The 72,089-nt window shown below is 42.2% G+C and overlaps 2 protein-coding genes and 1 pseudogene across 6 annotated transcripts; 1 reads left to right on the top strand and 2 right to left on the bottom strand.

Annotated features, from left to right (window-relative positions):
• Positions 1–12,227: 12,227 nt before the first annotated feature.
• Positions 12,228–39,885, bottom strand: LOC132480789 (zinc finger protein 347-like). 4 transcript variants are annotated; one of them, XM_060085230.1, is made up of 4 exons: positions 39,847–39,885; positions 32,429–32,519; positions 30,605–30,731; positions 12,229–18,501 (listed from the first exon to the last, which is right to left on the bottom strand). In XM_060085230.1, exons 2-4 carry the CDS (start codon positions 32,441–32,443, stop codon positions 16,541–16,543), a joined length of 2,103 nt encoding a protein of 700 aa, XP_059941213.1. In that variant the 5' UTR covers positions 32,444–32,519; positions 39,847–39,885; the 3' UTR covers positions 12,229–16,540. The 4 variants fall into 4 exon arrangements, with proteins under 4 accessions (XP_059941215.1, XP_059941216.1, XP_059941213.1 ...); XM_060085229.1 differs by having other exon boundaries at positions 39,731–39,873; XM_060085232.1 differs by lacking the exons at positions 32,429–32,519; positions 39,847–39,885 and adding an exon at positions 18,785–18,878 and having other exon boundaries at positions 12,228–18,501; positions 30,605–30,686.
• Positions 39,886–49,577: 9,692 nt separating this feature from the next.
• LOC132480795 (zinc finger protein 677-like) lies at positions 49,578–64,732 on the bottom strand. Of its 2 annotated transcripts, XM_060085252.1 has the most exons (5): positions 64,615–64,732; positions 62,044–62,111; positions 54,146–54,299; positions 52,634–52,792; positions 52,409–52,523 (listed from the first exon to the last, which is right to left on the bottom strand). In XM_060085252.1, the coding sequence occupies exons 2-5, from the start codon at positions 62,056–62,058 to the stop codon at positions 52,504–52,506; spliced, it is 348 nt and encodes a 115-aa protein (XP_059941235.1). In that variant the 5' UTR covers positions 62,059–62,111; positions 64,615–64,732; the 3' UTR covers positions 52,409–52,503. The 2 variants fall into 2 exon arrangements, with proteins under 2 accessions (XP_059941234.1, XP_059941235.1); XM_060085251.1 differs by having other exon boundaries at positions 49,578–52,792.
• Positions 59,611–60,232, top strand: LOC132480848 (synaptobrevin homolog YKT6-like; annotated as a pseudogene).
• Positions 64,733–72,089: the final 7,357 nt, after the last annotated feature.

Here is a 72,089-nt window from a genome sequence, read left to right as displayed (position 1 = left end):
AATTACAACTACACACTCTTTCCAAGAACTGCCACACACGGACACACACCCAACTTGGCCAATCCTTTCAGGGGTCAGTATTGCTCAGACTGAGAATTTCTGGTCTAGTCTGTCATCTCATCTCATCTTGAGGCCTAGAGGGGAGACATTTCTGAGAGGGTCTGAATTTACAGAACAGACAAGGTGGAACTGAATTCTGAAAAGGTCACCTGAAGGGCCAGTGGGCACGGTGTGTCCTTATCACCTGTCCCGTTTATTTATTTAATCACAATAATGAAAGGGAACATTTTCTTGAAGAAGTGCAACAATCAGAAAATTCCAGCTTGCTTTTTTTTTTTTTAATGCTTAGACAACAACTTCTTAATTTGCACAAGTCCAGAGACACTCAACCCACAAGAGGGCAGAACCCTTTGAATTCTTCCTAATGAAATGAACGTCTGTTTTCCGAGAGTACTCAAAAATATTTATTTGAATGAAAGAGAAAAGGAATGAGTTACTGTTATACTGAAATAAGCCCTTACAGAATTAAGTAATTTGCTTTATTAAATTTTCATCAGTGTATTTCTTCTCCCTAAAACAGGCAGGAACTGAATAGAAAGAAACAGAAGTGGGTTGTTATATTCTGGGGAATTACATAAACATGCAAAAGCAAGGGAATGATTAATAAATAAATCTCCAGCTCCAACCATTTCCTGATTTTGGATGTTATTATGGGTTGAACTGTTTCTCCTCAGAGAAGATACGTTGGAGTCCAACTCCTAGTTACCTCAGAATGTGACCTTATTGGAGACAGGTCTTCATAGAGATGATCAAGTTTAAATGAGGTCATTAGTGAGTATGTTAATCCAATATGACTGGTGTCCTTATAAGAAAAGGAAATTTGGACACAGAGGCACACACAGGGAAAATGCCATGTGAAGATGAAGATTCTTCTTAGGCAGAAAAATATCTATGCCAAGGAATGACAGCAGTCATCAGGAAACCACCAGAAGCTAGGAGAGAGGCAAGTAACAGAGTGTCCCTCGCAGACCTCAGAAGGGACCAACCAGGCTGACACCCTCATCTCTGATTTCTCGTCTCCTCAACTGTAATGCAATAAATTTCTGTTGTTTAAGAGACTCAGTTTGTGGAACTTTGTTACAGCAGCCCTAGCAACCTCATACAGGAGCCTAGAGACCTAGTTGTTTTTCTACATGAAAATACTTTCCTCTTAATACTATTTATTTTCTTTATGAAATAATCAATGGCGATATTTTTGGAAGAAAAGAATTCGTCAAAAGGTCAAAAGTTAGAAACATCTTACTCTCAATTTGCTTTTATATGTAGCTATTAAATCTATTTTTGAAGTTTCTTTTATGAAAATAGTGTCATTTTCATAGAAAAAACAATTTCTCTCTTTCATCATTGTATTCTAGGTAATAAAATGGCAAATGCCATTTTGATTCTAACAATTATAAAAACTTTTATACACAATGTATCCAATTTCAGACCATGAGCTTCAAGAAACTATAGCAAAAATAAAGTTCTCAGAATGAGAAAAAGAGAGAAGTCAATGTGGTGCTATAACATTAAATTAAAATCAATTACACACCCACTTACCCAACACAGGGGATATAACATACAAATAAAGAGAGAGTTAATAAGAAAATTGTTACAGACTTGCAGGATGATCTTCAGAGGATTACTGAAATAGAATTGTACCCTGTATTTATTGATGCCATGATTTTGTCCCCATCTTCATCTTGGGAATATACATGAATAATTCAATCAATAGTAAGTTCTACTGCTGTGTGTTTTAAAATATTTTCCTGGCTCAAAATGTTTAACAACAGGGTCCATATATAGGATGCCAGACTGACTGCCATCAGCAAGAAAATAAAAACATTTTCTTTGGAAATCTAATCATTAATTTGGATTTGACTGTGGCAGTTACCACATAAGGATTAAGCACTCAACTAATAGATAACTATCATCTTTTGTCCCCTCTTAGCAATAAGCTACTAAAGCATAAAAGTGTGTATAATTTGAGTGAAATTATTTTCCAGTTTAAAAGTGAGTTGCAGGCTTCCCGGGTGGTGGAGTGGTTGGGGGTCCGCCTGCCGATGCAGGGGACGCAGGTTCGTGCCCCGGTCCGGGAAGATCCCACATGCCGTGGAGCGGCTGGGCCCGTGAGCCATGGCCGCTGAGCCTGCGCTCCACAACGGGAGAGGCCACAACAGTGAGAGGGGCGTGTACCGCAAAAAAAAAAAAAAAGTGAGTTGCATGTGAGTACCTCATAGAGCTGTAGCAGCAGTAGGATTTGTTTTTAAATGTTTACTTTATCAGAAACCTTTTTGTTGTTTAAATCTACCAGCTTACTAACACAGATGTGTTTGTTCAATTTTCAGAAGAGATAGCAGATGCTCAAATTCAAAAATAATGGATATGGCTGATTTTAAATAGCAAAGATGAAAGTTGATTTTACAATCTTATTTTCTTGCCGAGCAGCTGGGCAGCCATAAAGCACGCTCACCTAATTGGTGCCAATTAATTACCATGTGGGTTCAGTTTAGTGCTGAATCCAATACTGGTTCAGAAGCCTATACCATTCAGGGACTCATCAGACACACCTTCAGAAACGCTACAAACAAACTACTTTCCAAAATGCGGGTGGCAACTCCTTTAATGTCTCACTGTTGAGGGAAATATGTATTTAATAAAATACTGCCTATGAGATCAAAGCCCCTAGCACCCATCCCTCTCACTAATTACAATAGTAAATTTGGATATATTACAAAAGAAAACAAACACTACTTGAGGACTCTGGAAGGTAAACAAGAGCAGAGAGGTGATGGGAATGAGGCAAAAGTTGGAGAAGCAGCCCAGTCGCATGGTTTCGCACCAAGGGTGGACACCGCTTGCACAGTGGCGCGTAGCGCGTGCAGCTAAAGCTCTGACAGGAAACTTGGATATTTCTGGCCAGGGAACAATGGAACAAAGTCAGTCAGTTAGACCAGAGTACGGGAAGAAAACCCGAGAGGAGAGGAAGCTTGAAAAGAGGCAGCAGCATTTCTGTGCAGAAGCCCTTGAAGCTCCCAGCCTAACATGTGAACCACACGTGCTTTGCACAAACCCAAATCAGCAGAGCAACAAGTTTGAGCACTCAGCTGACATTTGAACCACTTGCAAAATCTCAGCCTAACCTCAGCCTAATCCCTGAACCTAACAGGTTCAAAGGAGACAGGCCAAAATCAGCATGACCAAGGTTTTGAGAAAACAAGTGAGACTCGGGCCACCGCAACAAAAGGTTAAACACAACTGGCAGTCTGAACAAAATAAACTCGATCTCCTACAGAAACAAACCATCAACATTCTTCAGAGGATTATAAAACCCAGAGTCTACACAACTCACAACATCCATGAAATAATAAAACAACACTTCACACACCAAAACTGAGGAAAATAGGAGTCATTCTCAAGGGAAAAGGCAACTGAGAGACATTGATTCTGGGATGATTCAGATGATAAAATTATCAGATAAAGGTTTTAAAAGCAGCTATTATAAAACTATGCTCTATGTGGCAAAGAAACATACTTGAAATAAATCAAAAAGGTAGAAATTTTAAAGAAATACAAAATTTTATAAGAAGGACAAAATGGAAAATTTACAAATAAAAAAATAAATTATTTAAACAAAAAACTCCCTGGAAACTCCATGAAGACATGCCAATTTGTCTTCAAACTGTATTTTAACCAGCACTAGTAACAGTTTCTGCTCAGAATAGGTCCATGAAAATACTTAATGCATAAAATCTTAAGTCTGGTAAAATGAAATATTATTTAAAATATTTTAAACAGAGCATATAATTCACATAGGCTGAAAAATTTATATGAAAGCACATATAAATTTTTAATGGAGAAACCTCAGTCCTTTACAACAAGTATGAACCACATTATCATCTTTACCTTTTGAAATACTAAATATCCCATACTAAAGACAAAATACAAAGTAATCTATTAAACGTCCTAGATATATAAACAAATTAAAATTTTCCCATGTGTCTTGAACCTGCTTGAAAGGACACTGGAAGTTGCAACTCTGTTCTAACCACAAGGCTTAACGAACTAAAAAATCAACAACTTTAAGAAAAGTAAGGTCACAAAGCCAACAACAATTTTCAGTTGAACCGAAAACTGGAGAGACAGAGAGGCAGACAAGAAGAATCACAACATACCTGAGTGGAAACTCATGAGCTGAAACTCCACCAGAACCCGGTCCCAGAGTAAAACAAGAAAAAAAAAAAAAAACCTGAACTGTAATTAACAAATTACTGGAGGCTCAGAGCAGACAAGCTCAAGAAGTAAAAACTCCAAGGGACCCAGTCATAGGTGGGCCCCTCCACGCAACTGTGAGTTTCTCCTGCAGGAGCTCAACCAAGTTCTCATAGTAAACACTGGAGAAAAAGACTCTGGAGCTTCCAGCAGAGACAGAGAAAAAGGAACTATTTTGAAATACACCTGAGCATGCTGTTCTTTTTAAAAAGGCCCGCCCACAGGTAAGACTATTTAACCATAGCCTTACCTGCTGAGGTTTTGAACCTAAATGACTTGCTGGGAGGGAAACATCCAACTGCAGACCATACTAGTCATCCTGTCCCACAAAAGGAAGGAAGAATGAGAATTATACATGCAGTTCACAGTGCAGAGTTACAGGCTCACTAAAAGACTGAGACCCACTCATAGAACTCTGAATGCTTCCCATCCCCCCACACCCCACCATCACATTACTAAAGGCCTATTTACAGCAACTGCTTTTACCCAGGGCATCATGTCTATCACGAGAAAAATTACAAGGCACATCAAAGGCAGCAATTACAGTTGTAAGAGGCAGAGGAAACATCAGAATCAGACACGCCAGGGATTATCAGAGTATTTCTGCTAACGCCCGTCCCATTTAAAACACTGGGACCATCTTTCATGTTCCTGAGCAAAGGAAACTTCTTTCAAGGTCTGATCACACTGATACCAAGCATTTAATTCTTCTTTTCCAGAAAAATCAAAGTAAAATACTTTAAAAATACAGAATTGCAAAAACATAGCTGTGGAAAACATAGCAAGGGGTCAACTTAGAAATAAGCTCTGAGCAAACTTCTTCATCATGAACAGAGGGGCTCTGTTGGAAGATTCCAAGTCAATCCAGCCCATCCTTCATCAACTGCAGTGACAATCAAGAGGGACCTGAGGGAAACATCTTCATGTCACCTCACAGCTCACGATTTTCACAGATCACATAAAAGGGAAGGCAATGTATTATTATTAAGCTAACTGGTTAAACTAAGTTTTAACTGTTAATAGAGAAGATCACTGACCTCTTATCACAAGTCCTTATCAAAAGAGTCATATTATTTACTAGTTACCAAAGAGCATTTCCAATATATAACTTAATGAGGAGAAAGCAGGCAGGCCTCGAATAAACCTGAAACATTTTTAAAAGAAATATTTTGTGAAATTTTTTAAAATTATTTATTTATTTATTTTTGCCTGCGTTGGGTCTTTGTTGCTGCGCGTGGGCTTTCTCTAGTTGCGGCAAGCGGGGGCTTCTCATTGTGGTGGCTTCTCTTGCTGCGGAGCACAGGCTCTAGGCATGCCGGCTTCAGTAGTTGTGGCTCGCGGGCTCTAGAGCGCGGGCTCTAGAGCGCAGGCTCAGTAGTTGTAGCGCACAGGGCTTAGTTGCTCCGCGGCATGTGGGATCTTCCCAGACCGGGGATCGAACCCATGTCCCCTGCATTGGCAGGCGGATTCTTAACAACTGCGACACCAGGGAAGCCAGTGAATTGTTTTTAAATCTAAAAATTCTGGTGTCAAAGTTTAAAAAAATTGAGAATATATCATATTTAGAAAAGTAGTACACGAGTTGATTATAGAAGGCCACCAAAGCTTATTCCAGAAGTTAAGAATTACTTACAGGAAAGTTCAAATTGCACATACTAAAATTTATGCCAAGCTATGTAAAGAAATGATAAAGAAAATGTAAATCCATCACACAAAAACCCAACACTTCCAATTGTTCCTTTACAAAGGTACCATGTAGTGACAGATTCAACCATGTCTTGCCCCACGTGTCCTCTCCCTACTCCACGTCAGGAAAAGGGAAGCGGGTGACTCACAACTGAGTGAATCAAGTCACTGCCCCCTGGCTGAACATGGCGGGCAAATGTTATCTTCGCATACAAGTAACCACAAAACGCACAAGCCTTGCAGACAGCAGCTTTGCAATTCCCATCCTCATCTGCATAATTTAAACCAAAAAAAAAATTTTTTTTTTTGGGCCGCACCGTGCCGCATGCAGGATCTTAGTTCCCCAACCAGAGATCGAACCTGTGCTCCCTGCAGTGGAAGCACGGGAGTCTTAACCACTGGACCACCAGGGAAACCCCAATTTAAACAAATTTTAAATGTATTAGATTCTAAAGACACCAATCAGTATTATCACAACTTATTCATCCATATCCAAACAACTCACCACCCATCCGAATCCAGTTTCCCCTCTCTACCTGCACTGCTAGGTATTTCCATTTCATTCTGTTCCTCTGTCTCCCCGTTTCTTTCTGTCTCTCTTCCTGCTCCCCTCCGCTCTCCTGCTGTTTCCTCCCTCACACCCGGCCTGCCCCACTCCGCAACCGTCTCCCCTCTTGTTGCTCTTTCTGCCCAACCAGACTGCCCTCAATGTCCATTATTTCTGCTTCTTTCTTCCCCCACCCCTCCTCCCTCTCTGCCCTCTCGGTTACACCTTTTCTGAGACACGACGGAAGGGGAGGGGGCGCAACCTTTAGAAGAATGACACAGCTGTTGAGAATACGACAAAAACTGGTTATAACCCATCAGGCCCGACTTCCAGTAGACTCTGAGCCTCGTTATACGCTCACTGTAATACATTAGCTAAATGACACACCCACAGGCGCCATGACAGTTCCGAGGCCAACCATAAAAGGCCAAAAAATGGGCAGTTGCCCAATTCCTGGAAATCTCCGCCTCTCCCCGAAACAGTGGGAATAATCCTCCCACTCATTAGACTATGAAATTTCTCAGCCCCTAAAAACTAACCACGCCATATTTTGGGGCCGCTCTCACCTTCTGAGACGGACTGCATTCGGTCTATGGAATGTGCATATCCCAGGGCCTCTCGCCTTCTGAGGGCCTACATTCTGTCTATGGAGAGTGTATCTCTCTCAATAATCTACTTCTTACCTATCACTTTGCCTCTCGCTGAATTCCTTCTATGCTGAGATGTAAAGAACCTGAGCTTCATTAAGTCCTGAGACCAGGTGTGCGATATTAATTAAAAGACAGTGGGGGGCTTCCCTGGTGGCTCAGTGGTTGAGAGTCCGCCTGCCGATACAGGGGACACGGGTTCGTGCCCCGGTCCGGGAAGATCCCACATGCCGCGGAGCGGGTGGGCCCGTGAGCCATGGCCGCTGAGCCTGCGGGTCCGGAGCCTGTGCTCCGCAACGGGAGAGGCCGCAACAGTGAGAGGCCCGCGTACCGCAAAAAAAAAAAAAAAAAAAAAAAAGTGGGTTCAACTCCCAATCTGAGGTGTGTGGTTTCACTTCTCTCCCTGTTACACTCCCTTCCTCCCAACTCTCTAGCACCTCGTGGGGATGCTTCTTCCCTGCTCTCTCTCTCTCTCTCTCTTCCTCTTCTCTTCTAGTCACTAGTCCTCTTTCTCTCCCAGCACCAAGCTGCTCTGAAGGCCAAGGTTCCAACTCTTTTATTCTCTCCCCCAATTCCGTGTGTGAAGGGCCTCATCACTGTTGCTCCCCCACTACCGCTAATCCAGAGCCCCTCTCTCTATGTTGCTCTCCAATCCCTGGAGATCCGGCTTTTTAATTGACTTCTCTATTTTATTCACCTGCTACAATCACGGCTTAACCACTTTCATTTTCCGTCTCTTTACAAGTCCTCGGCCACCCTCTATGTTCCCATCGGTTCTCCCCCATTCTTTTCTCCTCAGTTTTTCTATTTCTCTCAGTCGCTCTGTCTCAGCTTCTCCTGATTCCCCTCGCCCCCATATTTACGGTGATGGCGACTGAAAAAGATGCCCGCGGACAGGAAGGGACCATTTTCCAATGGAAGTGGTGTCACACGGCTGGCCCAGGTCACCTCCGGGGTGACTAGAAAGGGGAGGTCTGGGGAGCAGAAGGACCGGCCTGAGGAGACACGAGGACAGAGGGGCGGGGAGGGAGGGAGGGGGTCTCCGGAGAGGGGCGGGCTCTGCAAAACCCCAGGACCGGGGAGAGGACGCGGCCTGTCCGGCAGCGGGGCGGCCGGCGCTGCCCTCCAAGGGCCGAGAGGGCGAGGCTGCGGGGCGCGAATCCACCTCGCGGAAGAGGACTTTATAGGGGAAGGCGGAGGTAGTAAAGGGTTTAAAGCAGGAAAATGTCACGAACAGAGATGTCTACCTGGACCGAAGGTAGAAAAGCCAAGGGCACCGGGACCCGCCTCAGAACGATTTCAAACCCAAAGGAAAACATACCCGACCTGTAACAGCGACGTCTGGATTTACTGGGTCGGAGGGCCGGCTGCTGGGAGTTAAGGTCCGTAGTGACTCCCAAGACCCTGAGGGTGGAGTCAGCGGGACCGCGCAGCACAGATTTACACCACAAACGAGAAACACGCTGGGCAGTGCAACCTCCAGTCCGCACTGTCCGCTTCCCGGTCCATAAAAAGCTGCGCGCGCAGAGTCTCCGGCGGGGCTTCCGGGGGCGGGGCCTGGGCGCCATCGGCGAAGGGCGGGGCGAGGAGGGAGCCGAGTCCAGTGCAGGCAACGCCGGGCTGCGGGGGCGGTGATGGGGAGGGAGGGGTAGTTCCCCCTGCCTCGAAACTGCTCATTTTAAGTGTCTGTCTGGAGAAGGGACTGCGAGGCGCAGGTTTAAGCTAGAAAAACAATGTTAACTCACGGCTCCCAGTGTGACCTTCGCTCCGCACTATTTGCTCCCCGGTCTGAAAGAAACTGCGCGTGCACATACGGGCTACGGGCGGGACCTGAGCGGAGCACCACCACCAAGGGGCGGGGCGTGAGGGGCCCAGGCCTGCGCAGCGACTGCGAGAGGGAGGGGCGCGTGCCGGCTAGAAGCGTGGTCTGCGCGTCTCTTTCCCAGCCAAGCGCTTTTCGAAGTTTAGACATGCTTGAGGGTCTTTGTGTCGTGTGAGGTAGCATTGCTTCCAGCTTAGTTTAAGTTATTGTCTTTAATAGTTTTACAGTAAAAGCTTACAGTTTGGTGGGCCACTTGGTTTGGAAAGTAAGGTATTTTCTTTTTAACAAGCTGAAAACGGTTTTAAGTCAGAACCTATTTCTGCCAGAGGGTTGAACGACCGTCCTGAACTGAGAGAACTGGGATCTCAGTGAGGGATTGATGTGGGGTGGTGTTTGGAGCCAGGAACATTTCCTGCAGTTAGAATTAATTTAAGCAGTTTAAATAAACAGCAACTGGAGTTATCTCTGTAGGGATTACAAGCTAGAGTATGAAATACAAAACTCTCCCTGGGTAGAATGGGCTCTTTAATACTAAAACGCTGTGAACAGCATTTTGTTTCTAGTCTCCATTCACCCAGGAGGCCAAATTCAACTGTGTTCAGTTCCAGAGACTCTGATGGGGACAAGACCTGGATGTGAGGAGTGGAGGGCTAAGCAGTGACAATTTAGGTCCCTAATCTTTGCTTTAAAAAAGAGCAAAAGTTTTTTATGAACTGTATAAATTTGTCGACAAAAAAAAAGTCAATAGTCAATCTAAGGAAGAAATGGAATATTTTATTTAAGCCAATCTGAGGATCATAACCCGGGAGACAGTCTCTCAGAGAGCTCTGAGGACTGTTCGGAAGAGGTAAGGGTGAAAGCCAGTATGTATATATGTGATTTTGGGGAAGAGATACAGTGCAATACAAGCACGCGTATTGGAAGGTTACTGCTGTTGGTGAAGAACAGCTGTCTTAGTTAATGGTTTTAGTGCTTTTTTAACTATGGAAAGATGCAAGAAACTGGGTTCATAAAATTGTCTCCTAAAAAGATCTAGCTGTGGGCCAGTTCTGCCAGTTTTCCCAGAGCAGAGAGTGCCTCATCCTGATCTTCGCCCTGAATTCCTGTCAGGGTGGCTGTAGTTCAGTGACTGCGGTGGCTAACGTCTTGTTTCTTGTAGAACTGGATGGTGAGCAACATTCTCTATTTTAAAACCCCTTCCCTTTCGGTCTTAAGTTCAACCAAGTTTTGGGAGGCATTTCGTGACCAATTTGTCCCACAGTGCTAAGAATGCTCACTCCCAGGTCAGGTCAGATTTTGTGGATGGGCTACTCGATGTGCTGTAACTGGACTAAGCCCTGTTAACAGTAGACAAAAGCCTCTGGACCGCCTATCTTACTAGTCTGTTATGGCCCAGGTTCCCTCTTGTTGCTTCTTCCCATATCTAGAGTTACACTATTACAATCATTGATCTTATAGGACTATATTTGGTCAACTGTTTCAAGTCACATAGTCACTATTATTTTTATTGGAGGCTCGGTCACACATTTGGTAATGCAAGAAACAATAATCTTGTAAAATAGGCAGAATACAAGTAGTATAGTTATTATCATTAATAAGGTCCTAAGTTAAGTATTTAAGTTACGAACTTCCACTAGGTGCGACCCATTATCTCCCAAGGTTGTCAGACCCAGTCTGTTCTGCACCAATTGTTATCTTTTTTAAAACATTTTAAAAAATTGAAGTATAGTTAATTTACAATGTTGTTAGTTTCAGGTGTACAGCAAAGTGATTCAGTTATACACACACATATAACATATTATAATATTTATATATTATATATATCCTAAAGTATATATATATAATATATACTTTTTCAGATTCTTTTTCATTATAGGTTATTACAAGATACTGAATATACTTCCCTGTGCTATGCAGTAGGTCCTTGTTGTTTATCTATATTACATATAGTAGTGTGTATATATTAATCCCACACTTCTAATTTATTCCCCCCACCCCCCCTTTCCCCTGTGGTAACCATAAGTTTTTCTATGTCTGTGAGTTTGTTTTGTAAATAAGTTCATTTATATCAACTTTTTTAGATTCCACATGTAAGTGATAGCATATGATATTTGTCTTTCTTACTTCACTTAACATGATAATCTCTAGGTCTATCCATGTTGCTGCAAATGGCACTATTTCATTCTTTTTTATGGCCGAGTAATATACCATTGTGTATACATACCACAGTTTCTTAATCTATTCATCTGTCGATGGACAGTCAGGTTGCTTCCATGTCTTGGCTATTGTAAATAGTGCTGCTATGAACATTAGGGTGCATGTATCTTTTTGAATTAGAGTTTTCTTCAGCTACGTGCCCAGGAGCAGAATTGCAGGATCATATGGTAACTCTATTTTGAGTTTTTTAAGTAACTTCCATACTGTTCTCTCCATAGTGGCTGCTGCAACTTATATTCCCACTAACACTGTAGGAGGGTTCCATTTTCTCCACACCCTCTCCCTCATTTATTATATGTAGACTTTTTGATGATGGCCATTCTGACAAGTGTGAGGTGATACCTCTTTGTAGTTTTTTTTTTTTTTTTTTTTTGCCGTACGCGGGCCTCTCACTGTTGTGGCCTCTCCCGTTGCGGAGCACAGGCTCCGGATGCGCAGGCTCAGCGGCCATGGCTCACGGGCCCAGCCGCTCCGCGGCATATGGGATCCTCCCAGACCGGGGCACGAACCCGTATCCCCTGCATCGGCAGGCGGACTCTCAACCACTGCGCCACCAGGGAGGCCCTCTTTGTAGTTTTGATTTGCATTTCTCTAATGATTAGCGATATTGAGCATCTTTTCCTGTGCTGATTGGACATTTGTATGTCTTCTTTGAAGAAATGTCTCTTTTGATCTTCTGCCTATTTTTTGAACCAGTTGTTATCTTTAAGGGAAATAGTAGATTGACATTGTACATAAAGTTCACTAAAGATGTCTGCATGTGTAACACAGGTGGTGAGTCACCATGACCCCTTACAGGATTGAGAAAGGAATGTTATCTTTTAAGGAGTTACGTAGCTAGCACCAGAAGAATAAAAGTTGATCTTTAATGTTGAGCAGGTGTTTTTCTTGTCTTGCCTTTAAAATATGATTTAATTCATCAAATTGCATTTTTAATATAATTTTTATTCTATTCCACACTTGAGATAAACTTGTTCACTTCATCATATACATATCAATAATATGTAAATATAATGTAATTTCAAATTTATTATACATTCATTCTGAAAGTACCTGGAAAGTTTATTTTTTATTTTAAAATTGGAAGATTTATTTCCTTTCAGCTTCATCTCAACCTAAACAAACTAAAATAATTCTTCAGGGACTTCCCTGGTGGCGCAGTGGTTAAGAACCTGCTTGCCAATGCAGGGGACACAGGTTTGAGCCCTGGTCCGGGAAGATCCCACATGCCACGAAGCAACTAAGCCCGTGCACCACAACTACTGAGTCTGCGCTCTAGAGCCTGTGAACCACAACTAGTGAGCCCGTGTGCCACAACTACTGAAGCCCGAGCGCCTAGAGCCTGTGCTCCGCAACGAGAAGCCACTGCAATGAGAAGCCCGCGAACCGCAACAAAGAGTAGACCCCGCTCTGCACTAGAGAAAGCCCACGCGCAACAACGAAGACCCAACGCAGCCCACAATGAATTAAAAAATAAAATAAATTAAAAAAATAATAATTCTTCAAGTTTTAATACAGATATTCTGATTCTAGTATCAGGGTAAGAAATTAAAAAATCCATTTTGAGATGTTATTCATTCATGCCATCCTCCCTGACAGTGAGAGACATACGAAAGGCTTGTACTTGGGAAGTAGTTTAATGTCATCTCTAAATGTATTTTCATATTGGACTATAACTTAATGGAAATATAACTGTTATATCGTAACTCAGTGATGTTCAGAATTGGGAAATCTACAATAAATATTTCCCATGAAGCAGCAGAGATGTCAACAGGATTTCCCTGGAAATGGCAAACATACTCAATTGAGGATGAACTTAAAATGTTATTTTAAAGTTATGTTTGTTCTGAAAGACATGAAATAATTCTTACCTTATACTTCTCAATTATATTTTTAACTTTTATTCATTTTAATTTCCACATATAGTTGCATGGTAATTACACCAACATAATGACTTTCTTCACTCTTAACTGCTCCACATCAAGAGCTATGCGTTCCCCTAATTTCTCAGCCACTGTGCAACTAGGCAAGACCTTGAGAACAGTTTCGCCAAATAGAGTGTGAGTGGAAGTAATGCATTACTCATCTGAATGACCAAATCTATATGTCATAAATCACAATATCACAATCAGAACTTCCTCTTATACAAATATACCTGAGAGAAGGGAAAACACATACCCACAAAGACTCCTTGTAAAGATGTCCATAGAAGCATTTTTCTTAACAGCCAAAATGTGTAAAGAACCCCTCCAATGAGTGACAACTGGATAATCAAACTGTGGATATTACTTACTCAGCAATAAAAAGTTATGAGGCACTAATAAATGTTACAATATGGATGACCCTTGTAGACAGTAAACTAACTGAAAGAAGAGAGAAATAAGGCCACGTTATATGACTTAATTTATATGATATGCCCCAAAGAGCCACATTCATGCAGACAGAAGGTAACTTAATGTTTCCTTGTGGCTGGAGATGGAATATGGAATAACTGCTAAAGTGTGCAGGTTTTTGTTTTTTACAGGGGAGTGATGAATGATGAAAATACTGTGGTTGGACATTGTAAACATACGAGTCCTACCATACCGTGCACTTAAAAAGTGTGAATTTTATCATACGCAAATTATACCTCAACAAAACAAAATCTAGTATCTCCATATCAAGCTCAGGAAAGAGATCTGCTCTATTATACTAACCATGGCCTACAAGGTGTTGGGGATATGAGTTCCAGTTTCCATTGTACTAATGGAAGGAAAAGACGATGACAGGAATAAGGGCAAGATGGGGAGGAACTGAAGAGATACACTGTAAGATAAAATTAACATATCGAGTTTCCAGAAATTCCAGTGACGCACCTGCACATTAGCGACAAGCCTCCTGCTTCCACATTCTGAGACTTTAGTTCATTATCTCGCATCATTTCAATTCTCTCAACCTAAATTAAAAAAACGTGAGAGGCCTCTTTGTGTTTATATAACACATGCTTTGTACCTGTCATTGCTCCATGTACATTTTCATACCACACAAAACTGAAAATAACTTGATTTATGCATCCTCCAGATTTTTCACTGAATCCATAAAAAAGGAAATACAAATTAAGTACACAAATTGGGCTAAACAGTATTTTAAAAAGACGATAAATGTGACTAACAAAATGGAATGTTTCTACAGTTTAGAAACTATGCAACATATTGCTTATTACTGTAACTTCAAATAGATTTTTATAGCCTTTCAAAAATGGCTATTATGAAAAATTATTGAATCATTATGTACTGTCTCATACACACTTCCACATATTTTCATGAAACAAGTATGAAAATATCTTAGGCAATTTATGTAAATAGGATTTCACAACCATTTTCAATCATCATATTGTGCAATGGGACCTCCGTGTGCATCAGGAGAAGGAATGGAGCAAGTATGTTATCACAGGATGAAAACTGTGGTCTCTTCCCAACCAAGAATTCAGGAGTTTCAAGTGTAAACATTCAGTTTTATACGAAAGAGTCTGTTTCCGTTGTCGATGTCTGACTACCACCACCTTTAAGCCTCACTAAAACCTCTTCTGATTCTGCCCAACTGGGCAGGGCAGGCTGATGATAAAGCCTGAATGCTCCCTCCCTTGGCAGCAGTTGTAGGTTCACACCACAAGAAAGCACCAGCACTCCAGCCTGGTCCTGTATCCACCCTAACACAAGCCAGTCACCATTCTCTGCTCTCTGTAGCCATTTTTGGAACAACTTGAGAAGTCTACCCTGCTCTCCCCAGAAAGGCTCGTTAAGTAACAAACATTCACATGCAAACACTCTGTGTATGGAACCATTAGTCCGGACATCCAAAACCTGAGTGGGGCTGTCCTCTTCCAGCAGAGTCAGCACAAGTTCAAGCTAACAAAACATGTGTTACAGGGTGAATATATGAGCTATCCAAAAAATTCGCATTGTGTATGTTCATTCTTAAAAGGAAACTCATGAACACCGATCCTTTCAAATTATTTCCCTGAGTGCTCCAATTACAAAAAATAGGCTGTTATATTTGTCTTTACTTCTGAAATTTCTTCTATTTTCTTATATTTTTCGTATCCTTACTATATTTCTATTTTCACTTCATGTAAAGGTGCAATCCACGGGTCTAATTTTGGCCTCCACACACAAAAAGGCAGGCAAAACTATAATCATATCGTGTATATCCATGAATGGGGAGGCAGGTATTAGGGTGTGAGAATCTGAAATTTCACTGTATTTTTATTATAGCCACAGAAATAATCTAGGATACACCATGGAGTGAATAGCTAAATGCAAATTATGAATATACATTTTCAAAACTGTAAGTTGTTTGAGTCTAACATGGAAAGAGACTGTTATAGATGCCATTCAACCCAGCCAGCCAAATAATGTATTATTAGTGTTCACCTGTTCTGTCACTCCCCAGGCTCTCAAATTTATATCATATTGTATCTTAAAATTGTGTCCTAGTTTTTCTAGGTTACACGGATATGAATAAACCCCACCTAAAGAAGTAGGTCCTTTTTAATTTTTTTGGCCATGCAGCGCAGCTGGTGGGATCTTAGTTCCCTGACCAGGGACTGAACCTGGGTCCTTGGCAGTGAGAGTGCGGAGTCCTAACCACTGGACCGCCAGGGAATTCCCAAGAAGTAGGTCCTTTCATCTTACTGATCCCTTCCCTGAAACCATCATGGTGACAAATGAAAAGCATGTAATGAAACTATGACATCAACAGGTTTCTAACTTCAGGTTGCAGATCATCAACAATAATGTAGCTTTTTCAAGAAACCTCAAATAACTGAATTAAAAAATTTCACAAACTGAAGATAATTAAACTTTCCCACAGACGTCCTTTCTCCACTGGCAGATTTAGTTCCCCGAGTATAAATTTTCTTATGTGTAAGTCGATTGACAGCATTGGTTGAACACTTTATCACCTTTGTTACATTTGTAATGTTTCTTTCCGGTATGAATTCTTTGTGGTGTATCCTGAGGTCACTGCTTAAAGGTCTTGACACACTTGTACAGTTTCTATCTTATGTGAGTTCATTCATGACCACAAAGGTACACATTTCTGACAAAGCTGATCACTGTCATTACATTTGGAAGGTTTCTCTCTAGTAAGAATTCTGTTATGCTCCACAAGCCTCGTTGCAAGCTTTGCCACATACTTAAGTTTTATATGATTTCTCTCCTTGATGGAGTCTCTGATCTTAAGGCTTGACCACCTGCATAAGTTTTATCTCAATCCTTATATTTGTATTATATTCTTTCTACTATGAATTCTCCAATGATCCCCAAAGCTTCAGCTTTTAATAAAAGCACCGCCACATGTATCAGCTTTATAATGTTTCTTTTCCGTATGTATTTTCTGATGCCTAGCAAGGTTTGTAAATTGGGTAAAAGCTCTGCCACACTCCTGACATTTGTAAGGTTTCTCACCAGTATGAATTATCTTATGTCGATTAAGATGTGAACTATCTGTAAAGGCTTTGCCACACTCATTACATTTATGAGATTTCTCTCCAATATGAGTTTTCTTGTGACGCCAAAGTTGTGAATTCTGGATAAAAGCCTTATCGCATTTATTACATTTATAAGGTCTTTCTCCTCTATGAATCCTCTGATGTGCCGCAAGGCTTGAGTGATGGATAAAAGCCTTGCCACATAAATTGCATTTGAGTTCTCCAGTGTGAGTTCTCTCATGACCCCAAAGCTGTGAATGCTGCATCAAAGCCTTGACACACACACTACATTTATTTGGTTTCTTTCCAGTATGCCTTCTCTGATGCCTACTAAGACTTGAAATTTGGGTAAAAGCTCTGCCACACTCATCACATTTGTACGGTTTCTCTCCAGTATGGATTGTCTTATGTTGAGTAAGATTTGAATGTTTTGTAAAGGCTTTGCCACATTCAACACATATATAAGGTTTCTCTCCAGTATGGACTCTCATGTGTTGGGTAAGGATTGACCGCACGGGAAAGGCTTTGCCGCACTCATCACATTTGTAAGGTTTCTCACCAGTATGAATTTTCTCATGAATCCAAAGGAGTGAACGTTGAATAAATGACTTCCCACACTCATTACACTTGTAAGGTTTCTCCCCAGTGTGCAGCCTCTGATGACTTGCAAGGACTGAATTTCGACTAAAGACCTTGCCACACACATCACATTTGTATGGTTTCTCTCCTGTGTGGATTATCCGATGGTTCCTTAGGGCTGAGTGCACACTGAAGGCTTTGCCACACTCATTACATCTGTAAGGTTTCTCTCCAGTATGGATTATCTTATGTTGTGTAAGATTTGAATGCTTCCTAAAGGCCTTTCCACACTCAACACACAGGTAAGGCTTCTCTCCAGTATGGATCCTCTTATGCTGAGTAAGGCTTGAATGCTTCCTGAAGGCTTTGCCACACTCATTACATGTGTAAGATTTCTCTCCAAAATGCACCGTCTGATGACTTCCAAGGATTGATTTTCGACTGAAGACCTTGCCACACACATCACATTCATATGCCTTCTCTCTTGTATGGATGACCTGATGTCGACTGAGGTTTGAGCGCTGATTAAAGGCTTTGCCACACTCTTTACATTTGTAAGGTTTCTCTCCAGTATGAATTCTCTGATGACACGCAAGGTATGAATTTCGACTAAACACCTTACCACATACATCACAATTATATGGTTTCTCTCCTGTATGGATTAACTGATGTCTACTGAGGTTTGAGCCATAAGGAAAGGTTTTGCCACACTCATTACATTTGTAAGGTTTTTCCTTGTATGCTTTCTGGTCTTGTGTCAGTACTGAAGGATGCATAAAGTCATTCTTATATGTATTAGAAATGTTGGTTTGGACAATAGGAGAAATTGATTGACGTGGTAAAAATGAGGCACTACTGTTGATACTCTTGTCAGCCTGATTAAATTCATCAAATTTCTCTTCACTTTTAAATATATGCGGTTCATCCCGAAAGCTTAACGGAAGCTTATTTTCAATAAGTTTGTTCCCAGTATCCCTTCCACCATGTTGATTTTTTCTGTCAGTGAGATCTGCACTATGGGTTATAGGCATTCCTTCGTAATTTCTTTCATCATCTCTCCACTGACACTCAAACACATGCATGTTTTCCTGGATCTTCCTGAAGTAAAAATCTCTGATTTCATGGCTTTCGTGTCTTCCCAACATCACTGTTCGGAATACTTCTCCTGTGTCACTGTTCGCTTTTGGTTTTAATTTCTTGATCATATGTATATGAGAGACAGCTACAAGATATAAAGAAACATAGGTATCCTATTAATTACAGATCGTAAATAAATGTTTCATGTTGAAAACGTGATATGACGCCAAAGGTAATACTTATCCTGAACAGAGTTCTAAAACTTCCCAACCATGATCTTCAAATTTTTTGACACACTAAAGAAACAGGATCCTTTACTAATGAAAGAATAATCACATGTAATTCAAATTAATTTCAGGGTAGCCTAGTCAAACACCCTACGACAAAAACACTCACATTGTGCAACACCCTATGACAAAAACACTCACATTGTGCAAACTTAGCTCTCAAAGAAAGGGTATTTTCCACCATGACCACGAAGATCCCATACTTGTTGGGAGTAAACATACTGCTGTCTCATAACTGAGGAGAAAAAACCGTAATATATATTTTATGCATAATTATTGTACATAAATAAGTACTAAAGGACAATGCGCTGTAATGGTAAATAATCCAAAACAAGCTTATCTAATGAATAATCTAAATAACTCGCAGTTTAGAATCACAACCATTGTAGCATTGAGAAAATAAATCAGTAAAACAATTTATAAGAAAACAAAATATTTATCTTAGTACACATTATAAATCCACATGTACCCATTGAGAATAGGCATTTTACAGCATTAATAAGTGGTGCGTGGGCCTCCCTGGTGGCGCAGTGGTTGAGAGTCCGCCTGCCGATGCAGGGGACACGGGTTCGTGCCCCGATCTGGGAGGATCCCATATGCCGCGGAGCGGCTGGGCCCGTGAGCCATGGCCGCTGAGCCTGCGCGTCCGGAGCCTGTGCTCCACAACGGGAGAGGCCACAACAGTGAGAGGCCCGCATACCGCAAAAAGAAAAAAAATATATATAAGAAATCTATGGGACTTCCCTGGTGGTCCAGTGGTTAAGACTCCACACTTTCAATGCAGGGGGAGTGCATTCGATCCCTGGCCAGGGAACTAAGATCCCACATGCTGTGTGGCATGGCCAAAAAAAAAAAAAATTAAAAAAAAAAAAAAAAAAAAAAAAATAAGTGGTGCGTGTCAGATATATTGCATAATACATGCTGAAAAAACATCATCTATAAATCACAATATAAATTGATAAATATTCTAGTAAATCATGATAAAGCCAGCATAAATAATAAGTCACCATATTATAGAAAATTTTACTCTGTGGAACTCTTAACATTCCCCCTTTAGAATAAAGAAAGGACTTATATTCTAGAAGGAGCACACAATATGAGAACTGGGAGTTACGTTGAAATCACCGACTCATGCAATATCATGTCAGGAAAATACATAACATTATAAAGAAGAGCTGGAGGAAGAAGTCAGAAGTCACAGTTATGATTTCATGGCTGCAGTTATATCAGTCAATTAATGGAGGAATTCCCTCTCTATGCAGTGCGCTTCAATTATCCTGTTCACTGGCACCAAATTATATGTGATACAGAGTAATGTGCTTTGAAAATTTACTAATTAAGGTCAGAGGCAACACTGTTGAGAATATACTGCAAAATAAAAACATACAAGGGGGCTTCCCTGGTGGCGCAGTGGTTGAGAGTCCGCCTGCTGATGCAGGGGACACAGGTTCGTGCCCCAGTCTGGGAAGATCCCACATGCCGCGGAGCGGCTGGGCCCGTGAGCCATGGCCGCTGAGCCTGCGCGTCCGGAGCCTGTGCTCTGAAACGGGAGAGGCCACAACAGTGAGAGGCCCGCATATCACACACACACGAAAATAAAATAAAAAAATAAAAAAGAAATCTAAGACTCTTTGTTTGATATTAAAAATAATAGTCTCCCTTTTCCTGGAGTCTCTAATTACTTGAACTCATATCCTGGATCTCTTAACACAATCTCCACCATATAAAAGGCATGAGGAGTGATGTCAGCAAGACGGTAAGACCAATAAACTCAAGGCAATGATTACCCCATGGAGACACCCAGTTAATGACAAAATACAGCCAAAGGGGGAAAAAAATCTTTTGGGAAAACTCTGGAAACCAGTAATAAAGCTGCAGCACTCAAACAAACGACTACCCCCAAAACGTGTTAGAAAGATCATGATGATTTGCTTGCCTTTGACTCACTCACTCCCCAGCACATTGCTGTGAGAATGAATAGGAGAAAGCCTCCCAATACCCAGATCTGCCCTCAGGAGGAAATGCAAATCAAAACCACAGTGAGGGGCCTCCCTGGTGGCGCAGTGGTTGGGGGTCCGCCTGCTGATGCAGGGGATACGGGTTCGTGCCCCGGTCTGGGAGGATCCCATATGCCGCGGAGCGGCTGGGCCCGTGAGCCATGGCCGCTGGGCCTGCGCATCCGGAGCCTGTGCTCCGCAACGGGAGAGGCCACAACAGTGAGAGGCCCACATACCGCAAAAAGAAAAAAAAAAAAAAAAAAAAAAAAAAACCACAGTGAGATATCACCTCACACCCCTTAGATGGGTTACCATCAAAAAAGACAAGAGAGGGACTTCCCTGGTAGTGCAGTGGATGGGACTCCATGCTCCCAATGCAGGGGGGCCCGGGTTCGATCCCTGGTCAGGGAACTAGATCCCACGTGCATGCCGCAAATAAGAGTTTGCATGCCACAACTAAGGAGCCCGCCGGCTGCAACTAAGACCCAGCACAACCAAATAAATAAATAAATATTTTTTTTAAAAAAAACAAGAGATAACAAGTGTTGAGCAGAATGTGGAAAAAAGGGATCACTGCTGGGAAGAATGTAAACTGTTGCAGCCACTATGGAAAACAGTATATAATTTCCTCAAAATATTAAAAAAAAAACACCCCGCTATCATATAATGCAGCAATTCCACTGCTGGGTATATATCGAACAAAATAAGATCACTGTGTTAAAAAGATACCTGCATTCCCATATTCATTACAGCAGTATTCACTATAGCCAACACATAGAAACAACCTAAGTGCCCAAGAGATGAATGGATTAAAAAAATCTAGTAGACATACACAATGCAATATTATTTAGCCACAGAAAAGAAGGAAATTCTGCTATTTGTACCAACATGGATGGACGTTGACAGTATTGCTCAGTAAAATAAGTCACACGTAAAAACTAATACTGAATGATCTCACTTATAGGTGGAATACATATATATATATATATAGAAGAACAAAAAAGACCAAAGCTAGCAGAAGTAGAAAAAAGTAGATCAGAGATAAATGAAATAGAGAATAAAAACTACAGAAAACCACAACCACAACTGGGAGGAAGCTTCCCAAATTCCAGCTCCTTCCTTAGGAGGAAATGCAAACCAAAACCACAGTGAGCTATCACCTCACACCTGGTAGAATGGCTATCATCAAAAGATCAAGAGATAATAAGGGGAGGTGAGGATGTGGAGCAAAGGGAACCCAGTGCAATGCTGGTGGGAATGTAAATTGGTGCAGCCACCATGGAAAAGAGTATGGAGGGTTCCTCAAAATATTAAAAAAAAGAACGACTGAAACAGGAGGGAAGGGGGCAGGGCACAATCTTTGAAAGAATGACACAGCCCGAGGACATGACATAAACTGATTAGAACCAAATGGATCCAAGATGACGGACAAGTCAACTTGTTCCACTAGACCTTGAGCCTCAGTATACACTCACATCAGCAAGCTAAATGACATACCTACAGGCGCCATGACAGTTCCAACACCGACCATAAGGATCAAAAAGTGGGTGGTGGCCCAATTCCTGGAAATCCCCACCTCTTCCTAAAATAGCTGGAATACTCCTCCCACTCATTAGCCTATGAAATTACCTGCTCTTATAAAAACTGACAACCCCATACCCTGGCGCTTTTCTCATCTTCTGAGACGGCCCACACTCTGTCTGTGGAGTGTATTTCTCTCTAAATAAATCCACTTCTTACCAATCACTTTGTCTCTTACTGAATTCTTTCTGCGATGAGACGTGAAAAACCTGAGCTTCATCAAGTCCTGAAACCAGGTGTGTGATCTCAGTTGGAAGACTCTGGGTTTTGGCTGGGTTGAAGTCCCAGCTGTGTGGGTTCAAGTCCCAATCTGGGTTTTGGCCGAGTTCAAGTCCCGGCACATGGGTTCAAGTCCCAATCTGAGGTGCGTGGTTTCACTCCCATAGGATATAGCAATCCCACTTCTGGATACATACTGAAAGGAAATGAAATCACTACTTCAGATATCTGCCTCCCATGCTGTTGCAGCATGATTTACAACAGCCAAGACATGGAAATAACCTAAGTGTCCAACAGTATGTAAATACATTTTAAAATGTTACACACAGAATGGAATATTATTCAGCAATAAAAAAATTAAGTAGTAAATCCTGCTACCTGTACCAGCATGGACAGACCTTCAGGGCATTATTCCACGTGAAGTGAGTCAGGAGAGAAACACAAATACAGTATGACCTCAATTATATCACACATAGTGGAATTTTAAAACAAAACCAAAAGCCAAATGATTAGAAAAAGAGTAGAATAGTGGTTGCAGGAGCTGGGGATTGGCAGTTTCAGTTATAAGGTGAATAAGTTCAGGGGATCTAATACACAGCATGGTGACTGTTGTTAACAATACTGTAATTATATACTTGAATTTGATAAGACAGTAGATGTTAAATGTTCTCACCGCACACACACACAAAATTGTAATTATGTGAATTGATGTATGTGTTAACTAAGCTGTGGTCATTATTTAGCAATATATTATACGTATATCAAATCATCACTCTGTACACTTTAAATTTACACCATGTTATGTTTGATTATATGTCAACAGACCTGGGGAAAAAGAAAATACAAAGCAGTACACAAAAGAGATCCTGGTTTATCATGTGAATAAGAATTTCAAAAAAAAATAAAGCAGAGAGAGAGCAAGGAATAAAACATGGGGGAAAAAAAGATCTCAAAAGACCAAAACAGAGCCAAAGCTCCAGAAGGAAAGAAATAAGAGTAAGATTAGAGATAAAGGAACTAGAAAATAAAAAAACTACAATCACAAAACTAAAGGTTGGTTCCTTGAGAGACAAAATTTACACTCAACAAGATTAAGAAAAAATCAGAATACTCATAGCTAAAATCAGAAATGAAAGAGGGAACATTACAACTGATTACAACTGATGCTACAGAAATCAAAAGGATTATAGAGAATAGTATAAGCAATTCTATGTGTAAATACAAGGAGAAATGGCTAAATTTTTAGCAACACAACCTCTGAAGACTGAACAATTCAGAAATACAAAAACTGAACAGACCTATACCTAGTAAGGAGATTAAATCACTAATCAAAAAGCATTCAACAAAGGAAAGCCAGATAGCTTCACTGCAGAATTCTACCCAACATTTAAAAACAATGAATGCCAATCTTCCTCAAACACTTGCAAAAAAACATGAAGTGGAGGAAATACTTCCAAACTCATTCTATGAGGCCAGAATTACTCTAATACTAAAACAGACAAAGACACTGCTAGAAAATCACAAACCAATATCTCTGACGAATACTGATGCAAAAATCACAAATAAAACGATAGTAAACCAAATGCAACACCACATTAAAAGAATTATACACCACGACCAAGGGGGATATATTTTTGGAATGCAAGGGTGGTTCAACATATAAAAACTTTTCCATGTAAACCTGCACATTAAAAGAGTAAAAGGAAAAAAAAAAGCTACACAATCATCTTAATTGATGCAGGAAAACTATTTGAAAAAAGTTAACATGATAAAAAACACTCAATAAAGTGAAATACAAAACAGCTACCTCAACACAGGAAAGGGCATGTATTAAATGGCCAAAACATCATACTCCATGTTGAAAGACTGAAAGCTTTTCCTTGAAGATCAGGAACAAGACAACGACACATGCTCTCACTATCTGTATAAAACATATTACTGAAAAAAAATTACTAGAAGTCCTAGCCAGAATAGGAAGAAAAAGAAATAAAAGGTTCCAGATAGAAAAAGGAAAGAGAATTATCTGTTTCCAGCCGATATGATCAAATGTGGAGAAAGACGTCAACATTCTGCAAAAATCCTGCTAGAACTAATGAATGAATTCAGAAAAGTTGCAAGATATATTACCAACATGTAAAAATCAAGTGTGTTTTTATACATTAACGATGAACAATCTGAAAGAAAATTGAGAAAACAATTCCACTGACAATAACATCAAAGAATAAAACACGCATAACCTTAGCAAAGAAGAAGATTTGTACACTGTAAACTAAAAACATTGCTGAAAAATATTAGGAAAGATACAAATAAATGCAAAAATATTCCAAGTTCATGGACTGGAATACAATATTGTCAAGATGTCAATATTACCCAAAACAATCAACATCTTCAATGCAAATACTAGCAAAATCCCAAGTGTTTCTTGTAGAAATAGATAATTTCATCCTAAGATGCATATAAAATCTCAAGAGACAAAGAACAGCAAAAACAAGCTTGAAGAGAATAAAGTTGGAGGTCTCCCACTTCCTTATTTCAATACTTAACACAGGGCTTCCCTGGTGGCTCAGTGGTTAAGAATCTGCCTGCCAATGCAGGGGACACGGGTTCAAGCCCTGGTCCGAGAAGATCCCACGTGCCGCAAAGCAACTAAGCCCGTGTGCCACAACTACTGAAGCCCACGCGCCCTAGAGCCCGTGCTCTGCAACCGGAGAAGCCACCGCAATGAGAAGCCCGCACACTGCAACGAAGAGTAGCCCTTGCTCACTGCAACTAGAGAAAGCCCGCACACAGCAACAAAGACCCAACACAACCAAAAATAGATAAAAATAAAATAAATAAATTTATTAAAAAAATACTTAACACAAAGGTACACTCATCAAAATAGTGTGGTACTGGCATAAGGACAGAGAGACCAGTGGAACAGAATAGAGAAATAAATGTCAGAAAGAAACAATGTGTATACGGTCAAGTGATGCTCCACAAGGGTGTCAAGATCAGTCAGTGGGGGAATGACAGTGTATTCCACAAGATGTTGAGAAAACTGAATATCCACATGCAGAAGAATGTAGCTGGACCACTGCCTTACACCACATACGTCTAAACATGAGCTCCAAAAGTGTAAGACTCCTAGCAGAAAACAGGAGGAAACCTTCATGACATTGAATTCAGCAATGATCTATCAGATATGACATCAAAAGCACAGGCAACAGAAGTAAAAACAGATAAACTGGACTGCATCAAAATTTACAAGGTATTGTGAATTAAAGCACACTCAGTAGAATGAAAAGACAATCTACGGTGTGGGAAGAATATTTGCAAATCATGTATCTGATAATAGGTTAATATTGGGAATACAGAAGGAATTCTAAAAGGGTCTGATCAGCAATTCCATCATGGGGGTAGGGGTGGATCCCCACGCCAACAAGCAATGTTCAGGCATCAGCTGGGTGTCCTACAATTGAACTCAGTTGTGACACTATCTACCTGGAGATAGTCATATCCGACAGGTGAAGGACTTGGTGTTATAACACTGCCCCCTCCACCTCACACTTTAGATGCCAATCTCAAGTCCAGGATGTCACCAGGGCTTCTGACCAGCAGCCTACAGATCAGAGCTTCCAACGATTTATTTGTTAAGAATGTTTCATAGAACTCAGAGAAACATGTTACTTATTAGATCATCAGTTTATTATAAAGGATATAACTCAAGAACAGCCAGCTGGAAGAGATGCATAGGGCAAGGTACGGGGAAGGGGTTCGGGGTTTCCACGCCTTCCCCCAAACCACCATTCTCCCCAAATCTCCACGTGTTCACCAACCTGAAAGCTCTCAGAACCCTCTCCTTCTGGGTTTTCATGGAGGCTTCATTACGCAGGCATGATGGATTAAATCAGTGGCTATTGGCAGGCAAACTCAGTTTCTAGCTCCTCTCTCCAACCCCTCCAATCAGGGGTGAGACTGAAAGTTCCACCCTTCTAATCACATGGCTGGTTCCCCTGGTGACAGCCCCCCATCTTGAGGGAATTTCCAAAAGTCACCTTATTACCATAAACTCAGCTGTGACTTAAGGGGGTTTGTTATGAATAACAAGACACCCATTCTACCTTCATGGCTCTGAAGTAATTTCAGAAACTGAGGACAAGACACCTAATATTATACCAAAAGATGCTCCCATTGCTGTTCTCACTCAGGAAATTCCAAGAGTTGGGGGAGCTCTGTGCCAGACATGGGGAAGAGGGTCCTCCTCAGAACCGAACCATGGTGGCACCCAAATCTCAGCCTTCCAGCCTCCAAAACAGTGAGAAATAAATTTCTGTTGTTAACAAGCCACCCAGTCTATGGAACTTTGTTAGAGGAGCCAAAACCGACTAAGAGACCTATGATCTAGCAATTTCATTTCCCTGTATATGTAACAAAGAAATGGAAAGCAGGATCTGGAAGAGATATTTGCATACCCGTGTTCACAGAGGCATTATTCACAATAGCCAAGAGGTGGAAGCAACCCAAGTGTCCACTGACAGATGAATGCACCAAAAGGTGATTATTCAGGCAAAACAACAAAAGACTCAGATCCCGTCATGTGCTACAACATGGATGAACCCTGAGGATGTTATGAAATAAGCCGGTCACAGAAAATACGATACGAGTCCACTTATGTGAGGTTATCAAACACAGTCAACTTCATGGAAACAGAATGGTATTTGCTAGGGGCTGCTGAGGGGGGATAATGGGGAGAAATCAAGTGAGTTTAAATACTCATGGTCATCAACTGAATCTATAGTCAAACAACAAGAAAAACGTGGTATATGTTAACTCTTCTAAGCTCAAATGATGTAAAACATTAAGAAAGTTATTTGACACAATAAAAAAAAGAACATGAGGTCGGGGGTGCTTCTACTCTTAATACTATGTATTAGTAGATACATAATTATTTGGAATCAATCAATAATATGCAATGTGTCTAAAATTAATCAATTAGACTTCGTAAGTATCATCAGGAGAACAGAAGTAACCTTATGGAGAAAACAGGTGAATGGCCCTCACGGGGAAGGACTTGCAGTAATGGGCGCTGTAGTAACAGCAGTTCCGTGCAGAAACATTTTCTGGCTGTAGCGTGGAGACTGATGGAGGAGACCTATGTGCACAGAGGTGGTGACCAGCACACACAGCAGATAAGCCAGAGGACAACAGCACAGCACCAGTAGGAGGGACAACGGGGACCAGGTGCACTTTATATGAAGCTAATGGAAAGGAAGATGGGGAACAAGACGGTCTTCTTGTGTTCACTCAAGAATGCAATTTCCGGAAGAGGGACTTGGAGTTTGGGATTAGCAGATGCAAACTATTACATATTTGTATGAATGAATCACTTTGCTGTACACCAGAGACTAACCCAACATTGTAAATCAACTATACTCCAATATAAACTAAACTAAAAAAAAAAAAGGAATGGAGTTTCCAGAACGTTAGAAGTTTTGCAGGAAATACAGGTGTCAGAAACAACAGTGGAGAAGAAGTTCATAAAGTGCAAGAAATGAGCTAAATTTTCTATAAAACACAATGGCATATATAAGTATTAACTCACTATATCAACATGGACATTATGAACCTAGACAGGGAGCATGATTATTAGAATATCACAGTCATGCCCCAAAATAAAAACTCAGTGAAATTTATACAAAATCCAACAAATTATGCACAGAAAATTGAAAACATACAATAGAAAAAGCAATGAATTTTATATAACAAATTATGGCAAGGCGATCAAATGGTATTCCTGGGATTAAGAGAGTGACAATAAAAAATACATATATTCTCAAGACATTAAAAATCTCAACTTAAAAACTGTAATAAATTTAATTTAATATTGGTACTCTGGTGAAAAGAAGTAGAAGGAATTAATATGTTTTCAAAATATTCTGGACTAAGTGTAGGGTTTAGGGAAACAGCTGCTGAGCCATACCCCCAACTCTAAAGGAGGAAATACTGTAGTATATAGAAAACAATATCCACTCCCTAATCCCCCCCTCCCACACACTGCAAATAGGAAACAAAGAACACAAAGAGTAGTAGCGGCTTAAACACAACGAATTACGGTACTTCACTGACGGTCTCATTCAGCTTCCTAAGTTCCCTACTAAGCTGCTTCACAATAACGTGTTGAGGTGGAATGAAAAACAGCACACACAGAGGATAAACAGCGTGGTCTGGACAACAGTGTAGTCAGCAGCCTCAGAGATGTGAGGATATGATCTTCATAACAAATGTTCCCAGCAGAAATTCGTGTGTTATTTATTGTGGCACAAAGGGGATGTGCATATGTGAACACCACCGTCATGGTGTCCTTGAGAGGTGCTTTCATGACACTCCTCCAAACTGGAAAGATTATGGAAAACACTCATCAGTCAGGCTCTCCTGATACTTCCCACCTCAGTATCCTGGGACATGCTGACCACTCTACTGAGTAGCTTCAAGTGGTGCTTCTTATGTAGCAGGATAATGTCGCCAAGATATGAGTGACAGTATTCTCCATCAAGAATTCTGTTACCAAGGAAACCCACCCCATAGGAGAGTCCACCAAAAATCGTCTGTTACTTAAAGGTGGATGATCACGGCAAAAAAAACAAGATAAAATTTCAGACCCTAGGACTGTGTATTTCAGAAGCAAGTTTCAGGGGCAAATTCATGCAAACTTAAGAGAATATGAAATCTGGAAGAGTCTACATTACCCAACTAGATAGAGTAGTGCAAGAGGCAGGAAAATGCAAGATGTGGGGTCAGATATTGTAGGATCTTGAGATGGGACCATGTGCTCTATCCACAGATGCCAAGCTAAGAGCCTGAAAGACTGGCATAGGCTTCTCATGTAGGACTGGGGATTAAGAAGAAGATCTCTCTGTCCACCGTCTTTACCGTTTTCCTAAGTAACAAACACAGATGATCCAACCCACCTCCCGTTACACACCCCCAAGTTGTGTGACAAAAACAGAACAGGAGGAAGGGTGCAGGGATTTGAGCAGGCAGGCAGGGCTTGAGACAGCCCCATGCAGGTTCTGGGGTGACAGACGGAATCAAAGAGCAGCCAGTGTTTTCTCACCTCCTGACTAGGTCTCCCAAGTACAGCAGATGGAGATGGAACTGGGAAAGGTCCAGGGGTTAGGACTGTGGAGGTGTCAGCTCTGTCAATACGGACTAAGAACTAAGCATCTGATGGAATCAAGAACAGAATGAGAGACCAAGGGGAAAAGAGACCCCTTTCAAACATCCCGTCCCACGCTCCTCAAGGAACCAAAGAGTTCAGAGGAGCCGGATGATGGGGTGTAGATCATGATAAAAACTCTGCCTTTGTCTGTTTTGGAGCTGCAGCACCCCTGAAGGATGAAAAGACACATTTTACATGTTGAAGGACAGAGTGCTAAGTTAGGGAGGAGAAAAATGCCCTCTGAGAGTTCACAAGAAATAAACTTCTGTTTTCCCACAGAACTCTCCCACTTAAGGAAAGTTCCCCAAACACTATTAATGGTGAGGTTTCCACTCTGCTCTTCTGAGCTCCGACCTGTGTTGGCACCTTTGATACGTTCCCATTCATTTGATTTTTTGCTATTTTCCACTTCACTCTCCAGAGCCCAGAGCTCTTTCCCTTGCTCCAAAATGGAGATAATATTCACAACAGAAACAGAAATTCGTACTCATAAAAAGAAAGGAACATGGTGTCCTGTGGCGTTTCCAGAATCCCAGTTCCTTGTTCAGCTGAGGAGTGAGGACATTACACATGGGTCTGGAGAAATATTTCACAAATTCATCCACCGCCTCCTTCTGAATACACAGGGAACAGTATAATATGCAGACATCTAGCTCTCTTCCTAGAACTACTGAATCAAAAAGCAAAGGGTTAGAAAACAAGAAATTTGATACATTAAGAGTTTGCCATTGGGCTTTGTAAATACTGAAGCTCTGGAACAACTCCTAGTATATCATGAAATGGGCAAATTCCTGAAGAAAAGCAATTTTAAACTCCTGATGTCGAATCATAAAGCTGTTCGTGTCTGAGTCAACAGGGCTTTCAGGTCAGTCAAGCACAACAGGGCCTCCCAAGAGGCACACAAGGGAAAATGCAAATATACGCAAGGGCAGATCCCAACTTCTGGAGGGAAGTTATCCTCACCCAGGGAGATCAGGTTCCTGCAGGTCTCCACCATCACGTCCCTGTACAAGGCCCTCTGAGCAGGGTCCAGGCATTCCCACTCCTCCTGAGAGAACGTGATGGCCACATCCTCAAAGGTCAACTGTCCCTGAAACAAAAGATACATCTCACCAAGGGGCCATGAGGAGAGTTCTTACCGTCACATAAAAGGAGAAGAGAGAGGATCAACCGGGTTGAAGCATGCGTTCTGACAGATTTGAGTAAAGGCATTTTGAGCAAGTTATATGCCTGAAATTTTAGTTTCTTTGCTTCCACAAAAGATTACGATATCCTCCGAGTCAGTGTGGATTACTGGTTTTTGTGGATGATACATGAAATATACAAGTAAAAATGCAACACGGGCTGTCTGCACAGGAGTGTCAGATATTACGTTCTACACCTTGAGGGTATTCAGTAGGCAGATGAGCTAGGACACGAGTGGTGTCTTCAGAGGCGACTCCACAGTGGCTTTACCGAGACATCAGGATCTTAAAATTGTGATGAGGATAACAGAGAACAATGATGAAACGCGTGTGAACGCTTCCTATGTGCTAAGCATTACACTTGAGACTTTACGTATATTAACTTGTTATCAACATAATAGCTCATTAGAGAAAGACCTGTTCCCACTTTACAGAGGAGAAAACTGTGTCACAGACACTCTAAGAAACTCGCCTCAGATCGAACAGCTAAGAAATGACACAGCGAGCACCTGAACTCAGGTGGTCGGCCCCTAATCAAACCTAAACAATCAAACAGTTAAGTACAGCATGAAAAGTACCCTGACAGAGGGTTCCCTGAAAAACCCTGAAACGAGTACAAGGTGAACAACGTGCAAATGCATAAAAAGTCATATATAAATACATACGTGTCTACACATAATGTTACCATTTTTGCTACTATTTAAATTATTAATGGGATAGTGTAAAAGAGAATTAACATGTAATTTCAACTGCTAAAAAAATATAAACCTTATTTATAAAATGATATTTTATAAAAGCCATGGACTTGCACATCCATGCCCTAATGCACACACATGTAGACACACCATTCACTAAAATGAGAGCAGCTGTCTCAACATATTTTGGATTTTTTAAATTATCATTTTGATCAATATATTTCAACATCTCTGGGACAATGAAAATGTACTAAGTGTACTTAATTTAGTTTGTCAACATTATTCTATAGTAGGTTAGTAAAAAACAGGTACAAACATGAAGAAATATATAATGCTTTAATGTCTATAAAATACATATACTCAAATATACAAATATAATTTTATCCATTTAAATTTAAATATGTAGCTATTAAAAAAGCCAAACCAGGCTTTCCTGGTGGCGCAGTGGTTGAGAGTCCGCCTGCAGATGCAGGGGACACGGGTTCGTGCCCTGGTCCGGGAAGATCCCACATGCCACGGAGCGGCTGGGCCCGTGAGCCGTGGCCGCTGAGCCTGCGCGTCCGGAGCCTGTGCTCCGCAACGGGAGAGGCCGCAACAGTGAGAGGCCCGCGTACTGCGAAAAAAAAAAAAAAGCCAAACCGAGTTTGTTTATTCCAGTAATAAATATTGATTCAAAATTGGAAGGGTTATTAGTGGTGTACATTAATTTAACAGATTAAGGAAAGAAATTATTAAAATAGTAGAGCTGAAAAATTCTTGGATAATTAAAAATCATGACAAAGAGAATACAAAAAAAAAAAATTTTTGTGGAGCAAGAACATACTGAAGCATCAGAGAAGATCGGCAAGTCCGAAGAAGGGCATGTCGGGAAGGACAGACAGAATAATCGATTGACGATACGACTGTACCTGACTCACGGCCATTTCTGACTCCTCCTTCTTTCCTCTCCCTCCTCTTCTGAGTTTCTTCCTCAGACAACGTGAGTCTTTAGAGGTTGACCTTGAAAGTTGAAAACAGGCTGTTTAATGCTCACAATCAGCACACCCCCTTCCTGAGTCACCACCACACACACAGGGAAGCCCTCAGCATGTGGAACAGACAGTCCTCTGCTGCTCACTGTCCCAGGAGGGGCTCAGGACAGTAACTCCCACACAGAGACCAACAGGTGAGTTTCCCACCCTTTCCTTCAGATCTCGCTCCCCTCCTGGTGAGGCCCTCACGTACCCAGCAGCAGCGGGCACCTCAGCTGGACCCGACGATCCCCTGCAGGTCACAGACCAGCCCTGAGCCATCCCCACGCAGAGCAGAGCCCTCAGCCTCAGCCCAGATCTCAGCCCTCGGGAATGGGGGGACCCAGAGTCCTGATGCTCAGTGACGGATCCAGATTGGACTCACCTGGGGCAACATAAATATTACCGAGCTTTGGTCCCACACTGACTACATGAAGAGGAATCCCTGGTCAGAGGGTACAAGACATGTGTATGCATAAAGCCTCGTCGATCTAATGGGAAGCCTGGGTGGAGCACCACGCACAGGAGGCAAGCCCAGCACGGCCCCCACTTGCTTATTCTTTCCCAGCTTTACTGAGGTGTAACTGACGAATGAAAATGGTGTAAATGTAAGAGGTACGATGGGATTACTTGACAGATGTAGACACTGTGAAATAATTATCACTATCAAGTAATTACACTTCCATCAACCCACCATTACCACTTTGTGTCTGCGTGGTGAGAACACTTAACATTTATTCTCTCTGCAAACTTCAAGCATATAGAAATACACTACGATTAACTGGTCAGCCTGCTGCAAACAGCTCCCCAGAACTTACTCATTTTACAACTGAAAGTTTCCCCCTTTGACCAAAATCCCCCCATTTTCACCAACTCCCAGACCTCGGTAACCACCATTCTACTCTCTGGTTCTCTGAGTTTAACTTTTTCAGTTTCCACACATAAGCGAGATCAGACAGTACGTCTTTCTAGGTCTGGCTTAGTTTACTTAGCAGAATGTTCTCCAGGTTCCTCCACCGCGTCGTAAACGGCAGGATCCTTCCTTTTTACGGCTGAATAACAATAGTTCGTGGTACGTATATAACACGTTTTTGTTATGCGTTTCTCTGTCACCAGACCTTCGTGCTGTTTCTACATGTTGGCTGCTACGACTAATGCAGGGATGCTCACAGGAGTGCAGGTATCTCCTTCCAAATACTGACTTTGTCTCCTTTGCATCAACAGCCAGAATGGGCTTGCTAGGCGGTCTGCCTGACCTCTTTTCAAGTTTTGAAGAAACCTCCACACTGAGTTCCACAACTGCTGTACCATTTACATTCCCACCAACAGGGGAGGAGGGTTCCCTTTTATCCCCACCCTTGCCAATACTTGTTATCTCTTATCTATTGGCTAATAGCCATTCTGAAAGGTGGGACACCTCCTTGTGGGTCTGCTCTCCCCTGAGGCCTGGTTCTCACCAGGACTCAGCCAGTGGAAGGAGCAGCAGCAGAAGGAAACGTGCAGAGCGGGCGTCATGGACCAGAGGTGGGGGTGAGGGTGTGGCTGGCATGTTAAATGGGAGGGGGGTGGTCAGAGAAGGCTCCACTCAGACGCTGACATCAGACCACAGACCTGGGGGAGGAAGCGTGTTTGCCACCTGGATCTGAGGGACAGCCCCTGTGAGGGCCCTGGGACAGTAGGAACCTTGACCCCAGGAAAAGGAAGGAGCCTTGGGTGGCTGCAGCAGGGTGAGGAGGAGGAGGCGGGCGGGAGGGGAGGTCAGAGAGGCACCGGGGGAAGCTGAGGAGGAAGGGCCTTGGTCTCCAAGCATTTTTCTTCCATAAGAAAAAAAGAAGTTTAGCAACGACGTATTCCATCACTCATTTTAAGTAAAGATCTAATATTTTTGTATCTTACATTTTAGAACAATTACACATAAGGTAGTGTTTTATATATTTTATATACATACCAAAATGTTCATCAGAGCCCCGGGAAGGATGGTGTCGCCCTTAAGCAAGATGTGTTAGACGGCAGGGGGAACACGGCCAGGGATCTCAAGGAGTCCGTTTCGGACAAATTAAGGCGGAGATGCCTGTTAGATGTCCCAGCAGAGACGTCGAGGACACAGCTGGACACAGGATTCCAGACTTTAAGGGAGAGATGTGGGCTTGAGAGGGCAAACTGGGAGACGGGCAGGTGGTGTTGAAAACTCATGAGAAGAAATGATGAGGAAAGGCAGAGAATGTAGACAAGGGAAGAGGTTCAACGACTCAAACGTTTGGATGCTGCCACGGTCAGAAACCAGGGTGCTCAGAAACATTCATCAGAGGACGGCGAGAGGGGAACAGGGAAGTGAGGAGAAAATTGAAGCAAACAGACTTTTCAAAGTTAAATCAGTCTTTCAAGAAAATCAGTCTTTCAAGGAAGAAGGAGTGATCCAGTGCGCAACATGCTGCCCATACGACAAGCAAGATGAGAAGAGGAAATAAATTATTCGATTGAGAGATGAGGAGGTCATTGGTGACTCTGGAAAAGAAAGTATCAGTGGATGGTGGATGTGAAAGCTTGATTGGGTGGGGTTCACAGGGGAACTAGAGGCAAGAACTGAAGACAAAAACAAGTTTGTAGTATACTGTGATCTGAAATGGAGCATAGAAAAAAGGTACTTAGTACTGGGGAAATTGTAGTTAATTAAGAATGCTTTGTTTTAAAGATGGTAGAGTGAGCTTCCCTGTTGGCACAGTGGTTGAGAATCCACCTGCCAGTGCAGGGGACACGGGTTCCAGCCCTGGTCCAGGAGGATCCCACATGCCGCCGAGCAACTAAGCCTGTGCGCCACAACTACTGAGCCTGTGCTCTAGAGCCCTCGAGCCACAACTACTGAGCCCGCATGCCACAACTACTGAAACCCACATGTCTAGAGCCCGTGCTCTGCAACAAGAGAAGCCACTGCAATGAGAAGCCCGAGCACCGCAATGAAGAGTAGCCCCCGCTTGCTGCAACTAGAGAAAGCCTGCGTGCAGCAGCAAAGACCCAACGCAGCCAAAATAAATTAATTAATTTTAAAAAAATAAGAAAGAGTGCTACTTCCAATAAAACATCTTTTAAAAATTTTTAAAAAAAGATGGTAGAGTGCATAAAAAGGTTTTGGGGTGTGTGTGTTGGTCCTTGTGTGTAAGACAGGCAACACCACCATTTGTGAATGCTGATGAAAATAAACCCCTAAAAGCCAAATACATGATGCAGCGGAGGAAGGATGCCATGCCGTCCTGACACAAACTGAAGTTGGCAACAAGGGCACGATCGCAGGGTCAGCCGCAGCCAGGAGCAGGGACAGACCCTTCACAGTGGATACTGGGGAGAGAACACGGGCCCCGAGGCAGACAGGTGAGCCGGTTAGAGGAGATCTCTTCCCTTTGCTCCGGGGGCTCAATGAAGAAGAAACAGGGTCTCTGAGAGAAAAGATGGGAGAGGATGACTTGACTTAGGAGGGCCTGTAAAGGAAAGGCATGGAGCAGACACATAGGGAACGTGAGGAATCTGAAGGGAGACCAGTCAGTCTGGGGTGTGCTTTTCTCCAGCTGTGATGAGCCACACGGGGACAGCACAGAGGAGGCACAGCTGGATGTGATGGGGATGCCAGGGAGGGCAAGGAAGTAGAGGGTCACAGGAGAATGAGTGCACACACGTCCTTTGCTTTGGGGCATCTGACTTGCACAGCTGTAGGTAAGTGACAGGGTGTACTTGTCTCCATTATGGACAAGCAACCTGGATAAGGTAGGGGAGTGTATTCCACTGGCTTATCATTTTACCCCTGATGCAGACAAAACAAGCCCGGACTATAGGACATACTCCATATGTAGTCAGCAAATTAATGAGGAGAACACAGAGTGAAACTCGTACACCCTCCAGCATGGTCTTCACTTCGGGGGACAGATGTGTGCAGGGGTCCTTTGCCCTGGAAAGAGTGAGGAAGGAGCTGACCAGGAAAAGCAGACGCGGGTCTAGCCAAGGGTCCTCCATCCAGACAAAGCCCCTTACCCTCAACAAGTGCAAAGGGCGAGTGTAAGTTCAACCGGGACTGCAGTGACCTCAACCAAGGGGCAGCTGCCTCAGGCTGAGCAAGACCCATTTCGGAAATAAAAGAGCCTAAAATCAGCAGAAAAAGGAGAGGCCTCCCGGCTGCCTAGACCCCTCAATGGAGAAAAGGTCTCGGTGTCTAGGATTTCTCACTCTGCAATGACATTGGCTTAAAAAAAATTCACAACCTGGGACTTCCCTGGCAGCCCAGTGGTTAAGACTCTGCGCTTCCAACGCAGGGGGCGCAGGTTCGATCCCTGGTCAGGGAAGTAAGATCCCATAGGCTGCGGTGGTGCCGGGGGGTGGGAGGGTCACAGCCTGAAATCCTGACTTGATTGGGTTGGTTGGGATTGTGCAAAGCAACAGCAGAAGCACAGCAGGAAGTGGGTGTCTGACACAACAGTAGAGGGGAAGCTGGAAGACGTGAGGGAGGCAAGGCACAAAGAGAGAAAACACTTTTCTTCCTCAAGTCACCCACCTGGGAAACCCCCATCACTGCCATTCCAGCGAACACAACAGAGAGACGTGTAGGAAGGGTGAGTGTGTGTTGGGTAGGAACACAAGTTCCTTCCTGTCATCGGACCTCATCAGCTCACCCCAGTCTACACTCTACTAACTGCTGAGCCCCAGATCCACTGGTGAGTGTGAACAGGGCTTTTCCTTCATCCCGCTCCTGAGTCTTCCCGCAAACACCAGGGCTGTAACTCCCCAAAGGAGGCTCCCCTTCCCGTCTCCAGATACCCTTCTCAGACCATAGCAGCCCTTCTCATTGGTTCCGCGTTTAGTTTAAGACACCTTGCTCATCTGCCCCCCAGCTGCCTTGTGACTGGTGTGTGTGTGTGTCTGTGTGTGTGTGTGTGTGTGTGTGTGTTGTTTTGGGACAGATGTGCAGAGGACAGTAGAGAACCCACCACTGACCTGGCAGGAAGAAAGTAGAAGCTGCATGTTCCCAACAATGAGCCCTTGTACGTCAATTCACCTTGGTGGTGACCGCCCCTGATTCCTGGAACAATCCTTCCCCGAGTCACAGGGCGTTATGGCCCCTCTCAAGTTGTGCCCATAGACACAGCCCCCACAGGTTCTCCCTATGAAACCTTTCTGCCATCTGCAGCTTAAGACCCAATGTTTCCCTTCTGGAGTCATACAGACTTACAAAGTCTCATGCGGCCCAAGGCACTCCCAAGACACCCCTTAAGGATCCCTTATCCTACTATGAAACCCCACAAAACATTCCAAACCCTAATAACTCATGCGTTTAGACGGAACAGTACACATGAAGACCCTCGAGGACCCACTAGACTGAAGACACTATATTTTCATTCAGTGACCTCAGCACAAACACTGTCATCTCCCAAAACTACTACTAACAGAGGTGTCTCCAGTGATGCACATGTCCCAACAAGACCCCAACATCTTTGAAGAAAACACTCCAAATTCTTTTTCATATCTTCCAAAATGCTACTGGAACTTTCTTCACCTGCGACTCAAAATATCTCAAAACACACAAAAGGTAACCCACAAAATGATCTCTGAAGGTTTTCCCTGTAATTACTATATGGGAGGCATGATGATTCTTGCCTTCCCAAAAGATCCCACAGACGTCACTGAGTGGCGTGGATTCTGTGGGGCAGCCTCTAGGCACCCGTTAGGACCAACACACCATCCTCCTGCTCTCCCTGTGGGCTCAGCTCAGGCCTTGATTCCAACAACATCGCAGCAATACGTTTCTCTCTGCCAAATCCACTGCCTTCATTCCTCCACAGGTGTGATCACGAGTTACTCGATTAAACCCATGCGTGCAAATCTCAGTCTCTGCATCTGTGTCCCAGGAAACGCGAGCTAAGACACTAGGGCACCCCAAACCGTTCCATGCAGCCCACAACCACCCATAAACCCACGTGCAGATGCTCCAGCCAGGACTGCAGCATCCCTTGCCAACAGCTCCACACACCCCATGATCCCACAGCTCTGCTTGGGACAGGTGCACACACCATTCACTGGGCTCCTCTAGAGGCCCACACTTACTTCCGTATCCCTCCGGCAGACACCTACAGGCTCCGCCCCACTTTCTCCATTTTTCCTCCTCTCCTCCATGCATGCATGAGCCAACAGGGCTGAAAGGCACAGAGACCTATGGGCACAGGATCGCGAGAGGAACACACACAAGCTGCAAACTGAAGGACACTGGGCATTCAGTATGGATATCAAGAAGCTGGTCCTCCTGGGAAAACGGTGAAAGGGGTCAGCTTAGAAATAAGCTCTGGGCAAACGTCTTCATCATGAATAGAGGGGCTCTGTTGGAAGAAGGCTCCAGGTCAATCCAGCCCATCCTTCATCACTTGCAGAGAACCGACAAGAGGTACTTGAGAGGAACACCTACTTAGTAGCTCACAGATCACATAAAAGGGAAGAAAACGCAATACTAGATTGACTGACGGAACTCACTTTCAACTGTTAAAAGATCGCTGACATCCTTACCAAGTACTCACTGAAACAGGCCCTCAGCCATCCTCCACGTTGCCATCTGTTCTCACTCATTCTTATTTTCTCCTCAGTTTTCCTATTTCTCTGTCAACCGCTCTGCCTCTGCTTCTCCTGATCCCCCTCGCCCACATATTTACCGTGATGTCGACTGAATTAAGAGGCCCGCCCAGCGGAAGTGCACATTTTCCAGCGGGGTGGAATTTGAGACCGAAGAACACTGAGCGTCACACTGCTGGCCCAGGTCACCTCCCCCTATGCGGGGTGAGGGGAAGGGCTGACTAAGCGGAGGCCGGGGGAGCAGAAGGACCGGCCTGAGGAAGACATGAAAAAAGACGGGCGTGGAGGGAGGGGGGGGGGGTCTCAGGAGAGGGGCGGGCTCTCCAGAATCCCGGGACCGGGGACAGGACGCGGGCTCTCCGGGAGCGGGGCGGCCAGGGCTGCCCTCCAGGGGCCGAGAGGGCGAGGCTGGGGTGGAGCGAATCCACCTCGCAGAAGACGACTTCACAGGGCGGGGCGGAGTTCAGTAAAGGATTTTAACCAGGAAAATGCAGCGAAAAAGAAGCGAAAAGAAAAGCCAAAGGAACGAACTAGCCTCAGAGCGATTTCAAACCCAGAGGGAAACGACCCCTGCCCTTTGACGGCGACGTCTGGACTTACTTGGGGCCGAGGGGCAGGTGCGGTGATTTTAAGGTCCGTAGTGACTCCCACACGCAGAGGATAGGTTGGGGTGGGGGTTGTGAAGCGCAAATTTACACTAGAAAGAACGAACTTACGCTCCGCCTGTGACCTTCGCTCCGCGTTCTCCGGTTCCGGGTCCGTTGGCAACTGCGCACGAGCGCAGTTGAGCGGCAGGGGCGGGGCCTGGGCGGAGCGCTACCGCGAGGGGCGGGACGTGGGAGCCCAGGTCTGCGCGGCCCCAGGAGAAGGCGGGGGAGGGTGCGTCCCTCCGCCTCGCTGCGAAGGCGTAGCTTTCGGCTTTAGGAATACTTGAGTGTCTTTTGCGTTTTATGACGCAGCGTTGTTCTCTGCCTGGATTAAGTTACTGTCTCTAACCGTAAAGCTTAACTGTTGTGTGAAACACTTATCATGTTAATAAGATGTTTTCCTCTTAACAAGTTGAAAACGGTTTAAGTCAAAAGCTATTTGTGCCAGTGAGTTGCGCCCCAGTCCTGCTACTGAGGCTGAAGCAATTCAGTGGTGAGGGATCGCTGGTTGGATCCAGGAACATTTCCTGCAATTGGATTTAACTTAAGCAGTTTAAGTAAACCAGAGCTGGAGTTGTCTGTGTAGCAAAGCTGACTAGAATGTGACATACAAAACTCTGCCTCTGAATAATGCCATTTGCAGTAACATGGATGGACCTAAAGATTATCATACTAAGTGAAGTAAGTCAGAAACAGAAAGACAAATTTCATATGATATCGCTTATATGTGGAATCTTAAAAAATGATACAAATGAACTTATTTACAAAACAGAAACAGACTCACAGACTTAGAGAAGGAACTTATGGTACCTGGGAGAAAGGGTAGGGGGAGTTTGGGGTTGACATGTACACACTGCTATATATAAAATAGATAACCAACAAGGACCTACTGTATAGCACAGGAAACTCTGCTCAATATTCTGTATTAACTTAATGGGAAAATAATTTTAAAAAGAATAGATACATGTATATGTATAACTGAATCACTTTGCTCTACACCTGAAACTAACACAACATTGTTAATCAACTATACTCCAATATAAAATAAAAATTTAAAAAATATATAAAAATACTTTTTTCAGAAAAAAAATCCAACCAAAAGCAAAACCAAAACTCTGCCTCTATAGATTCAGCCACTTCATACTGACACCCTGCTTAACAGCATTTCCATTTCTATTCCCTGTTCTCGCAGGAGGCCAACTGAACACTGCTCAGTTCCAGAGATTCATAGGGACAAGACTGATAAAAGCAGTTTTCACATATTCAGATATAGGGAAGTCATTCTGGCTTATACCTGAGTTAACTTGAATTTGATGTTAACTAAAATAGCCTGTTTGTGGCCCAGCAAACATACATTGTACATCTGCTTTAATTATTAAAGAAAAGGGCACATTGACCGAACTAAAGAGTGTTCATCCTAAAAATAAAGATTAAATGCCTCTCTTCTTGGGATGCAGATGCTGGTTCTCCTTTGATGATAAGACTCCTTTCCCAGGTGCCAAGGCTACGCTTGCTGACTTGCTGGAGTACGTGTTGATCTGTTCTTTTTTTTTTTTTTTTTTTGAAACCTGTAGAAATGTAACCCTGACTTGTTTAATGTTCTTTGTCCTGACAAGATATAAAAGTGTGGCAGAAAACCCTGCTTCTCTGAAGCAGTTTCTCAGAGTAATCTGGGAAGCAGGCTCTGGGCTAGTCCTCAGTTTGGCTCAAATAAACGTCATTTCTTTTCTTATTATTGATTGTTTACTGATTATTTTTGTCGACAAGACGGGGTCTGAGACTGGAGGCCTGAGGCATGTGATAATTTAGGTCGGTAACCATTGCTTTTAAAATAAGGATATTTTGTTACAATTAAATTATAAATTGCATTGTTTTCTTTTTGCTAAAATGTTTTTAATTATTTGCCTTCTTAAAACCAACTCTTGATCCCGGGGGAAGATGGCTGAAGAGTAAGACGCGGAGATCACCTTCCTCCCCACAGATACATCAGAAATTCATCTACCCGTGGAACAACTCCTACAGAACACCTACTGAACACTGACAGAAGACCTCAGACCCCCCCGCAAAAGGCAAGAAACTCCCCACATACCTGGGTAGGGCAAAAGAAAAAAGAATAAACAGAGACAAAAGGATAGGGACGGGACCTGCACCAGTGGGAGGGAGCCGTGAAGGAGGAAAGGTTTCCACACACTAGGAAGCCCCTTCTCGGGCGGAGACTGCGGGTGGCGGAGGGGGAAAGCTTCGGAGTAGCGAGGAGAGCACAGCCACAGGGGTGCGGAGGGCAAAGCGGAGAGATTCCCCGCACAGAGGATCGGTGCCCTCAGGCACAAATTTTTAGAAAGGTGTAACCTGCCAAGACTGACTCAGGAAGAAATAGAAAATATGAATAGACCAATCACAAGCACTGAAATTGAAACTGTGATTAAAAATCTTCCAACAAACAAAAGCCCAGGACCAGATGGCTTCACAGGCGAATTCTATCAAACATTTAGAGAAGAGCTAACACCTATCCTTCTCAAAGTCTTCCAAAATATAGCAGAGGGAGGAACACTCCCAAACTCATTCTACGAGGCCACCATCACCTTGATATCAAAACCAGGCAAGGATGTCACAAAGAAAGAAAACTACAGGCCAATATCACTGATGAATATAGATGCAAAAATCCTCAACAAAATACTAGCAAACAGAATCCAACAGCACATTAAAAGGATCATACACCATGATCAAGTGGGGTTTATTCCAGGAATGCAAGGATTCTTCAATATATGCAAATCAATCGATGTGATACACCATATTAACAAATTGAAGGAGAAAAACCATATGATCATCTCAATAGATGCAGAGAAAGCTTTTGACAAAATTCAACACCCATTTATGATAAAAACCCTGCAGAAAGTAGGCATAGAGGGAACTTTCCTCAACATAATAAAGGCCATATATGACAAACCCACAGCCAACATCGTCCTCAATGGTGAAAAACTGAAACCATTTCCACTAAGATCAGGAACAAGACAAGGCTGCCCACTCTCACCACTCTTATTCAACATAGTTTTGGAAGTTTTAGCCACAGCAATCAGAGAAGAAAAGGAAATAAAAGGAATCCAAATTGGAAAAGAAGAAGTAAAGCTGTCACTGTTTGCAGATGACATGATACTATACATAGAGAATCCTAAAGATGCTACCAGAAAACTACTAGAGCTAATCAATGAATTTGGTAAAGTAGCAGGATACAAAATTAATGCACAGAAATCTCTGGCATTCCTGTACACTAATGATGAAAAATCTGAAAGTGAAATCAAGAAAACACTCCCATTTACCATTGCAACAAAAACAATAAAATATCTAGGAAAAAACCTACCTAAGGAGACAAAAGACCTGTATGCAGAAAATTATAAGACACTGATGAAAGAAATTAAAGATGATACAAATAGATGGAGAGATATACCATGCTCCTGGATTGGAAGAATCAATATTGTGAAAATGACTCTACTACCCAAAGCAATCTACAGTTTCAATGCAATCCCTATCAAACTACCACTGGCATTTTACACAGAACTAGAACAAAAAATTTCAAAATTTGTTTGGAAAAACAAAAGACCCCGAATAGCCAAAGCAATCTTGAGAACGAAAAACTGAGCCGGAGGAACCAGGCTCCCTGACTTCAGACTATACTACAAAGCTACAGTAATCAAGACAGTGTGGTACTGGCACAAAAACAGAAAGATAGGTCAATGGAACAGGATAGAAAGCCCAGAGATAAACCCACGCACATATGGTCAACTTATCTTTGATAAAGGAGGCAGGAATGTACAGTGGAGAAAGAACAGCCTCTTCAATAAGTGGTGCTGGGAAAACTGGACAGGGACATGTAAAAGTATGAGATTAGATCATTCCCTAACACCATACACAAAAATAAGCTCAAAATGGAGTAAAGACCTAAATGTAAGGCCAGAAACTATCAAACTCTTAGAGGAAAACATAGGCAGAACACTCTATGACATAAATCACAGCAAGATCCTTTTGGACCCACCTCCTAGAGAAATGGAAATAAAAACAAAGATAAACAAATGGGACCTAATGAAACTTCAAAGCTTTTGCACAGCAAAGGAAACCATAAACAAGACCAAAAGACAACCCTCAGAATGGGAGAAAATATTTGCAAATGAAGCAACTGACAAAGGATTAATCTCCAAAATTTATAAGCAGCTCATGCAGCTCAATAGTAAAAAAAAATAAACAACCCAATCCAAAAATGGGCAGAAGACTTAAATAGGCATTTCTCCAAAGAAGATATACAGACTGCCAACAAACACATGAAAGAATGCTCAACATCATTAATCATCAGAGAAACACAAATCAAAACTACAATGAGATATCATCTCACACCAGTCAGAATGGCCATCATCAAGAAATCTAGAAACAATAAATGCTGGAGAGGGTGTGGAGAAAAGGGAACACTCTTGCACTGCTGGTGGGAATGTGAATTGGTACAGCCACTATGGAGAACAGTATGGATGTTCCTTAAAAAACTACAAATAGAACTACCATATGACCCAGCAATCCCACTACTAGGCATATACCCTGAGAAAACCATAATTCAAAAAGAGACATGTACCAAAATGTTCATTGCAGCTCTATTCACAATAGCCCAGAGCTGGAAACAACCTAAGTGTCCATCATCGGATGAATGGATAAAGAAGATGTGGCACATATATACAGTGGAATATTACTCAGCCATAAAAAGAAACGAAACTGAGCTATTTGTAATGAGGTGGATAGACCTAGAGTCTGTCATACAGAGTGAAGTAAGTCAGAAAGAGAAAGACAAATACCATATGCTAACACATATATATGGAATTTAAGAAAAAAGCAAATGTCATGAAGAACCTAGGGGTAAAATGGGAATAAAGACACAGACCTACTTGAGAATGGACTTGAGGATATGGGGAGGGGGAAGGGTAAGCTGTGACAAAGCGAAAGAGAGGCATGGACATATATACACTACCAAACGTAAGGTAGATAGATAGTGGGAAGCAGCCGCAGAGCACAGGGAGATCAGCTCGGTGCTTTGTGACTGCCTGGAGGGGTGGGATGGGGAGGGTGGGAGGGAGGGAGATGCATGAGGGAAGGGATGTGGGAACAGATATATATGTATGACTGATTCACTTTGTTATAAAGCAGAAACTAATAAAAATATATATATATAAAAAAATAAAATAAAATAAAGCAGGGTATTAAACTTCACAGTAAAAGTGATTCCATTGTTGTTGAAGCCCAGAGAGAGGTTAATAAAGCCAGCAGACAGAGAAACTGAAACTGACTTGGAGAAGTGAATGATGCAGGAATGGAAATATTGAATAAATAATTTTAAAACCAAAAAAAAAAAAAAAAGAATGCTCAACATCATTAATCATTAGAGAAATGCAAATCAAAACTACAATGAGATATCATCTCACACCAGTCAGAATGGCCATCATCAAGAAATCTAGAAACAATAAATGCTGGAGAGGGTGTGGAGAAAAGGGAACACTCTTGCACTGCTGGTGGGAATGTGAATTGGTACAGCCACTATGGAGAACAGTATGGAGGTTCCTTAAAAAACTACAAATAGAACTACCATATGACCCAGCAATCCCACTACTAGGCATATACCCTGAGAAAACCATAATTCAAAAAGAGACATGTACCAAAATGTTCATTGCAGCTCTATTCACAATAGCCCGGAGCTGGAAACAACCTAAGTGTCCATCATCGGATGAATGGATAAAGAAGATGTGGCACATATATACAATGGAATATTACTCAGCCATAAAAAGAAACGAAACTGAGCTATTTGTAATGAGGTGGATAGACCTAGAGTCTGTCATACAGAGTGAAGTAAGTCAGAAAGAGAAAGACAAATACCATATGCTAACACATATATATGGAATTTAAGAAAAAAGCAAATGTCATGAAGAACCTAGGGGTAAAACAGGAATAAAGACACAGACCTACTTGAGAATGGACTTGAGGATATGGGGAGGGGGAAGGGTAAGCTGTGACAAAGCGAGAGAGAGGCATGGACATATATACAGTACCAAACGTAAGGTAATAGTGGGAAGCAGCTGCATAGCACAGGGAGATCAGCTTGGTGCTTTGTGACCACCTGGAGGGGTGGGATAGGGAGGGTGGGAGGGAGGGAGACGCAAGAGGGAAGGGATGTGGGAACAGATGTATATGTATGACTGATTCACTTTGTTATAAAGCAGAAACTAATACTAAAAAAATTAATTAAAAAAAAAACCCAACTCTTGGGGACTCTCCTGAAGTTCCAGTGGTTAAGACTCTGCGGCTCCACTGCAGGGGCGTGGTTTTGATCCCTGGTCGGGGAACTGAGATCCTGCATGCCGTGTGGCGCAGCCAAAACAAACAAACAAACAAATAAAACCAACTCTTTCCCCGAGTTTTATTGAGATATAATTGATATACTTCACTGTATAAGTTTAAGGTGTATAGCATAACGGTTTGACTTACATATATTGTGACATAATTATTGCAATAAGTTTAATCAGTATCCATCATCTCATATAGATACAATAAAAAGGGAAGGCACAGGGCTTCCCTGGTGGCGCAGTGGTTGAGAGTCCGCCTGCCGATGCAGGGGACACGGGTTCGTGCCCCGATCCCGGAAGATCCCACATGCCGCGGAGCGGCTGGGCCCGCGAGCCATGGCCGCGGAGCCTGTGTGTCCGGAGCCTGTGCTCCGCAACGGGAGAGGCCACAGCAGTGAGAGGCCCGCGTACAGCAAAAAAAAAAAAAAAAAAAAAAAAAAAGGGAAGGCACAAAAGAAATTTTTCATTTTTGATGGAAACTGCATTTGTCTTTATAAGTTATAAATGTTGTGATCGATTACCTTCAAATATCTTTCAGAAAAACTTGTTTACATCCTAATATGCTTAAGTCAATAATATCTAAATATAATTTCATAGTATCTGTACGTTCATTTTGAGAATATTAGAAAGTTTACTTTTAATTTAAAAATGGTGACATATGTTAGCTCTTTTCTGTGTTTTCCATTTCTGCACGTTCTGTCAGGTGTGGATGACAAACCCTGTAAATATATAGTCTTGAGAAGACTTTGGGATTTATTTTCACCTCAAGAATAATCAATTTTGCAATATATGTAAGGCATTTAGTAGGGAGGTATAGTCTTTTTAATATGAACCCTAAAGAAAGTAAGCATGCAATAATTCATTTCTATTATGGTTTATCACAGGGTACTGAATATATTTCCCTCAGTTATACAGTAGGACCTTGTTGTTTATCCATTCTATATACAATAGTTCGCATCTGCTAATCCCAAACTCCCAATCCATCCCTCCCCTAATCCCCTCCCCCTTGACAACCACAAGTCTGTCCTCTATGTCTGTGAGTCTGTTAGAAATACTCTATGTGAGTAAAACTATAAAACATTCCTGAAATATATGAAAGTAGGTATAAACAAATGAAAATTGGCATCTTGCTCTTGGTTGGAAAAACTCAACATTACAAAAAGATCAATTCTCCTTAAGCTAATTAATAAAATTACTGTCTCCCTGTATAGACAACTTCAGTTAGTTTTGGAGCTAGCAACGTCATTGCAAAACTCTTGCAGAATGAAGAGCAAATAAGAAGAGCCACAAAAACTCTAGAAATGAATCAAAATGAGAGAGGCTATCTCTAGGGGATATGATTATTCATGAGCAGACTGACAGATCAGTGCAGCTAAAATTTATGCCAAAATGCATAAGAAAAGTTAATAAGCAGCAAAACTACAGCGGAGCTATCATTAATACTTTATATTTGGGAAATGGAGATTCCTACCAAAATGACAACAGGTTGGGACTTCCCTGGTGGCGCAGTGGTTAAGAATCCGCCTGCCAGGGCCTCCCTGGTGGCGCAGTGGTTAAGAGTCCGCCTGCCGATGCAGGGGATACGGGTTCGTGCCCCGGTCTGGGAGGATCCCATATGCCGCGGAGCGGCTGGGCCCGTGAGCCATGGCCGCTGGGCCTGTGCATCCGGAGCCTGTGCTCCGCAACGGGAGAGGCCACAACAGTGAGAGGCCCACATACCGCAAAAAGAAAAAAAAAAAAAAAAAAAAAAAAAGAATCCGCCTGCCAGTGCAGGGGACACGGGTTCGAGCCCTGGTCCAGGAAGATGCCACATGCCACGGAGCAACTAAGCCTGTGCGCCACAACTACTGAGCCTGCGTTCTAGAGCCCGAGAGCCACACCTACTAAGCCCACATGCCACAACTACTGAAGCCCGCACGCCTAGAGCCCGTGCTCCACAACGAAAGAAGCCACGGCAATGAGAAGCCCACTCGCCACAACTAAAGAAAGCCCGCATGCAGCAACGAAGACCCAACGCAGCCAAAAATAAATAAATAAAATAAATGAAAAAGAAATTTTGAGCTAGTTTAAGTTACATTTACAAATATTTGATTTGTAAGCAGTTACTTGTAAGTCAATTCAATAGAGCTCCTTTAGAAGTTAATTTTAATAACACCATCTGGAGTTAGGGACATACCACATTTATTATGTATAGATAGACATACATTCATCCAGATAGACACAGAGATCTTTTTGGTTTTTTAGTTTTTGTTTTGGCCACGCTGCACAGCATGTGGGATCTTAGTTCCCCGACCAGGGATTGAACCCGGGCCCACTGCAGTGGAAGCACAGGGTCTTAACCATTGGACTGCCAGGAAAGTCCCCTAGACAGAGATCTCAGTTTTCCTGCTTCAGTTTAAAAGTCCTTCCCCCTCCCCCCTCCTTTGTTTTTTTCCAGCTTTAAATTCTACTAATTGACCCAAGGCTGTAGGTCAGGCAACGTGGGCTACATTTCAAGGATATGTAAGAGTTGTAAATTTTAAGCTTTCTCCTGGGAATACTTTTGCTCTCCCAAGGTCAAAATTGAAAAGATTAAACCAGCTTTCTCTACAGTTTTGGAGTGTCAATAGAGTGCCATCCTGGCCATTTAAAAGTTAAATGCTTGCAAGTATTGGCTTTGTTCCAACTGCACACGAAGCTGGCCAGAGTTCCAGTGAGTGGCTGTTTTATTAGTGAGATGTTCAGCCTTTGAAGTGCAGTTTCTCTTTATTACTTTGGGAGCCTAATTCAGATATAATCTGAACAACTTTCTGAGGGCACTGTGATGGGTCGCATGTGTGCTGCTCCTGAGTCTAGCTCCCCAAGGAGTTACTCTTGGGTCGGTTTGAGCCTCTTACATGTCTCGGTTTCTCCCTCCAGCAAAAACTGCTGTGCCCCTGGGCGGCGAGCAGAATTTGCTTAATGGTTGTAGTGGGGTCCCTTGTGGGACCGCAGCACATCTAAAGGATTGATCCTCAGATATGTCCGCTAGGTTCTCAATCACCTGAGAAGGCCTTGTGGCTGGAAGGAGTAAGCGTTCCTTTCTCAGTCTCTCATTCTACTATCAAATGGTTTGTTCAGATTATATATAATCTTTTTAATTTAAGACAAATTTTTAAAAAGACCAGCCAACCCAATTCACTCCAAAGTTCCCCCCCAGGTCCCTGCCTAGGGAATGTACCATACTCCCTCTTACGACTCCAAGTCCCAAGAAAAAAACAGCTCGAATAGAATTCAGGATGTCATGTAAAGCAATGATGTCTGAACATCAGGAGAAATCACCAAAGCAGCTGAGGAGTACTGAGAAGTGGATGCGTCTCAAAGGACCCATGCTGGTGCCAAGCATCGATTTGGAGTAGACTCCAGGTGTCCTCTGATAGGTGTCTCTGATATCATACTGAGAACAACAAGAAAATGTCAACAAAAATTCAATTAAGAATCAAGGAAAAAAAGGGAACTTTATTCGAGCCAAACTGAGGATTCTAACTTGGGAGACAGACTCTCATAAAGCTCTGAGAACCGTTCTGCCTGTTAGAAGTCAAAGGCACAGTTGTATTCATTTTCAAGACAAAGCATCGTTCATCAAAATGACATACTGATAATTTTTCATAAAGTTCACCAAGGATACATATCCAGGTTAGTACATACAGAGCGAGCAGCAAGTCACCATGACCTCCTACAGAGTTGGGAAAGAACAGTATTCTTTTAAGAAGTTAAATCACTAGTGTCAGAAGAAAAAAATAAATTGATCTTCATGGTCGAGCAGGCAGGCACTCCCACGTTTGAGGAGCTGTGGTTGATGTGTAACGCAGATGCACGCCGCACTTTAGGGAGGGAGGGGGCCCAAACAAACAGAGAGAGAATTTTATGTTTAACTTTTTCTTGTCTTTCCTTAAAATACAAATTTTATTTCATCAACTCCAAGCACAAAAAAGAGATTATTTTTATCCCTATTTCTGAAATTTTTACACGGTATCTCTCCATGATGGAGTTTTTTTTCCCCTTCACTGAAACACAGTTGATATACAATATTTTGTTTCAGGTATACTACATAATGGTTTAACAATTGCATACATTATGAAATAATCACTTCGGTAAGTCTAGTAGCCATCTGTCCCCATATAGTTATTATTACTGACTATATTCCTTATGCTGTATATTACACCCCCGTGCTTTATTATGTAACTGCAGATGTGTACTTCTTAAAGCCCTTCTCCTGTTTCACACACACCTCAAACCCTCCCTCATACCTTCTGGCAACCATTTATTTGTTCTATGTATGAGTCTATTTTCCTTGTATTTTGTTTTTTAAATTCCACATATGAGTGAAGTCATGTGCTACGCCATTCTCTGACATAGCAAAATACCCTGCAGAGCTATCCATGTTGTTACAAATGCTAAGACTTCATTTTTTCATGGCTAATATTCCATTGTGTGTGTATGTATGTGTATATATGTATCACATTTTCTTTATCCATTCACCTATCAGTGGACATTTAGGTGGCTTTCTTAACTTGGCTATTATAAATAATGATACAACAAACAACAAAGTGCATATATTTTTTTGAATTAGTATTTTTGTTTTCTCTAGGTAAATACCCAGATGAGCAATTGCTGGATCATATGGCAGTTCTATTTTTAATTTTTTGAGGACCCACCATTTAGTTTTCCATAGTAGCTGCACCAACTTACAATCCTACCAACAGTGTACAAGGGTTCCCTTTTCTCCTCATTTTCACCAACACTTGCGATTTGTTGTCTTTTTGATGACAGCCATTCTGAGAGATGTGAGGTGGTAGCTCACTGTGGTTTTGATTTGAATTTCCCTGACGATTAGGGATGTGCCTCTTTTCACATACCTGTTGGCCATCTGTATGTCTTCCTTTTCCATGATGGGAGTCTCTCAGCCTGATGCACAAGTTATGTGTCAATCATTACCTTTTAAGGTTTATTTTTGCTGTGAATTGTCTGATGATCCCCAAAGCCTGAGCTCTGAATAAAAGCATTGCCACATATGTTAGGTTTATGTTTGTTTTCAGTATGTATTTTCTGATGCCTAGTAAGGCTTGCAAATTGGGTATAAGCTTTGCCACACTGATTACATTTGTAAGGTTTCTCTCCAGTGTGGATTGTTTTATGTTGAGTAAGATATGAACGCATTGTAAAAGCTTTGCCACACTCATTACATTTGTAAGGCTTCTCTCCAGTGTGAGTTCTCTCGTGACCCCAAAGTTGTGAACGTTGGATGAAAGCCTTATCACAGTCTTTACATTTATAAGATTTTTCTCCTGTATGAATTCTCTGATGTGCCATAAGGCTTGAACGTTGGGTAAATCCCTTGCCACACACATTACATTTGTGTGGTTTCTCACCAGTATGAATTCTCTCATGACCCCAAAGTTGTGAAAGTTCAATAAAAGCCTTGCCGCACACATTACATTTGTGTGGTTTCTCCCCAGCATGCATTTTCTGATGCCTAGTAAGGCGTGAAAATTGGGTAAAAGCTCTGCCACACTCATTACATTTGTAAGGTTTCTCTCCAGTATGGATTGTCTCATGTTGAGTAAGATTTGATCGCATGGTAAAGGCTCTGCCACACACAATACATTTGTAAGGTTTCTCTCCAGTATGGATCTTCTTATGTTTGTTAAGGCTTGACCGCTCAGCAAAGGCTTTGCCACACTCATTACAATCGTAAGGCTTCTCACCAGTATGCAATTTCTCATGACTCCAAAGGAGTGAATGTTGGATAAAGGCCTTACCACACTCATGACATTTATATGGTTTCTCCCCAGTGTGCATTCTCTGATGATTTGCAAGGTGTGAATTTCGACTAAAGACCTTGCCACATACATGACATTTATATGGTTTCTCTCCTGTATGCACTCTCTGATGTGTAGTGAGATTAGAACACTGGTTAAAGGCTTTGCCACACACGTTACATCTGTAAGGTTTCTGTCCAGAATGAATTCTCCTGTGATTCCTGAGGTTTGAGCTCTTGCTAAAAGCCTTCCCACAGTCATTACAGCTGTAAGATTTTTCTCGAGTGTGGGTTCTCCTGTGTTGTGCAGGTGACACAGTGTTCTCCACACTAGGAGGGATTCTGTGAAGTGCTGACACTGAGGAGCCACTGCTGACTGGCTTCTCGACTTGACCGCACGCACACACTTCCTCCTCAGCTGGAAACCTCTGCAGCTGAGCCGCCTGGGCCTGCGGGCTCACTCCAGGTCTACTGGCCAAACACTTGAGGTCTCTGCTTCCAGCAACGCTGACGTTATTCTTCCTTGTTAACAAACTTCTTATGAATGGCTTGTCGTGCGTGAAATGTTCACATGCATTATTTCTTAGAGAAACACTCTGAGGAAAACGAATGAAGGATTTATTATTGTGATCTTCTCCATGACTGAGATTTTTGTTATGGGTCAAAAGTACTCCTTTGTCATTTCCTGCATCGTATCCCCACTCACCCTCACACTCCTGCACATCTGCACAGACTTCCTTGAGGTCAAAATCCTTGAGGTCATGGTTGTCATTTCTGTCCAGTCTCACTAGATGGCATAATTCTCCTTTATTAATGTCCTCTCTTGGTGACAACTCCTTGACTGCAAATCCAGCAGAAAGGCTTCCTATTAAATCAGTTGGAGAATAAATATTTTATATTGAATTACATAATTATACAAAAAATGTGTTTAATAACATGTGGAAATATATAAGAAAAAGATATTTTTAAAAGTCTGTATATCACAATAATAATTAATAAAATACTTTAGGAACTCATGATAAATCTAGCAGGTAAGTTAATAAGTAACCACAATTATACAAAATAATAGTCTTTGGCATTCTAAAGGATTTTTCCATAAAAACCAAAGAAAGAATTTACATTCTAGAAGGAACATATAAAAGGAAAAGTGAAATATATGTTGACAATCACTGAACTTTGTCTATCTCCTGAGTTCTTCCAAGGATATAAAATATGAAAGGAAACTAAATAGGTCCTGCGGTCAGGACTACAGACGACTTAGCCCTGATATGTATTAAATGAAAACCAAAAGAGATCAAGGGGAAAGAGGACTCCAGAGAGAGGCATCTCAGTCCCTCTCAAACCAAGGCACCAAAATGGTCAATGGTGTCAGAAAATAGAGTATTGTAGGTCATGACAAAGCTTTTCCTCAGCTCTGAATGAGCTGGAGCATCACGGTAGAGTGGGAGCTTAAACTTTTATATATTTGAATAACAGAGTGACAAGTTTTAGTGTGTGGGAGGGATTTCCTTTGAGCACCCAAAAGAAACAAACTTGTATTCTTCCACAGATCCTTCCCATTTGAGGAGAATTTCCTAAACAAGATTTAATGGAGCAGTTTACTTTGTGCCCACCTGAGCTCACATCTCGATATATTCCCACTTGCCTGGATTTTTCCCTATTTTCACTTTGCCCTCCAAAGTCCAGGGCTCTTTCCCTTGTTCTAAAATGGAGGTAATATTCAGCTTAAGAGAGATTTCAATTCATAAAGTAAAATGGAGTATGACATGCTATGCTGTTCCAGAACACATGCCCAGCTCTTTGTTCAGCTAAGAAGAAAGAAAATTATAGTTGGGTCTAGAAATGTATTATAAAAATTAGTCAACTGACTGCCTCCTGAATGCTTAGATTATTTTAAGTATGCAGATATCTAGCTCTCTTCCAAGAACTACAGAATCAAAAGCACAAGAGTGAAACCACAGAATGACATATTTTTTTTAATTTGCCATAAGGTTTTCTGACTGCTGACGTTCTGCAGCCACCACTAATCAAGCATGAATGCAGAACATCTGAAGAAACGAGAAGTTATAGAGTCATAAGCCACATTATGAAGGCTTTTCATTCTGAATCCAAACAGCTTCAATTACTCTCTCAAGAACAGAGCTTTGAAACTCTCACAAGCATGCTAGGGGCTCATAAAAGACTCAGAAGGGAAAATGCATAGATACACAGTAGTTACCAACTTCCGGAGAGGAGTTATCCTCACCCAGGGAGATCAGGTTCCTGTAGGTCTCCACCATCACGTCCCTGTACAAGGCCCTCTGAGCAGGGTCCAGGCATTCCCACTCCTCCTGAGAGAATTCAATGGCCACATCCTTGAATGTCAACAGTCCCTGAAAGGAAAGCACATTTCACCAAGTGGACAAGGAGAGAGTTCTGAGTTTGACACAAAATTACAGAAGCAGCTCTGGCTAGAGCAAATGTTCTGACTGATCCATAAGATAATTTTGAGCAAGTTACATTTCTCGATTTTTTTTCAACTGAGGTGAAATTCATGTAACATAAGGTTCGCTATTTTAAGGTATCACTCAGAGGCATTTAGTACATTCACAATGTTGCACAAACACCACCTGTTTAGTTCAAAAACATTTTTATGGTTGCTGAAGGAAATTTACCCATTAAGCAATCGCTTCCCATTCTCCTTTGCCCCCATCCCTGTACACCACTAATGTCTACTGTCATTACACATTTACCTATTTGTGATATTTTCATATAAATGGAATGGTATGAAATGAGCTTTTCTGTGTGGCTTCTTTCACTTAGAATGGTGTTTTTGGTTCATCCATGATGTAGTATCAGTACTACATTCCTACAGTATCAGTACTACATTCCTACAGTATCCGTACTACATTCCTTTTTTAGGGCTGAATAATATTTGATTCTATGACTACACCACATTTTACTTATTCACTCATCCCTTGATGGTCATTTAGCTTGTTACCACTTCTTGCCTAGTGTTAATAGTGCTGCTGGAACTTTCATGTACAAATATGTGTGTGAATACCTGTTTTCAATTTTTTTTGGTATATACCTAGAGAGGAATTAGAATCACGTTGTTTAAACTTTTTAAGATCTGCCACACTGTTTTCCACAGCAGTACATTTTACCAGCAACGTGTCAGGATTCTCATTTCTCCACATTTTTACCAATACTTGCTATTTTGCATTTTATTATACTCATCCTGGTGGGTGTGAGATGATATCTCTTTTTTAAAAATTTATTTATTATTTTTGGCTGCGTCAGGTCTTAGTTGCGGCATGCAGGATCTTTTGTTGCAGCGCGTAGGCTTCTCTCTAGCTGTGGTGTGCAGGCTCAGTAGTTGTGGTGTGCGGTCTTAGTTGCCCAGAGGCATGTGGGATCTTAGTTCCCCAACCAGGGATGGAACCCGTGTCCGCTGCACTGGAAGGCAGATTCTTAACCACTGGACCACCAGGGAAGTCCCAAATGATGTCTCATGGTGGTTTTAATTTTGCATTTTCCTAATGACTAAGTTCGTTGAACATCTTTTCATGTGCTTCTTGGCTGTTTCTATATCTTCTATTCTTGAATTTTAGGATCAGAGAAATGTCTAATAGAAGTCTTTTGACCATCTTATAATTGGGTTCTTTGTATTTCTGTTGCTGATGTGTAGGTGTTCATATACTCTATAGAGAGTAGACCCTTACCAGATACGTGATTTGCAAATATTTCCTCCCATTTGGTAGATTATGTTTTCACTTACATGACAGCGTCATTCAGTGCACAACCATTATTAATTCTGTTGAAGACAAATTTATGTATTTTGTCTTTCTGTTTTTTGCTTTTGGTGTCGTATCAAAAAAATCCACTGCCAAGCCCAAGGTCATGAAGATTTACCCCTATGCATTCATCTAAGGGTTTTATAGTTTTAGCTCTTATATTTAGTTTTTGATTCATTTTGAATTGATTTATTTATATGGAGAAAGGCAGAGGTTCAATTTCATTCTCTTTCACATGGATATCCAGTTGTCCCAGCACCACTTAAGAGACTATTCTTTTTCCATTGTATATTCTTGGCACCCTGGCAAAAAAAGGAATTGACCACATGGGTATGGGTTTATTTGTGGACTCTCATTCTATTGCTTTGATCTGTATTTCTATCCTCATGCTAGAACCCCAGTCTTGATTACTCTAGGTTTGTAGTAAGGTTTGATGTTGGGAACAGTAAGTCCTCCAACTTTGTTGGGTTTTTTTTCACATTTATTTTGGTTATCTGGGGTCTATTCAAATTTAATATGAATTTTATTTTATTTTAATTAATTTATTTATTTATTTTTGGCAGTGTTAGGTCTTTGTTGTTGCACACGGGCTTTCTCTAGTTGCGGAAAGTGGGGGCTACTCTTCGTGGCGGTGCACGGGCTTCTCGTTGTGGTGGCTTCTCTTGTTGCACAGCATGGGCTCTAGGTGTGTAGGCTTCAGTAGTTGTGGCACACGGGCTCAGTAGTTGTGGCTCACGGACTCTAGAGCACAGGATCAGTAGTTGTGGCGCATGGGCTTAGTTGCTCCTCAGCATGTAGGATCTTCCTGGACCAGGGCTCGAACCCGTGATCCCTGCATTAGCAGGTGGATTCTTAACCACTGCACCACCAGGGAAATCCCCAATATGAATTTTAGGATCAACTTTTCCATTTGTGCAATAGAGACTGCTGGGATTTGATGGTGATTGCATTGAATCTTCATAACACTTCGGAGAGTATTGCCATCTTAACAACTCTAAGTCTTCCAATCCATGAACAGAGGATATCTTTACATTTATTTAAGTTTTTTTTTTCATTTCTTTCAGCAACACTTGTAGTATTCATTATATAAATCTTCCATTTCCTTGGTTAAATTCTTATTCTTTTTGATGCTGTTGTAAATGGAACTGTTTTACTTTGAATTTGTTGATTGCTAGGTACAGAAATACAACTGATATTGAGTATTGCTATGTAACTTCAGTAAATTTGCTTATATCGCTAGTAGTTTTTTGAGGATTCCTTAGGTCTTTCTAAATATGACATCATGTATCCTGTAAGTATACTTTGACTTCTTTTCCAATTTTGATACCTTTTATTTCTTTTCTTTCTAATTTGTATGGCTACAACTTCCAGTACAATATCGAAGTATAGTTGCAAAATGGGGCTCGTTGTCTTCTGCCTAACATTATAAGAAAGTTTTCAGTCTTCTACCAGTGAGTATGTTAGCTGTGGGATTTTAATAAACATGCCTTTTCAGATCAAGGATATCCCTTCTATTATTAATTTTGAGTGCACTCTGTTTTTGTCACATGGAGTGTTCTGTACATGTCTATTACATCTCGTTGGTTTACAGAGTTGCTCAGTCCTTTATTTCCCTATTGGTCTTCCGTCTGGTTGCTCTACTTATTATAAGGGGAGTACTGAAGTCTCCAACTATTATAGTTGAACTGTCCATCTCTCTTCAATTTTTGCTTCAAAATATTTGGGGTTTAGTTGTTATGTGCATATGATTTATGGTTGTTTCATCATATTGATGGATCGATCCTTTTATTGATATATAATGTCCTTAAAAGTCACTGGTAACAATTTTATGACTTAAAGTCTATTTAGTCTGATATTAGCATAGCTAGGATCGGTTACTATTTCCATGGAATATCTTTCCCTACCCTTTCACTTTCAACCTATTTGAGTATCTTAAAGTGAGCATTTTGTAGAAAGATACAGTGGAATCATTTTTTTAAAATTCTTGCAATTGTTGCCTTTTAATGCAGAATTTAATCTTTTACACTTAAAGTAACTCTAAACAAGGGAAGAATTGCTTCTGCCATTTAGCTATTTGCTTTCTATATGTCCAATATTTTCTTTGTTTTGTAATTCCTCCCTTGCTTCCTTCTTTGTGTCTCTGTGGGCATAACATTTGGATTCCCTTCCTATTTACTTTTCTGTATATTTTAAAATTATTTTATTAGTGGTTACCCTGGAAATTACAGTTTATTAGTTTATATTAAAGTAATATCTGAGTTCCAGTTCATACTCACTTAGCTTTAACAGCATATAACAATTGCTCTTATACTGTTCCCCTTTATATTGTTATTGTCAAAAATTACTTCTTTATACATTTTGCACTCAGTAACAGATTTACAATTACTGTTTTACACATTTGTCTCTTAAGTTGCATAGGAAAAAATGAGTTAAAAATCGAAAATACAGGGCTTCCCTGGTGGTGCAGTGGTTGAGAGTCCGCCTGCCGATGCAGGGGACACGGGTTCGTGCTCTGGTCCGGGAAGATCCCACATGCCGTGGAGCGGCGGGTCCCGTGAGCCATAGCTGCTGGCCTGCACGTCCGGAGCCTGTACTCCGCAATCGGAGAGGCCACAGCAGTGAGAGGCCCACGTACTGCAAAAATAAAAATAAAAAAAATAAAATAAAAATCGAAAATACAATAATACTGGCTTTTAGGTATGCCTATATAGTTACATTACCACTGTACTTTATTTGTTCCCATGGCTTTGAGGTACTGCTGTTATCCTTTCATTTCAGTCTAAAGAACTCCATTTAATATTTCATGTAGGATAAGTGAGTCAGTATGAACTCCTTCAGTTTTTGTTTATGTAGGCATCTCTAAATTTCACTATCAGTTTTAAGGCATACTTTCCCTAATAATGAATTCCTGGTAGTTTTTTTTTTTTAACCTTTCAAACTTTAAATATATCATCAGACTCCTTCCTGGCCTCCAGTTTCTGATGAGTAATAGGCTGTTAATCTTATTGAGGATCCCTGTACACGAGAAGTTGTTTCTGTTTGCTACTTTCCCCATTCTCTTTTTGTCTTTTAACAGTTGGTTATGTGTGTTGCCCAGGCTCTCTATGTGTTTATTCACTTGAAATTTGTTGAGTTTCCTACATTTGTAGTTTTTAAATAAATTTATGAGGTTTTCAGCTCTTATTTCCTCAAATATTCTTTCTGCCCATTCTCCTTTCCTTCTGTGACCCCTATTATATGTATACTGGTATTCTTTTTTTTTTTTAACAAATGTTTATCAAGTTCTCATTTTGTGCCCATATTGTTTAATTAAGAATCACCATGTGCATCTTCTTTTACTTTTTTATTTTTTGGCTGTGCCACACGGCATTCGGGGATCTAGTTCCCTGACCAGGGATCAAACCTGTGTCCCCTGTATTGGAAGTGCAGAGTCTTAACCACTGGACTGCCAGGGAAGTCCCCTATACTAGTATTCTTGAGAGTGCCCCAAAGGTTTCTTAGTCTCTGTTCATTGTTCTTTTTTCTACCTTTCTTCTGCTCAGAGTGGATAATTCCAAGTAATGTATGTTTAAGTTCACTGACTCTTTATTCTGATTGTCAATCTGCTGTCAAAACCCTGTAATAAATTTTCAATTTCAGCTATGGTAGTTTTGGGCTCCAGAATGTCTTTTTCTTCTCTTTTCTATAATTTGTCTCTTTATTGATATTTTCTATTTGTTGAAACATTGTTCTCCCACTTTGCTTTAGTTCTTTGTTCATGGTTTCCCGTAGCTCTCGGAGTATGTTTAAAACAGTTGATTTAAAATCTTTTCTTAGGAGCCGGTGGTGGTCTGGGGGGCAGCGCCACGCTGCTCCCTGCGAGCTGGTCCCGTGGCCAGGTGGGTAGCCAGCCTGAGGGCGCAGCACCATGAAGCTGTACAGCCTCAGCGTCCTGTACAAAGGCTATACCAAGGTGGTGCTGCTCAAAGCCGCGTACGATGTGTCCTCCTTCAGCTTCTTCCAGAGGTCCAGCGTTCAGGAATTCACGACCTTCACAAGTCAGCTGACTGTGGAGCGCTCCTCGAAAGGCAGCAGAGCTTCTATCAAAGAACAAGAATATCTGTGCCATGTCTACGTGAGAAACGACAGTCTGGTGGGAGTAGTCATTGCTGACAGTGAATACTCATCCCAGGTGGTGTTTACCTTGCTGGAGAAGGTACTAGATGAATTCTCCAAGCAGGTCGACAGGATAGACTGGCCAGTTGGATCCCTGGTACCATCCAGTACGCAGGCCTGGATGGTCACCTCAGTAGATACCAGAACCCCTGAGAAGCTGACCCCATGACTAAAGTGCAGGCTGAACTAGATGAGACCAAAATCATCCTGCACAACACCATGGAGTTTTTGTTAGAGCGTGGCAGGAAGCTAGATGACCTGGTGTCCAAGTCTGAAGTGCTGGGAATACAGTCTAAAGCCTTCTATAAAACGGCCCGGAAGCAAAACTCATGCTGTGCGATCATGTGATAGCAGCTGGCAGAGGCCCCTGCGCTGGAACATCACCATCATTCACATCACAGCTGCAGCCACCAGGGAGCAGGGCCACTGTGGAACGACCCGAGTGGGACAGACTCAACTTTGGCTTTGGAGCTCATGGGAGGAACTGAAGGGTGGAAGAGACCTGGGGGTGGGGAGGGAACATTCAGATTCACATGTCTAGTAATTTGAGGTCCCCTAAAAGTGTATTTGGGGGCCGAATGAAACCATAAAGCTCAGTGACTCCCGTAAAAAAAAAAAATCTTTACTTAGTACGCAATGTCTGTTCTTCCTCGGAAACACCATCATTAATGCAGTAATCATGGTTAAGCTGCCCAATCTGGAGAAATCCTTAGACATCTGTACTGAAGTTGGCCTGCACAAAAGCAGCCACTATGGCATTTTTTTTAACAGTAAAAAGTGTGAAAACCCTTGTGTTTTCATTAAGAGAATAGTCCAATGAGGAAATAAAAGAGAAAGTCACCTCTATGTTTACTAACATGAAAGTAACTCCAACATATATGGCATGTAAATATTTAAATTTGCAGAATGGGGGAGAGGGATAAATTGGGAGAGTGGGATTAACATATACATGCTACTATATATAAAATAGACAGCTAATAAGAACGTGAGGTATAGCACAGGGAACTCTACTCAATACTCTGTAATGGCTTGTATGGGAAAAGAATCTAAAAAAAAGAAGAGTGGACATATGTATATGTACAATGATTCAGTTTGCCTACACCTGAAACTAACATAACATTGTAAAGCAACTCCAATAAATTTTTTTTTAATTTGCAGAATAAAATACCATAACGAAACATTTACCAAAAAATATTTTCTAAAATCACTTTAGAATATAAAATGCATTTATATAAGATTTGGGCTAAGAGCTAACAGTTGTACCTAATGGAGACAGTAAGTGATGGTGGAAGACATGATAGAGAAGCGGATGTTTTACTTCTCAGTCTCTAAACCGCATCACTATGTGGAGCTGAACCACAAATATACATACATGAGATGTCTAATTTAAAAAAATATAACCCTGAACAACAGTTAGTAGAATCAGAATGTGGCTCCAGGCTCTCTGATGGTAGAAAGTTCTGCTCCTATTTCTTGGCTAAATTATGATCATTTTAATCTAAAACGCCTGCTGCATGAGAGTCCTTACAGGAACACCTGGGTCTTTGTGAGATGAATGTTGTGTGAATAATTTATAGAGCCTTTCCTGTTAGACAATTAATTTGATTCCACTTTTTAAAACAAATTATGTACGAAAACACCCTCTCTACACCTTATTTCTATTTTGGAACTTCCCATTTTATTCTAAAGTACTGATATTTTGGAGTCAGAAACACACTGATTCACTTAACTTCAAAGGCACTTATAAAATCTGACAAAGCATGTTTCCCCATATCAGTCTTCCTTCCCAGACCTCCTCAGGTATCTGTGCACAGGAGCACATCACTTACACATGTAGTCTCTTTCATCCTGGTTTCTATGGAGCTGAACGGGCACCAGAAGGGAGCACTAAACAGTCCTCACTGCCCTACCTCACTGACACCACAGAGCCTACTCCCCATCTCCAATCCACGCCTCAGTATAAACCTTTCACGGGATGACCACCTGAAAGGGGGCTCTTCCCAAGTTCCCCGTCACTGGGTCACAGTGACATGGAATCTCCAGGGAGGTGAGAGGAGACGGAGGGAAGGCCCTGTGTGTGAGTAAATATTTTAGACAGGAAACTTCGGAGACCAAGAAGCTCAGCGCGTCCAAAACGTGTCATTTTAGGAAGGAGAGAACAGTCCACAAAGAATATGACTTTCACCTGGGAAAGGGCCATTCCTTCTCCTTTCTGTCCTCTTCCTCTGAGCTGCTTTCTCAGGTAGGATTATTCTGTGTGACAAAAATACGTTCTTAAATGCTTAGAATCAACATACCTCCCTCCCCTGCCACAAGTATACACACAGGGAGAACCTTAATATGGGGGAGAGAAGGGCCACAGCAACAGGACGGATGCAGACAGAATAACCTCCTATAAGGAGACCAGTCAGTGAGCCTGTCACCCCCTTCTTCAGGAAGCCCTCCCTGCTGCTGCTGGAACGCCCACTGCGCTGCAACTGCGCCGTCCTTGTCCACTTGGCCCTCAGCCAGAGGCAAGTGCCTCGTCCCAGCCCCTGGCTCCTCCCAAGGAAGCCAGCATCCAGTGACTGGCTGATGCAGGATAGGAGGCTTGTCCCATCCGACAAGTGGGAGCAACTCCGAAGGGCCCCCCAGCTCCAGAGCTCCCTGCTGACGCTCTACTGAAGACTTCAGATTTCTGTCCTGAAGGCGATGGGAAACCCTAAGAGGGTTTAATACCAAGAGATGACACAATTAAACTTAAGATTTACCCTAAAACCTGTAATTATACTTGTTTCTTCAACTTAATTAGTGGCACAGTATCTATTCTTCCAGGGAACAATGTATCATCTTCAATTACTCCATCCTGTCCTCTTACCTACATCTAATAAATCATCAAAGGACACAGACTCTACCTTCTCAATAGGTTTCAAATTCATCCTTTCCTTTCGTATGATGCTTTCTACCCCACACGCATCCTCACGTGTCAGATAATTTCAAAGATCTGTGAAGTTTCCCTTGCCTGTGATTTCTTCTTCCTTCAATCCATAATCCACATACTTATGAGGGTTCAGTATTTAAAATGCAACATTGACCTATTAGTATCTTGTTTTAGCCTCTCAATGACCTCTTCGTGTCAACAGGATCAAATCAAGCTCCTTAGGAGAGAATATGTTGTGAGTCCCCTGGTGACAGGACCCCTGCTTTGCCTGCATTTCTTTCACTCTGCATCACGCTCTGCATCCAAGCAACATTACAGGATGCTAATATCCTCTTCTTCACCCCGACAACACACTTACTTTCTTTTGGAATGCTGCTTCTCCTTTATTAGCTGTTAAATTAATATAAACTATTTAAATCCAACTTGAATAATAAAAATAAACTAAGATGAAATGGCTGTAAGAGCTGCCTCTCCTGATTCTTTCTTTTCCCCTAAATGGTCCCATTTAATCCCACCCAGAAAGAATTATTCACCTCTGCAGTTTACGCATGCTTCTATTATTCCATTTAACAAGGTATGTTTTTAAATATTCACATATCTATTTTCCCTAAAAGAATGTAAGCTCTGTGTAAAAGGGAACATGTTTTCCACTCTGGTAGCTTGCATTCGGTTCCACATGCTGGCAACCCATCTCCTGAGATCTCTCCTGAACAAAATTTGAAAGCCTACCTTATAGTAACTGACTTACCCAGCTCCTCATCATTCAGTGGGGCCTACTTATAGGCCATTTGAAACAAGGTGTTTGAGTAGTAAGATGATATCCTTTTTTAAAAATTGTATTTATTTATTTACTTGGCTGCGTCGGGTCTTAGTCGCGGCATGTGGGATCTTTTTAGTTGCGGAAGCTTTAGTTGCAGCACGTGGGATATAGTTCCCTGACCAGTGATTGAACCCAGGCCCCCTGCATTGGCAGTGTGGACAAAGATTCAAGGATGCGTGTGGGATAGAAAGCATCATACGAAAGGAAAGGATGAATTTGAAACCTATTGAGAAGGTATAGAATCTTTGTCCTTTGTCTTTCTCCACAATATTTCTTTTTTTTTTTTAAATCCATCCTCTGACAAAGGCCTTCCTGACAACTTTCCATACAGTTAGTCATAAAATAAAAAAATACAGAACACAGCAGAGAGTATCTCATACACTAGAAACCAACATGACAGGAGTCCCTTCTCATTTTTCTCATCACTGTAAAAAAAAAAAAAAGAAGAAGAAAAAAAAAAAAACCCAAACCTAAGAACTTAGTTTTGGTGAGGCACAGGGCGTTGGTCCCTTACCAAATGAACCGAAATAACCCAGCAGAGAATTCAAACCAAGGGAGTAAGATTTGGAGCGGGGCGGGGAGGGGGGGAAGGCGGGGGGTGGTGGTCGTGGTCAGTCTCCACAATGTTTCTGATGCCTCACTAGCTGCATATATTTCCGCCTCTGTATTCCCTCACTGGTCTCCCTGGAGGGAGGTGAAGAGCGCAAATCCACCTCCTGAGTCAGGACTTTACCCGACGAAGGGTGGGGTGGGGTGGGAATGGGAGTGGGGAGGGGAGCCAGGAGTCACACAAAGGTTTGAGAAAGGGAGTCAGAGTAGGAAAACATCGCTGCAGGAAGTCAGTGTCTATATGGACCGAAGGCAGAAAGTTGGGGCCGGTACCTGCCTCAGAGTGATTTAACCGGAACCGGACCCAGACTCCTGGGACTCGAACCGAGTCTTCTGCCGACGCCGAGACAGGCGAAAGAGCAGACTCAGAGCAAGATCGACGAGCGCGTTCAGGGGTTTTAACTTACCGGGAGACCCCGGATTCCGGGTGTGGTGGACCAGTGCCCGAAGACCGCATAGCACAATTTCCAGAAAAACCGACACTTTAACTGTCCTGAGTGCCCGTGACGCTCCGCGGAATCCGCTTCCGGGTCTGCAGGGAACTGCGCGTGCGCACCGGGGCGGGGCCGGAGGCGGGGCCGGGGCCGTCAAGGGGCGCGTCTCGGACGCTCCGGCGGTTGGAGGCGGTGTCTCTGGTGGAGCCTCCTTGGGGGAGCCGGGTCTGACACCCCCCCGCACCCGCCCCTGGAAGATTCTGGTCTGTTCCTCTTCCTTGCGGACAGGCTCCGCGTTTCTACTTTGAATCCTTTGAACGTGTCTGGTGTCCTTTGGAGCCAGGCTACGTGCAGGATTAGAGATGCGGAGGCCACTTGTATTGGAAGCGGAGAGTTGAAAACGGTTTACGTGAAAACAGCGAGCGAGTGAAGATGCGGATCCACCAAGGGCGGCAGGAGCGCTGGGACCTTGGGGGCGGGGCTTGGCGTTGTGGGCGTGATCCCGGAACTTCTGAGACCCCAGGCAGTTACAGCTTTTTATTTAATTAAGCGAAAGCCTGAGTTTTATTTAGAGTAGGTGATGGAAACTGGAGTGACAGGAAAGGCAAAATTGTGCCTGTGCGGAATGTGCAGTTATGTACTCACTTCCCTCCAGAGCATAATTTAAACTTCTGTCCCCCATTCACTTGGAGGCATCAAAAAGATCAGTGAGGAAAAATTTCAACCCCAAACCTGTCATTGTCTGAGGTACTCCGTTGGAGACTGTGAGCAAGGAGTTGGCTATAGTCAGGAACTGGAGAAACAAGCTTTAGGAAGGAATTCAACCACATTTTTGTATTTTACTGTATAGATTTTTCTTTCCTTTGACTTGTATCATGCTATAGGATGTCAAGAGTAAGACCATTTTGATAGAAATTTCCATTTCCCAAATATCAACTACTAATGATGTTATCTTCAGTGTAGTTCTGCTGCTTATTAACTTTTCTTATGCAATTTGGCATATTTCTGAATTTTTTTGTGTGTTTGAGTTATTTTTTAATCATTTTCATGTGTTTTTTTCTGCTTTATGACAAATTTAATCAGTTATACATATACATATGTTCCCATATCCCCTCCCTTTTGCGTCTCCCTCCCTGAATTTTTAATGTCACTGATTTATCAGTTGTGAATAAACATATCTCCTTTGTCCCAGGCTCCCCGTGCAAAACTTCAGAAACCCTTGGATTTTCCACTAACTGAATCACTGTGCTCTACGCCAGAAACTAACACATTGTAAATCAAGTATTCCTCAATTGAAAAAAAAAAAACACCTTGGAATTCCCTGAATGATGGGAGTGTCTTTGCTATTACACTAATAAGGCAACTCTGAATGGGGGTTCCGTACAAAGCTGTGGAATGGGAGCCTGGACATCAGAAAGACCAACCAGGTGATCAGAGGATTGGAACATGCAGCTGCCCAACTTCTGGAGAGAGGAGGGAGGCTGGGGATTGGGTTCAATCACATGACCGGTTATTTAACCAATCATGCCTGGTAATAAAACCCTGATTAAAAACTCTGGACAGAGAAGATGGAGGAAGTTTCCTGCTGGGGAACAGAAGCTACTGCACCAGGAACCCTACCAGAACCTGCTCTATGTATTCCTTCATCTGTTTTTTTTTTTAGTAAAATGATGTCAAATGACAAAGCAATGTAGTGACTAGTTTTTTTGTTTGTTTGTTTGTTTGTTTGCGGTACGCGGGCTTCTCACCGTTGTGGCCTCTCTCGTTGCGGAGCACAGGCTCCGGACGCGCAGGCTCAGCGGCCATGGCTCACGAGCCCAACCGCTCCGCAGCATGTGGGATCTTCCCGGACCGCGGCACGAACCCGTGTCCCTTGCATCGGCAGGCGGACTCTCAACCACTGCGCCACCAGGGAAGCCCATTGTAGTAACTAGTTTGATGTCCTTTATTCAAGGGAAAACTGGATTTCCCGTCGCCCCCGTCCCCTGGCGCCCCGCCCGGGTTACAGCCCGCTGCAGGTTGGTGATCCCACCAGCCTGGGAGACAGTGGCGGCCCTCACACATTTTTATTACATTTATTCTTAAGTAGTTTATTTTCTTTCATCATTTTGTAATTGCATCCTCAGTTTCCAAGTGTAACTTGTCAATTCAAATGTTTGTACATACGTAATCACTTACTTCATATAATTTGAAGCCATGTCATGGGTGCAAACTGATTTGTAATGTAATATCACTGAATTGGCCCCATTTACTGGAATGATAAATTGCTAAGCTTACATACAATAAGAGCTGGTAGGTGTAGGAAAGTCAAGGTGGAGATGAAGTAGAGGTGAAAAGAACACTGCTTCCCTACCCACACATACAATAAAAGAAATTCCATGTGGGATTTTAATCCCATATGGGATTGTATTCAGGTATACAATACTGAAAACATTACTATTTCATCACTAAGTGACATGGGAATAATAAGGCAAAGGCTAAAACAGATTCTCAAAACTTTAATTTTATTTTTCTTACATAAAAATGATATACATTTACATGCTGAGACTGCATGATCCCAGTGTAAAATGCAAATCAAGGAGTATATAGAATTAAATATAACTATATTAATATAAAGCCAATGACTATATCTATATTATATTTAATATCCTCTAGGAAATATAACAAACTGAAATCTGTGAAGTAGGAGAAAATTTTAAAGTAGGTACATAAGGTGAAACAGATGAAGAATAAATACACATGGTCAAAAAACATTTCATATATCTTGACTTCCAGTTTATCTAAAGTAAATAAAAAGCAAACAAAAACATGTGGTGGCATCACGTTCATTTCATCAAACTGAAAAATATAAACATTTCTCAAGGTAGATTTTATTAAAGGTTTGTGGATATCTGTCCTCCACGGACTGGAGGTGAAGGAGGGAAGAGCTACAGCCTTTTCCGAATAAAAGGGGGAGGATACGAATATATGTTTACTTTGCTACACTTTAAAGTATGCAAATGCATATGAATTACACCCTGATATTTGTTCTCATTATAAAATAGTGCTTGACTTTCCTCACTATAAAATAAAGCCAGTGTAGAATGTGCACCTCAGCGCTAGTGCTCCTGAGAGGCAAGAGGCCTGGGGGGTTAATACAGCAACTTGATTGCCCTAAGGCGCATCAATTGTCTAACACGAATGTTAAAAGTGTTGTAATATTCGTCCTCAAGGAAATCCAGATTTCACCATTTTGACTCAAGTTTTCAAACTCCTTTCCTATGACCACCCCAAGTTCTAGCGTTTATGAGGAACACCCTGTGTGAAAAATTGGCCCTGCCGGTCACCTTGGAGAATCTAGGCAGTTGCAGGGCTTTGCTCTCTTTCAGAACTGCAGTCTCTGCTGAATAGGCTTTGGTACCCTTAGTTTAAATCAAGCCTGATCCACTGACAGCCTGTCTAGGGAAGAGGTAGACTGTCCTTGGAGCACGGACCTTCTCCTCCATCCCTGCCTGGACTCCAGGGAGATGACAGTGGGGCTGGGACAAGCCAGCCCTCAGCAGGGAAGACATAGGCCGCCTGGTTGGCCATGGTGTACATGGTCAGCACCGCGGTGCACAGAGGCCCCCGCAGCTGGGCCAGCTGCTCCCAGAGCAGCGGGGAATAGCCCTTCTGGTTGTACACATTAACTATGTTCTGATAAATGGCCTCAGACATAGAGCGCATGGAGGTCAAGAGGCTTTTCCGAAGTGGAGGCGGCTGGTCTCCTGGGGACCTGGATCTGGGCCTCTTGCTGCGCCCAGGGCGCCTCCTCTGGGATCTCCTGGGGCGGGCATCCCAGATTTCTTCACTCTTCCTGCTGTGGCCAGAGTCAAGGACCTTCTGTTTCTTCTTTTCCAAAGTCTCACTGCGCTCATCTGGAGAGGCCCCTGTGGAGCAAGCATGTAAGTGAGAGACCTGCCACATCGATTCTCATGGACCCCCATTCCCAGGATCTCACAATGTCCCTTCCATAAACCCAGCCTCTCTCCTGCTCCTGCCCTGACCCCTCAGCTCTAGAATGAGGTGATGCTATGCCCAGCTTGGGCCCTCCAGTGCTCCCTGGATCCCAGAGTCTCCAAACGGCTTCAGCCATTGAGCCCTTTGTGCCCACGCACTGGATAGGTTCCCTGCTTTTCTCTCTGTACACCTGGGGACCCAAAAGCAAGATCCTACCTGTTCTCTCGCAGGTGCCATCCCTGGAATTGAGCTTCCTCTTCCTGGAGCTCTCCGGACTGGAGCCGCGTTCTGAATCTGTGGATCAAGTGACCGTTTGAATGACTGCCTGCACCCGGCACGCTGGAAACCTAGCCTATCCCGGACACACAAGGAGCCAGGATCCCGACCAAAGCTCGTGTCCCATCTGCACATCCTACAGTCCAGGATGTGCGAGGCCTGGCTGCCAAAGCTCACCCCCTTCCCTGCCCAGGGAGACTGGCTTCCTCCGTATGCCCTGTCCCTCCTCCCCAGAAAAGTGAAATCTTACCTGACAGAGTAGTGCAGCTCTTTCTGTCTTGTGTCTCGTTTTCCTTCGAATTCTCCTCCTCATCTGTCTCGGGCTCTGACCCTGGAGAAAAAGAGGGATTGAGATGACTGTCCTCCCTCGAGGGACACAGAAGCCCTTAGTCCATCCCTAGCCTGTATTTGTGGGCAGTTCTCTCTACCGAGGGCATTCAGACACATGAACTGGAGCAATAATATGGTTCTGGGGGGTCACTGCCAGAATACTCAAAGCCCCCATAGGGCTGGGGGACGTCTCCCATCACCGATCTCCAAATAAAATCCCAACAAAACACAAATTCGGTATCCTTGATTCCATCCCTCCTTCAGCCTCAGACAAACAGCCCAGGACCCTATCTGGCCTTTGGTCGTGGCTGTCTCTTCACTAGGAAGAGAATGTCTTGCCTTTTTCTTTGGATAGTTTCTCCTCCACATCTGAGCCCCTTTCTTCCATGGAGTTCTGTTGCAACTGGGAAGAGACTATTTTGCCTTCTTCTTCGGATAGTTTCTCCTCCGCATCAGAGTCCCTTTCTTCAATGGAGTCCTGCTGGACGGGAAGCTGGTCAGTGGGGTGTTCCATGGAGGGGCTGTGCGGGTGTAGGTCTTCAGTGCCTGATTCCATCTTGAAGCCCAAACGAAAGGTCCTCTCTCAGAGCGGTTCAGAGTCAGAAGTGTCCACAGGCACGATGTGCCTGCCTTTTATTAGACCCTCATGGGGCGTGGCTTGCTCCTATTGGCTGATTGGATTTTACAATCCTATCAATTATCCCAGCCTGAGATGTTGAGAAATTAGGAACCTTGTTGGTTGTGGTTGTACGGGGGAACCTGACACAGGAAGAGAAAGTGAATCTCTGTTTACCCTTAAGACCACTTCAAAATGTTCAATGTTTTTCCAGTCTTGGATCACACATCTCAAACTCCTTTCGGTGGGGGTTAGGTGGGACACGGAGATGATAAACTTGAATGCAAATTGTAGAATTATGTATTTGTCTAATAAATAAGTTGGAAGCCATCAAATCAGTTCTAGGAAGTAATCATTTAAGGATATAAAAGACAATAAAAGACTCCGAGGCTTTATAACACAAAATTATTTCAAAAAAATTTAAATATCATTTAATACCCAGTTCATATTCACATTCTTCTAAATCTAAGTTACTCAAACACATTTTACTGGTTTTGATTTTTTTTAGCCAGGATTTAAACAAAGTTCCTACATTAAAATTACTTCTCATAACATTAGAACTGGTACATTTTGTCTGAAAATATCATTAAAAGCAGTTACAAAATGGAAGCACGTACTTATAATTCCCATCACTCAGAAAGAAATTGTATCCAGATATATAAAGTTTAATTTCTACCAATTCAAAATAAAAGGAAACTATTCACAATAAATTGGAAAACAATTGACAAAATATTCACAGGTTAGTAAACTCATATGATGAAAACTATGTTACATTACATAGAGCATTGCTAATAATAAAGTCAATGCAAATAAAAACACCACCAAGTTTTCACATACATACTACTAATAAAAATTCAGATGTTACCCAGTGTGCCTATGATGTGGGGAACTGGAGATTCTCCTCTGGAGTTAGTGAGGTTTTTGGGCTTAACCACTTCAGGGGATACATGATTATGCAAACTAAACCTGAAGATGCGTGAAAATGATGACTCAGCAATTCAACTGCTCACTTTCTGTTTATAACAACAAGGAGATTGCCCAAGTGTATTCATGGGAGCATTGATAGTGGAAGGAAGAACATAAATGCTCACCAATAGGATCAGGGATTATAACCAAAAAGTCCAGTGCATTGACACACAAAAATTACAAACAGTGGTGAAACACAATGAACTATAGGTACATGTGTAAAAAGGAGATTTTTTCAAAACAATTGGGAGAAAAGTCCTCATAAAATATTAGACAGTATAAGGACATGTGTATAAATATTTTACATTTGCAGAAAATAATATATGGTGTTCAAAATATGTACATATATGTTAGAATTTCTTAAAATTTTGGGAATGATAAATATCAAATTATAGTTGATTGTATCAGATACATACATATGTGATCAAATCAAAATGCAGAAGAAAAGTAACCAGGAAATAAATATCTCTTAAGGTCTTGTGGGTGAGAGACCGGCCAGATCAATTCCCATGGACCCCCATGATTCGATCTCATGTGATTGCATTGTGTTCGAGGGCGAAGGGAACAAAAATGCCCAGTGAGCTGATAAAGGCATCTTTTTTTTTTTTTTAATTCTTGAGTTCATGATGATATTTATTTTAATTTTATATATATATTCATTCTTTTTCATATTCTTTTCTCATATAGGTTATCACAGAATATTGAGTAGAGTTCCCTGTGCTATACAGTAGGTCCTTGTTGGTTATCTATCTATATATAGTAGTGTGTGTATGTTCATTCCAAGCTCCTGATTTATACCCCCCCCCCAAAATTTTCCCTTTGGTAACCATAAGTTTGTTTTCTAAACCTGTGAGTCTGTTTCTCTTTTGTAAATAAGTACACTTGTATCATTTTTTAGGCTCCACATATAGGTGATATCATATGACATTTGTCTTTCTCTGTCTGACTTACTTCACTTTTTTTTTTTACTCTTTTTTTTTTTTTTTTTTTTTTTTTTTTTTTTGCTGTACGCGGGCCTCTCACTGTTGTGGCCTCTCCGGTTGCGGAGCACAGGCTCCGGACGCACAGGCACAGCAGCCATGGCTCACGGGCCCAGCCGCTCCATGGCACGTGGGATCCTCCCGGACCGGGGCACAAACCCGCGTCCCCTGCATCGGCAGGCGGACTCCCAACCACTGCGCCACCAAGGAAGCCCTTACTTCACTTAATGTATAGTCTCTAGGTCCATCCATGTTGCTGAAAATAGCATTATTTCATTCGTTTTTATGGCTGAGTAATATTC

Source organism: Mesoplodon densirostris, chromosome 19 (assembly GCF_025265405.1).
Source record: "Mesoplodon densirostris isolate mMesDen1 chromosome 19, mMesDen1 primary haplotype, whole genome shotgun sequence".
NCBI lineage: Eukaryota > Metazoa > Chordata > Mammalia > Artiodactyla > Ziphiidae > Mesoplodon > Mesoplodon densirostris.
This window is presented reverse-complemented; position numbering and strand designations above follow the sequence as displayed.

Coding starts and splice junctions, on each gene's coding strand:
- LOC132480789 (XM_060085230.1), bottom strand. Junction 18,502..30,604: donor CAGGAACCTGATCTCCCTGG/GTGAGGATAACT, acceptor TATATCTTGTAG/CTGTCTCTCATATACATATG.
- LOC132480795 (XM_060085251.1), bottom strand. Junction 52,793..54,145: donor TAACTCCTCTCCGGAAGTTG/GTAACTACTGTG, acceptor CTGATTTAATAG/GAAGCCTTTCTGCTGGATTT.